Raw genomic sequence first — 72,089 nt, forward strand, 5'->3', positions numbered from 1 at the left:
AATTTTTGCTAATTGAAGAAATAGTTCAGTTCAAGTGGTTTTAGAAAATAAGATATCAGGACCTTATTTCTGTAAAAAATATTAGTGATTTGGTTCAGAAATTTTAGTGATTTGGTTGCTAATTAAGGAAAAAGGACTAAATTGTAAAAAATATGAAACTTAATCCCTATTGGATTTTATTAACTAAATGGCTTAATTAATGAAAGTGGGGAGGCTTTATGTTATAATTAGATCATATCTAATTATAATGGATGGTTTGTGATGTTTATTAAATTAAAAATGTTAGATTAATATAATAAAGTAATTAAAACATAAAAAAATTAAATTAAAATGGTGATCTTTCCAAAACCTTTCTTCCACTGAAATTGAAACAAGAAAATTCCATTGTAGAGCTTGAAGCTTCGGTCACCTTCTTGGTTCTTGCATGCTACGTAACATTGATCAGATTTTAGTAATTTTTATGTTTTTGATATCGTTGTAATTAGGTCTAGCTAACTCGTATCTCTGTTTTCAAAGCTATTAAAGATTTTAGATTTTTTCATTAATGAATCTTAGTTGTTTTTGAAGTTTAATGGTAGAATATTGATCTTGGTTGTTGATTAAGAATATTTTCTAAAGTGATTTTAGTTAGTTTAGTTCAAGGAATTAATTGATAAAAATTAAATTTGACATAAAATTATTATGAATTTTGAAACTTACTAATATGAATGGAAATTTGGCTAGTGATAGTACTAGAAAGGACATATGTTTTCTCCCTACTTATTGGTTAATTTGTTCCCATTTAGTTATCTTTAGCACGTATTTTTGTATTTTCAGTTTAGTAATTTACATTTTATGACTCAGTGGATCCTAGCTTACTTACCCTTAATTTTGTCATATTTTGGTACTGATGTCGCTGCATGAGTAATATCAGATTGCACCCAAAATTGTCACCGCACCTGACAACTGTTCGGATAGGAATAAAAATACGTGATATGTCCAGTCTAGTACAATTGACTTGTACATACAGAGGCAGCATGATTCTGACGAAAGGACACCTGGGTTATTTGGGGAATAATATAAATATTCACATAAAAAAAGGAAAAAAATGAGAGCTTTTTGGATCATCTTCTTCAACCTATCCCTTGAACCTTTCGACTATGGTGACTTAAGCTTCGACGGGTGAACCGACGTGAAAAGGATGTAGCTTAGCTCTTAACAAGGAGCCCTGAGTGTGACACAAGAGGAAATAGATAGATTCAAGTCGAGTTGTCTAGGAATAGTATTCTCCACTTGTTTCTTTTAGTTTTCTTTTCTAACGCTGGTGATTACTTTCGATTTCATGTTAGTATGGAAGTACACATGATTTCTGGGTTAAATGTTATTTTATTCAATATTGCTTCTACGATTTAATCTTTGGGTTTGAATGTTTTTAACATGGAAGTCTTATTGCGGTCACTGACACTAGAATGTACAGTGACAGTTGAAGCTAACAAGCATGACAATAGAAGTTGCTTGAGGATTAGAGGAATTTAATCCACTTGTTCTTAATAGTGTTCTATTTCATCATCAGAAGGTGTGGCTAATGTGCATGTTTAAGTCTTTGATTAAATAAAGATGTTAAGCTTGGTAAGATATTCATTGCAATTTAATGCATCGACAATCACCTATCCTTTTATACCTAGTGAGCACTTAGCATTCTATTGAATATTCACATTGGGGATCCCAGTTTATCATTATCATTTTTATCTTATTGTTTTCAAGTTATTGCTTTGACAACTACATTTATAATTTATCTCATTCCTATCTATTTATTGTACTTACATTGATAGAAAAAAGACAATCATCCTCGTGGGATCGATATCCAATAGACTCATATCTGTCTACTATACTTGCATCGACAGTGAACGCTTGCACATTATTGCTGTAATGTTCAACAGTTGATCATGTTTTTGTGTCGTTACCAGGGATGGCATTTGTTTGATGTTTATTTTTATTTGTTTTTATTTCATAATATTTAGTTGCTACTAACTAGTTTTCTTTTTTGTCGTTATTTGCACATTTTATTTTAGGTGTTGTATAACCTGAAGCAATTTGGAGTTTATTGCCGAATTTGATCCAGAAATTGAAAGAACCGTTCGGAGGAGATTTCGAGAACAAAGGAATATGGCTTTTCTGAGTAACAATGCAGTCATACCCCCGATGTAGAACCAAAATGCTAATGACCCACTGTTGCAGCAAGACGCTCAAATACAAAACAGGACTATACGAAATTTTGTCGTACCTGTCTTGGATGACTTACAACCGAGAGTTGTTAGGCCAGCAATCCAAACTGGAAATTTTGAACTAAAGCCAGTAATGCTTCAAATGTTGAATTCTAATGGGCAATATGTTGGACTGCCGCATGAAGATGCACGAGAACATCTTAAATCATTTTTATTGATTTGTGTTTCATTTAGTCATGAAGGTGTTCCTGATGATGCTTTGAAGATGAAATTATTTCCTTATTCCTTGTAGGGAAGAGCTTTCCTTGGGCTACCTGTCAGATCAATTACTTCTTGAAATGCACTAGCAACACAATTTGTTTTGTGATTTAACCCACCGACAATGAATGCTCATTTTCGAAATGATATTATAACTTATCATCATGTGGACGATGAGAATCCTTGCACCATATAGGAACGTTATAAATCTTTGCTTCGACATTGTCACATGCACGACATTCAACAGAAAACACAAATTGAGATTTTCTATAATGGGATGAATTCACACATGAGGAATCTTGTTGACGCATCACCTAATGGACCTTTTATGGATTTTACTTATAATGATGCGATTAGAATTCTTGAGAGAATTTCTCAGAATGATTATCAATACCCTATCTCTAAAGCGGCACAAGCAAAATTTACTCTGGGAGTTATGGAATTGGATGCAATATCTGCGATTAGTGCTCAAGTTTCTTCTCTTGCAAATATGATAAAAAAAATATGCAAAGGACTAGTGACGTTGCACCTATACAAGTCACTTAACAAGTTGATGTTCCTTTCTTTTTTTGTGAGATTTGCAGTGACAACCATAGCTATGAATATTGTCCACAACATGCAGAGAATGCCTTTTATGTTAGTAACATCTGTAATCAACAGTCTTGGGAAACTCAAAATGCTGGACAAAATGTTGCGACATTTCGATATGGGAATATATATACTTAAGGAAATTATAATTCAAGACAAGGGAATTACAATCAACAACAGCAGGACTACAATCAGTACACTCAGATACAACCACAACAAAGCCAGATGCTCCAACACTAGAATCAGACGCAATCAAAACACTCTTCAATGTTGAATCATCATGCTTCAAAACATCGACAAAAATAGTACACACAAGCTTCTCTTTCTGACCCGTTAGCTGATCTTAAGGCTTTAATGCGGGAGCATATGACTCGTACAGAAGCTATTATGCAAGGGAATTCATCTTTCATTCGGGTGTTGTAGGCATAATTAGGATAACTTGCTTTGAATCTGAATACTCGACCACCAGGCACACTACCTAGTGACACGAAAAATCCTAGTCCAAGGGGGAAAGAACACTACAAGGCTATCATAGTTAGGGGTGGTAAACAAATTGGTGGGCCGACTACAAACTTTACTGTCACACCTTAAACTACTGGTAAAATGATCCCTAGTAAGAAGGTTAAATCTGAAGAGCTTGTCGATGCATCTGACAAAGAAGTTCCACAAATTGTCACTCATATGCCTAATGTCCGGCCCTTGAAACTATCGACGTAACCAAAGGTGTCGGTGCAATCAAATGTCTCTCCACCCTTACCTTTTCTACAAAGAATCAGGGGGAATGAGCTGGATAAGCAGTACCAACAGTTCTTGAACACACTGAAGCAACTTCAGGTCAATATTCCTATAGTAGACGCTCTTGTACAAATTCTGAATTATGGAAAATTTATGAAGGAGCTCTTGTCTAAGAAGAAGAAGCTAAGTGATATGGAAACTATTGCATTCATAGAGGGTTGTAGTGCTCTTTTGACAAATAAGTTGCCCCCTAAAATAAAAGATCCTAGGAACTTTACTATCCCATGTTCAATTGGAAACCATTATTTGGGCAAGGCTTTATGCGAATTGGGAGCTAGCATCAACCTAATGCCTTTATCAACTTTCAGAAAGTTGGGAATAGTCACATGAAACCTACTGCAGTGACATTACAACTAGCTGATCAATCTTTGGCTCAATTTGAAGGGCAAATCAAAGATATCTTAGTTCGTGTGGGTAAATTCATTTTTCTGGCTGGTTTTATCATACTTGACTGTGAGACAGACAAGGAGGTTGCCATAATCTTGGGACAACCATTTTTAGCCATCGGGCGAACTCTTATTGATGTTTACAAAGGTGAACTGACCATGAAACTTAATGATGAGCATGTTACCTTCAGTGTTTTCGAATGTATTCAATGCAAGGACAAAGAAGAATACCATACTGTCAATGTGCTAGATTATTTAATTGCACAAGAATTCAATGACCAAAGCACAATACTTTCTAAAAAGTTTGCAGTGACATCTGATTATGAATTCTTAGATAATTGTGATAACAAGATTGATGCTAATAATATTGAACTCAGGCATGGATGGCAGATTGAATCCTTAGACTTAGCTAACAGAATAGGTCCAATTTTCAAACCATCCATAGACAAAGATCCTACTCTGGAATTGAAACCTCCACTTACTAATCTTAAATATGTATTTCTAAGTGATAATAATACTCTTCCAGTTATTGTTTCATCGGCACTGGATGTAACTCAAGAAGAGAAATTAGTTCATATTCTTAAGCAACATAAACAAGCTATTGCTTGGAATATTGCTGATATCTGAGGCATTAGTCCATCTTTTTGCATGCACAAGATCAAGTTGAAAGATGAAGGCAAGTAATCGATTAAGCAACAAAGAAGATTAAACGAGAAGATGAAAGAAGTTGTTAAGAAAGAAATTATAAAGTGGCTTGATGCTGGAATTATCTACCCTATTTCTGATAGTAATTGGGTAAGTCCAGTGCAATGCGTTCATAAAAAGAGTGGCATCACAGTGGTTAGCAACGATAAAGACGAATTAATTCCTACATGTATTCCGACGAGATGGTGAGTCTTTATGGATTATCGCAAGATTAATGATGCCACATGGAAAGACCAGTTCCCACTTCCTTTCATTGATCAAATGTTGGACAGGCTTGCTGGAAGAGCCTATTACTGCTTCTTAGACGGCTATTTTGGGTATAATTAGATTGCTATTACACCGGAAGAATTAAGAGAAAACAACTTTCACCTGTCCCTTTGGTACTTTTACTTTTCACCGTATTCCTTTCGGTCATGGCAATGCACCAGTCACATTTCAAAGGTGCATGATGGCAATATTCTTGAATATGATTGAAGATTCTTTAGAGGTTTTTATGGTTGATTTCTCAGTCTATGGGAATGATTTTGATCATTGTGTTGACAATCTGGATAAATTATTGCAGCGATGTGAAGACACATATCTTGTTTTAAATTAGGAAAAATGTCATTTTAATGGCAACTGAAGGCATTGTGTTAGGCCATTGCATCTCTAGTCAAGGCATTGAAGTAGACAAAGCTAAACAGGAAATCATTGAGAAATTACCTCCACAAACAAATGTGAAAAGTATTCGAAGTTTTCTTGGGCATGGGGGTTTTACCGAAGATTTATTAAAAATTTCTCAAAAACTGTAAAGCCCTTATGCTTATTACTGGAAATAGAATTGAAAATTCCTCTTTGACGATGCATGTCTGGAGGCGCAGCTAGTAAATGCACCCATTGTCATTGCACAAGATTGGTCTCAACCTTTTGAAGTTATGTGCGATGCAAGTGAATTTGTTGTGGGTGCTGTCCTAGGAAAACGCAAGGGAAAAATATTTCACGGCATCTATTATGCTAGTAAAACTCTTACAGAGGTTCCAATCAACTATACCACTACAGAGAAAGAATTGTTGGTTGTAGCCTTTACATTCGACAAGTTTCGTTCATATCTTGTCAGTGCAAAGGTTACTGTATTTACTAATCACTCAGTGTTGAGAAATCTTTTTTGTGAAAAAGGATGCAAAACAAAGATTGATACGCTGGATCTTACTATTGCAAGAATTTGACATCGAGATAAAAGACCGTAAGGGTTCAGAGAATCAAGTTGCAGACCATCTGTCTCGATTGGAAAGTGGCGGTAAAGATGGAAACATACTTCAAATTGTCGACGCATTCCCAAATGAGAAGTTATTTGCTGTAGAGGCAACCCCTTGGTATGCCGATCTGGTTAATTATATAATATATGGAAAACTCTCATTGGATGTCACAGGCCATAAAAAACAAGATTTCTTCGTGAAGTAGTGAGGTATCATTAGAACGAGCCGTATTTATTTAAGGTATGCAATGACAACATTATTCGACGTTATGCTCTGGAAGAGGAGATACTTTCAATCTAGAAGCATTGTCATGATGCTCCTTATAGAGGTCATTTTGGTGGCATGCGAACTGCTGTGAAGGTTCTCCAATCAAGATTCTACTGGTCTTCATTATTCAAATACGCCCACAATTTTGTGAATCAATGCGACAGGTGTCAGCGCAAAGGTTCTATATCCCAACGCAATGAAATGTTGCAGCAGCCAATTATGGAGGTTGAATTATTTAATGTTTGGGGTATGGATTTTATGGGACCATTTCCAAGTTCATTTGGAAATCTTTATATATTAGTTGTTGTTGACTATGACTCGAAGTAGGTTGAAGCTGTTGCAGTCCCAAAGGATGATGCAAAGACAATGCTTAAATTTTTTCACAAGCGTATACTAACTCACTTTGGCACACCAAAGGAATTGATTAGTGATCAGGGTACACACTTTCATTGCAACCAAGTGGTGGTCGTACTGAAAATATATGGAGTTAATCATAGAATGACTACTACCTATCATCCGCAATAGACAAGATGGATTATCAAATCGAAAAATTAAAAACATTATTGAAAAGGTTGTGAACCCTAAGAGGAAATATTGGTTTTCTAGAGTGGATGACGCTTTATGGGCATTGCGGACAGCATACAAAACTCCATTAGGGATGTCGCAGTATCAATTGGTTTTTGGGAAAGCATGTCACTTGCCAGTTGAACTGGAACACAAACCAATGTGGGCAATTAAACAAGTGAACATGGACTATGAAGTTGCTGGAAAGAAAAGGTTGTTGGATATCACTAAAATAGAGGAGATTAGACAAAATTCCTATGAAAACACTGTAATTTACAAGGAAAAGACCAAAAGATGGCATAAAAGAATTATTTCTCGCCAACTTTATTTCCCTTCAGAAAAATCACGCCTTTCTATCTTTTATTCCCTATGTTTATACCTTTATACCTTTAAACAATTTTTATTCACTTTCTATTCCCCAAGTTCGTACCTTTACACCTTTAAACAATCTTTACTCCACAAAATTAACAAAAAATTGCAAGAACGAGAGGATCAGTCAAAAAAGCCATCAAGCCTTTTGAAGAACACTCATCCTCTGCAACTGCAGTTCGTAAGTCAGAATCCTCCATGCCAACAAAAAAAAAGGAGCCGGTGATCTTTTTAACGAAAGTGGCCAAAGATCGAGTTCAAAACATCTTTAAGCAAAACTTTCACCCAGAACAGGGCATTCTCCTTTCGTAACAGTAAGACTTGGGCAAACGAGTCTCCGAAACCATCTCTAAGTTGAAATGGGAGACTTTCTGCACGCATCCTAGAAGCTATTCTCCTTCATTGGTACGTGGGTTTTACGCTAACTTTTATGACCATGAGTTGGAGTTTATCTTTGTTCGAGAAGGTTTAATCTCATGGGATGCTACAAAAATCAATGAGTTGTACAACACTAAGGTGGATGTCGATGAACACTCCAAGTTTATTGAGGATATCACAGATGACAAAAAGGACCTGTTGGTGAAGGATTTATGTGTCGAAGGACCATTATGGATAGGTTCACATCAAAAGAATTATACAATGCACGACCGCTTCCTAACACTACTACAAAGCAAAATCTGGTTTCATTTTGTCAACTATAGGCTACTGCACTCTACTGACTACACCAAAGTCAACCTTGATAGAATATGCTTGATACATTCAATTGTCAAAGGCAGAATTATTGATGTCGGCGCAATACTCCACCAGGAAATTGCTGACTGCACCATAAGGCAAACTGGAATTTTGGTTTTCCCACCGTTGGTGATTCTACTGTGTTAGCAGAAAGGGATTGTGCCCTGTGATGGTGAAGAGGTCTTGGAAAATAAGGGCCCGATCAATGAAGCGTCTATTGAAAGAATGACTTGTGGCAAAGATATGCTGACAATGAAGGAGGCAGAGACCAGCAAGGCAAGGAAGAACAAAACCAAAGGAGAAAAGAAGCAAACAGACTTGACTGGAGAGACATCATTGCTGCGCAAAATGAAGGATATCGAGAAGTTGGCCAATTCCATCAGCAATAAGCAGATCAGGCTTGTCGCTACAATAGAGGATATGGAAAGATCACAAAATTTGTTATACGCTTATACCAAGACCTATAACAACTCTATTGTAGCTACATTACGTCAGTTAAGCTTGACCCCACTCCCAGAATTTGTAGTGTTCCCACCGATTACCCGAGAGTATGAACCCTCTTCTGAGGAAGATAACCTAGGGGCCGAGACAGATCGGTGGAATCCCCTCCCATTATGCACATTTCTGATGTTCAGAAAGAAGAGGACTTAAGGAAATTTTAGGAGTGCATGCGCAGGATTGATAGCCTGGTCGAGGGTGACATCATTGTTGGTCAAGAGGCATCTGCTGTTGAGGAGGAAGTTGTTGTGGAAGAGAAGGATGTTCGTGTTGAAGTTGTGAATGAGAAGGCCAAGGAAGAAAATACTGAGACAGAAGCTGTTGAGAAAGAATCTATTGATGACATTGTCAATGCATTTGAGTTTGTGGATGCAACTAATGATAATCTGTAGTAAGATGGAGCTAGACAGGCGGAAGCTGCAGAGATAACAATTGAGGAGCACCACAATTCGTTGGCTATAGTGGTCTATATTGAACCACTCAAGGTGACCCCTCATACAGAAGAAGCAGCCAATGATGCCGAGGCAGCACCAAAAACTGAGGAGCGGTCCGAGGACCGTACGAAGCCCAAAGAAAAGAAGAAAAAGTGCTCCAAAGACAAAAAGCGCAAGAAGGAGGAAAAAAAGAGGAGGAAGAAGAAATATTGTGTAGCCACATTGATGGTCGAGGAAAACTGAGTTAGTTTATTTTAAGTTTTAGCTGAAGTATTCATGCATTGCATGTAGCTATAATTTTCAATTTGTTAGTGAACATTATCGTTGCATTGTTATTGTCATCGCATTTTAATCTTAGTGCATTAAGGACAATACGAACTTTAAGTTTAGGGGAATGCATATGGGGATTAGAAATACACCCACATTTTAATTTTTTTTAATATTAATGTAGCATGCAAGGTTTATTTGTGGTTAATACAAATGAGTTGAAAATTTTTGTTACATTCGACGCTTAATTCTTGAATCATGTGAACTATCAATGAATGAGTTGGATAAATTTGATTGAATGTTTTATGTTCAATTCCTTGATGAATGATTTAGACTGCATTAGTAATGGATGACTAGTAGCATTCCTTGAATCTTGAATGCTTTTTACAGCTACTCATATGTATATATACTTATGAATAAGAGACACTCCAAAGTGGGTGTATTGTGAAATGTTAAAAAGGCAACACTCTAATACAAGCATTAGAAAAATGAATCTGGCCAAAGGTTGTTGCTGCACAAGTGTGTGTCAGCGTAATTACACACTCCCTAGGGGTTTGTTGCACTCCATCGTTACTTCTCAGAAACAAGGGAACAGTAATTCAACGATATCCCTTGTTCATACAAATATATATTGTACAATAAATGTTGTATTGGTAGATAAAATTAAGGGTTTGAAGCATGATACTAGTTTTGATGAAGATACAATCTTATTTATTCATACTTATGTATTGTCGATGCAATATTCTGTGATCTTAATGTGAATCATTCATTCAAATTTTAGGTGATTCAAGTTGCTAGAATGATCATTTACCTTAGTGAATTCTTATGTAGCCTTGCCAGTTTTTGTTTTACTTGAGGATAAGTAAAAACTCAAGTTTGATGGTGTGATAGTACTAAAAAGAACATATGTTTTCTCCCTACTTATTGGTTAATTTGTTCCCACTTAGTTATCTTTAGCACATATTTTAGTATTTTTAGTTCAGTAATTTACATTTTATGACTCAATGGATCTTAGCTTCTTTACCTTTAATTTTGTCATATTTTGTACTGATGTCGTTGCATGAGTAATTTCATATTGTGGCCAGAATTGTCACCACACCTGACAACTGCCCGAATAGGAACAAAAATGCGTGAGCTGTCTAGGCTAGTACAACTGACTTGTACATATAGATGTAGCATGATTCTGGGGAATAATATAAATATTCACATAAGAAAAGAAAAAAAAAGAGAGCTTTTAGGATCATCTTCCTCAACCTATCCCTTAAAGCTTTCGACTATGGTGGCTTAAGCTCCGACGGTTGAACCGACATGAAAAGGATGCAGCTTAGCTCTTGACAAGGAGCCCTGAGTGCGACACAAGAGGGAATAGATAGATTCATGTCGAGCTGTCTAGGAATAGTATTTTCCACTTGTTTCTTTTATTTTTCTTTTCTAATGCTGGTGATTGCTTTTGATTTCATGTTAGTATGGAAGTACACATGATTTCTGGGTTAAATGTTATTTTATTCAATCTTGCTTCTAAGGTTTAATCTTTGGGTTTGGATATTTTTAACATGGAAGTGCTATTGTGGTCACTGACACTGGAATGTGTAGTGACAGTTGAAGCTAACAAACATGACAACACAATTTGCTTAAGGATTAAAGGAATTTAATTCATTTGTTCTTAATAGTGTTTCATTGCCATCATCGGAAGGTGTGGCTAATATGCATGTTTAAGTCTTTGATTAAATATAGAAGTTAAGCTTGGTACGATATTAATTGCAATTTAATGCATCGACAATAACTTATCATTTTATACCTTGTGAGCACTCAGCATTATGTTTAATATTCACGTTGAGGATCCTAGTTTAACATTATCATTTTTTATCTTACTGTTTTCAAGTTATTACTTCGACAGCTACATTTATAATTTATCTCATTCCTATCTATTTATTGTACTGACATTGATAGACAAAAGACAACTATCCTCATAGGATCGATATCCGACAGACTCATATTTGTCTACTATAATTGCATCGATAGTGTACACTTGCAAATTATTACTGTGATGTTAAACAGCCGATCAACTAGCATAAAAATTTAAGAATTTGTGATAAATTTGAATTTTTTTTAGTTTAGGGACTAAATTGTATAAAATGTAAAAGTTTGGGGCAAATATGAAAAATTTGTAAATAGAAAGTCATATGTACTAAATTGAATATTATATGAAATTGAGGCTAATAAATTGAAATAAATTACTTTATAGATCAAGAACTAGTTGACAATCGAGAAAAAAGAGTTCTTGATTAGTCCTTGTACTTTTACTATCTCTGCAATCTAGCCCTGGTAAGTTCGTATGGTTTAAATTAGAATAATTTGTCATATTATATTTACTTGTGAATTATGATTTTTTTAATATTTGTATTTATATATCTATATGATGCTATAATCACAAAGTTAATTCAAGGTGAGAAATGTAATTGAATTGTAAAATATTATGTGGTTACTTGTATCGAGCCCTGATGAACATAAGATAGGATACAACTGGCATGAGAATAGGTTATTATTGCGAGTTTGATCTGTCGTAATTGGTCTAGCAGATTAAACTAGTTTGCACACTTTAGGAGTTTGAACATAAGCATTTTAGTTAAGTTTTAATTACATTTTCGTAAGTTTAGTAAGTTTAATAAAATGTGTAATTTGAGTCTTATTGACCTTGGGAGTCGAATAAGGCCTACGAGTGAGCTAATATACTTTGAGAGTGTGCAGAAGACCATTAGGAGGCGTATTAACTCGATACTAGTCGCTAGGTTGCAACAAAAAGTATTGGATGTTACAACATATGGACCAGAATAGAAGAATTCCAAGATTGCCTTCAATGTCGTGGCACAGCCTGAGGATGTCACGACATACCCTTGAAAATACCCTGAAGTTGAGCATACTGCCCTCGATGTTAGGACACAAAACCTGGTGTGTCACTACTTCGGCTTTGTATGGGAAATAATTACAAGCCAATGGCATTTTGGTCCGCACAATCAAACATTTTGTTTAGTATTTTGCTATGATTGATATTGGTTCTACCCATTCGTATATTGTTGGTAGTATTTCTGATAATCTGGGAATTGGGGTAGAGAAAACTGTTAATAATGTTACTATAGTTAGTCATTTGGGACAGTCTGTGGCAGTAAGTAAAATCTATAGAAGATGTCCATTGGAGGTTTAAGGTGAAGTATTTCTGACATATCTGATGGAGTTGGCTTTTGGAGGATTTTATCTAACTCTGGGAATTGTAACCCTTCAAACCGGGCCTAGACGTTATGGCTCAATCTAAGCAATTACATGGGCCATAGATATGGCGAAAACATTAGTTGAAGTGAACTCATTCATCTTTGAAAACATGTGTTATTATTTCTCTTTAAAAAAATGATAAGTTTAACAAAAACTTTGGTAGAAATCCTTTATCATTATTTGGAAAATAACTTAGTGATCTTTAAATTCAAATTTGGTAAAACAAGTTTGCAAAAACAGTTTTTTTTCTGTAATTGTTCAAAACTTTATTTATTAGCAAAAAAATCTAATTTATTCAATTCTTAAGTATACTCCATGCATAATGACCAATGTTAAAAATCCTATGCCACAGTACCATAATTTAATATGAAAAGTCCCAAATAGCAATAAAGTCCATAAACATTCAAATCATAAATAAAAGTCCATATGTTTATTTAAAAACATTTTCAAGAGCACCACCGATGACCACATCCAAGTCCTAACCACGAGGATTATTTGAAACACACAAATAAAGTGGATGAGCTCTAAAGGGTACAGTGTGAGATCAACACAAATATATATTCACTTAAATATCAAAATATAAATCTCAACATATTGATCATCATAACATTCATAAATTTTAACACTGTTACTTATGCATGAACTTACTAGTGCATACTTTAAAAATGATGCACATTTTATAAAATTTCTTACCCATCTCCGCTGCGCACCAATATTGAGTTCCCCAGAACTCGTCCATCCGAAACACCATTTGTGGATAAGCCACCACTGATTTGTAGATAAACTTCCACTGATAACATTTTGTAGACACGCCACCACATATGTAGATATACTGTCATTGAAATACTTTGTGGACAAGCAACCTCTGATTTGCAGATAAATTGCCACATACTTTCACCTTTTATAAAACCCACCCCATGCATGTGATATGGCAATTTCACTTTTTAATACATATGAATGACTTTTACACTTAGACATGTGAACATGCTCACATAATCACATATCACTTAATAATCACTTTCACAAGCTTTAACATGTTTTTCATATTAGATCATAGATCTTAATATTAACATACACATATATAGATATAACATATTTAAATCATCAAACTTATCACATAAGCCATGCATCACATATCATGAGGATGAGATCTGTACAAACATCTTTATCAAAGTTATAATCACATCATATATCATACGTTTCATAGAATTACTCGGTTAGAGTCACTTACTTGTGTTCCCTTTGATGAGTTTTTCAACTCCTCTTTGAATATTTAGTGTACTCACAATTAATTATAAATAATTTATGAATATAACAAAATAAAACACACCACACACAACTAATAGTATTAAACCCACACATTTTTCGTAAATCCAATATGCCACAATCCCCTAGTAGTGATTTCGCTTGGAACTATACCCGAAAGATGAATCTAAACACACAAAAAATATTTATTGGTTAGGATCTGTCGTGAGTGTTATACCTAATAGAAATAAAAAAAATTTAAGTCTCGCTGATAAACTTACCCTTAATCTAACACCTTCACTCCTAACGTTAATGATTTCCTGAGTCGTTGTCATTTGGTCCTTCAAAGGACATAGGGACAAGGGTGTTAACACATGAAGGACATATATATATACTTAACACCATTCGGTTTAAGAGAAAAATAGAGAGAAGGGAATTATGCCAAAACTACTCGGGTACTTACTCTACTCGATTAACACGGCGAGATTAGTGGTTCAACTTGGTAAAAGAATGGAGAAGTTTAGTGATCTACAAGAATCATTTGATCGGTAAGTCTAAAATACAAAGTAAGAAATTCAAGTAGGAGAGTGCAGTAGGTTTGATCATTAGAGGAGAAGAAAGAGGTTTAAAAGAAAAAAACTCAACCACCGGTAAAGACGGGAACGGTAGTCCAACGACCAGAGGAGTGATGGTCCTGCTTAGGGTGTAGGAAAAATAAATAATAATAAAGGTTCATCACAAGAAGTGATGGAAAAGGAGATGAAAGGAGGAGAGAGATAGAGAAGAAAAGAGACTCGCAGTGACGTGAAGTGGTGGTCATGACGGCGATAGACGGTAACAGAGAAGAGAACGAGAAGGAGGAGGAGCTATAGTGGCTAAGAGGTGTGGTGTTTGGTGGTGATAGGGTTGAGTCACGATGGAGGAATGAAGTAAAAATGAAAAAGAAAAAAGGTGATGGCTAGCAAAAGGGAGAAAAATGGATGAGAAAAAAGAGAAAATATGGAAGAGAGGGAGGAGGGGACGACAAAGAGAGGTGGGGAGTGATGGGAATGGGTGGTCAATCTAGTCTAGGTTTAATGAACCACTTCTATGGTAATGGGGGGAAGAAATGACAAGAGAGGGAGGCATGGAGTGAAAAGAGGATCATTTTACCTCAAGTTATGGTAAGTTTGACTCCTAAAGAGGGAAAAGGATCCTCCTAAACAAGGTAGCTATGAGGTGGGCGACAAGCTCATTGTGCACATGGGAAATGTTTTTAAAAAATTAAATAAAAAATATGTGAACAAGGGGACCTGAACTTAGGACCTCTAGGATAGCTAAGGAGCATTAAACCACTAGACCACTTCACTTCCTTGTTTTTATTTTTATGCTACTAAAGTAAAATTGTGGGATGTGATAGGGATGGACTAGTTGATTGAACATCAAGTCAGTCTGCACTGTGCTACTCAGAGAGTGACTCTAAGTACAGCTGATGTTAAAGAGATTGTGATGTTGGGTGAGTGTAGCGACTATCTGTCCAATGTGATCTTCACTATGGTAGTAGAAAAACTAGTTCGAAAAAGGTATAAGGCAAATCTGGCCTTTCTTCGGGATAGAAGTGCAAGTAGTTCAACTGTGGACAGTATCCTTACTATAAAGGAGTTTTTGAATTTTTCCCAAGGAACTACCTAGGCTACCTCCCAATCGGGAGGTTGATTTGGAATTGAATTGTTGCTTGGAACTACACCGGTGTCTATTGCTCCCTATAACATGGCACTTAAGGAACTTAAAGATTTTAAGATTCAACTTCAGGAGCTTATGGATCGATGGTTTATAAGACCTAGTGTTTCACCCTAGGGAGCTTCGGTTCTGTTTGTTAAGAAGAAAGATGGTTCAATAAGGCTGTACCTTGACTACCAGTAGCTAAAAAAGCTGACTGTTAAAAACAAGTATCCTTTGCCAAGGATTGATAACCTGTTCGATTAATTTCAATGAGCGACGATATTCTCTAAAATTGATCTAAAGTCTGGTTATTACCAATTGAAGGTGAAGAAATGGAATGTGCCTAAGACTGCATTCAGGACTTGGTATGGTCATTACAAGTTTCTGCTAATCCTTTTGGTCTAAACAATGCCCTTACCGCATTTATACACTAGATGAATAGGGTGTTTCACCTATTTTTGGATCAGTTCATCATTGCGTTTATTGATGACATCCAGGTTTACTCAAAACCAAAGTTGATCATGATGAGCATCTTAGAGTGGTATCAGCTGGCTAAGAGAAGTTGAGTAAGTGCAAGTTCTGGCTAAGAGAAATAATGTTTCTAGGTCATGTGGTATCAGCTGAAGGTATCCATATAGATCCAAAGAAAATAGTGGCTATTCTGGAATAAAGGCAACCTAAGAATGTTTCCAAGATTCAAAATTTCCTTATATTAGCTGGGTATTATCAGAGATTCATCGAGGGGTTTTCTCTAATTTCTGCCCTTTTGACCAAGCTTTTTAGGAAGAATATGCGTTTTAAATGAACTAATTTAAATGAAAGATTTGATTTGGGTGATAGTGGACAGGTTGACTAAATCAGCTCACTTCTTACTGGTTCGTTTAGATTTTTCTCTGTAGAAGCTAGCTAAGTTGTATATTTCCAAGATTGTGAGACTGTATGGGGTATTGGTATCGATTATTTCTAATCATGATCCTCGTTCTATGTCTTGATTCTGAAAGAAATTGCATGAGACACTAGGTATTAGACTGGATTTCAATACGACTTTCCATCCATAGACAGATGAACAGTCGAGCGAGTAATTTAGGTTTTGGAGGACATGTCGAGGAATTGTATGATTGACTTCAGAGGTAATTAGGAGCACTTGTCGTTAACCGAGTTCACGTACAATAATAGTTTTCAGCGAAGCATACAGATGGCGCCGTATGAGGCTTTGTATGGTCATAAGTGTTGGACACCATTGTGTTGGACTGAGTTGGGCGAAAGGAAAATTTTGGGTCTAGAACTGGTTCAGGAGACTGAGGGTAAGGTTAGACTGATTCAAGACAGACTGAAAGCGACTTCAGATAGGAAGAACTCGTATGAGGATTTAAAGAGGAAAGACATTAAGTATAGTGTCGAAGATCAGTTTTTTTAAAAGTGTCACCATAGAGGAAAGTTTTGAGGTTTGGACAGAAAGGCAAGTTGAACCCTAAATTCATTAGGTCGTACAAGATTCTTAAGAGGATTGGGCTACTGGCTTATTAGTTAGAGTTACTGTTGGAAAAAAAACACATTTGAAAATAGTTTTCTTGCACAACGGAAAATTAAAATTTTGAAAACTGGCCCTGTTTGTGATATTTATAGTAATAAACTTGAACTGAATTCGTACATGTGTTTTTAGATAAGTGGATCCTTTTTTTTTTGGCTTTCAACCAAACGATCTTCTCTGTTATTCTCGTACCACGAATTGCTTCGAGTGTTTGGCTCGAACCAATTGAATCAAAACATAAAACTAGAAAATGTTTTCCTTTTAGGGTGAAAATGTAAATTCTCTCTTCTTTAATAGAAACCGATAAAATTATTATTCTGAAAAATATGTTTATAAGTTGAGAATAAATTCTCTCCATTTTTTGGTAGAATAACAATCTGTCAAAAGTTGTATCGGTGCAATCTATTTATAGGAAGAGAAGGTATAACCCTTGTAGAGTTGTGGAGGTTTATTTTAAATAGAAAAATAATATCCTACTTAGAGTAAGGGAGGGGTGAAAGACTTACCCTTCTATTTCTACTAGGGTTGCCACCCCCTTCATATTATATAAGGGGTTTTGGGCCTCTCTCTCACATCGGGTCCAATTAAGAGTACTTCTTGAGCCTTTTTGACCCAGTACTCTATAATGTGATCCAACCCGATTTAGTTTTTTATTTCCAAAAATAAAATTTAATATTTACATATTAAATAATTTTCTCATCCCAATTTTACTTTGGTAAAATTTTGACGATTTTACCCTTCGATAAAATTTTGACGATTTTACCCTTCGATAAAATTTTGACAATTTTACCCTAAGTAAAATTTCAAGAAAATTCGTTCAATATGTCACAAATCAACATGTTCACTATGACCGAATGGTTTATTTTCATTTTTGGGCTTCAAAACAGTCCAAAAACATAAACTTATTCTTCCATCATTTTTTAAGTAATCCTATATAGGATTGCAAGTTTCCATTTTCATTTTCATTTCTATTTTTGGAAACCTACATTCATTTCCTAATGATTTAATCTCTCCATTCCGAAGAAAACCATAACCATTCCTAAATGTTTATCATTTCTCTTTTTCTATTCATTCTGCTTATTTCTATTCAAACACGCAATTCATTTTTGGTTTCTATGAGCTAATAGAGGGATCGGTTGGACATTTCTAGTTGAGGCTCAAATGATTTATAATTAAATTCTTTCTTTTCGCCTATTAATTATAAACTAATCTAGTCAGCAAGTCATTCCACTATAGTATCGTGATTGAGCTCTCCTCAACGAATAACATTACGAAAGTAACTACTTAGTACTCATCCAATGACCTTATCATAATGTGTTACCCTCATTGGATATCCTTGATCTATTTGTGATAATATTCGTGCTCCCAATATGATCCTATTTTATCTCATAGTAACCATTACATCTTCCTTTATGAAAAGTTAATCACTATTAAATAGTGATTAAGTCATCTTACACAAAGACGGACAACCCGTGGCAACATTTACTTTTCATCAACCATGTAATGCCAATGAGAGGATATCATTTACCTATATTTTAGGCTATGAAATCCACTATTTTGAATGATGCTACATACTACAGAGGTTGTACACCCAACGCACCAGCTTTCAGTTCCTTATCTATTTGAACTCCGGCTTTTACTTACATAAAAGTGTACGAGTCACGCATACATAGTCTGCCATCCACTCATGATTTAGGTATGTCACACTATGAATGTCACAAGTGAATAAATCTATTGACAGATTCAGGATCTATTCCGCTTGGGTCCTGTCCAATGTACTGTCAGTCCATTCAGTCATATCTATGTCTTTATCTTCTAAGAGTCATCTGCTCCAATGCCTAAGATAAAGCATCTCCACAATTGGACTTGATAGACGCCATATTAATCTTTTAATTGGTTTTCTCATTTCCTATTAGACTAAAGACATGTTTAGGTTCATCTACTAATATAAGTTGTCTTTAGGTACTACGATTCAACCACGTAATATTGCTTAGTATTAGTTAAAACTAGACAACCAATGAGAAACATTTGCTTCCATTTTTCTTTGGATGCAAAAACCATGTGAGGACAATTATACAAAGTATATTAATGTAATCAATAATTTTTTTTATTAAGCAATATGTTCAAAAAAAATGACAAGTGTGTATTGACGAAAATACTACACTTAGGGCACCAGATCCAACAGTTATGATAAGGAATAAAGCGGATGAATGCGGAAGCGGATCATAAACTTTTTCAAAGTCGCGGATTTGACTTAGAGCTCTAGACGTTCAAAAAGAAACTTGGATTCTGACACAACCTGAAAGGCAAACGAAATCCAAGTCAAATAAAAATAAATAACTAAGATGAATAAAATAGTATAATAAAATCTAAGATTATAATTAATAAATAAGAAAAATAAAGAAGATAGATGGAAAGATAGAATGTGGTATGTAAAAGTTCTAGGAAGCCTTGGAAACATGAAAAATCCACAACTCCCTTCAAGCGGCTCTTATTTCCCCTCCAAGAAAAAGTTTGAAGATGATCCCCACAATCTGAAAAGATTGTTAAAACTCTTATAAAAGAAAACTCAAGAGAAATTCCTGAAAGAAAAACTCAAAGAGAATTTATTAACTCAAAAGAAAAGTTGAATCATAATCAATTTGTATGATTTGTGTATAATGTAAAGGCCTATATATAGGCTAGCTAAATAAATCTAAATAAAACTCTTAAGTATACAAGAATTCTAATTTAATCTAAACAAGAAATGTTTTAAACTTAACTTTCTTGTTAATATAAAATTCCTAAATAACTTAAAATACTTAAAAATTATAAAAAAAATTGGAATAAAATAATAATAAAATGATAAGAGCTGATAAATACAATATTAGGCTCATATATAATAAAATTTAAGCCTAAAACCTGAACTCAATATGAAATGTCTAGGCTTGTGGGATTGATTGGGGTCCTTGAAGTGAAGTGCCTAAGCTTGTTAACATTTTCCACATGGGCTTGTCATAATAGATTGAAAGTTTAGGTCAATGCACAAAATTAGCCCTTTCTAGTTCATATTACTCCAAAATCTATCGTATTGAAGCTTTAACTTTTCTTCTTGAATTTTTTTTGTGATAAAGTCTTGAACGAATAAGTTGAGTTTTATCTCATAATTGGGCCTTAAGGGAAACTAAACCCATCTTTATTATGGTCTTTGAATTAGATTGAGTTGCTCGTATCAAGTTACCTCCTAAGCTCAATCGTATTCATGACGTGTTCCATGTTTCTATGTTGAGAAGGTACCGATTTGACCCATTTCATGTCGTTCCAATTGAGGAGATAAAGATGAGACCGGATTTGTGCAAATTCTAGATCATAAGGTGAAAGTTCCAAGTAAGAAACGAATTCCATTGGTTAAAGTTCTATGGCAAAACCATGGCATTGAAGAGGCCACGTAGGAGTCGGAAGACTCGATTCATCAAAAGTATTTTTATTTGTTCGGATCAGATAAATTTCGAGGATGAAATTTCTTTTAAAGAGGGGAGAGTTGTTACATCCCGATTTTTATTGTTATGTTATGTACGTTTGATAATATAATCAGTTTCTAGTCAAATGGTTAAATGTTACTAGTTTAGTACTTGAGTTTCGGGATCAATTCCTTCCCTCGCATATTTTTATTTTCAGTAAGTTTTGCTCCTAAGCCCTAATTATCATTCCAAGCTATTTAAACACTAGTATTGAACTTTTTTTTTGTTCAACTCCGCTTTTTCTCGTTTGCTCTCCTCTTTGTCACCTCTTCCCCTTAACCTTCCTTTCAATTTTTCCTTTTGCTTTTGCTTTGCCGTCGCTCTTTGCTTTCTCTCAATCTCTCATTTTTCTTTTCTTTTATTTTCCCTCCATCCTATCATCCTTTTTAGTTGAATCTGTCTTGGTTGATTATTTTATTCATCCTCTATGAACGAATTTGTCACTTTCGATCTATTTACTAGTGGCATATAAGTGTTCTTTCAAGCCTAGATCTTTATTTTCGAATGTCCAACAAGTGTGCTAACATCCCTCTTTCTATTCTATTAATCAGATCTCATTATTTTCTTCCTGGATTTGACAAGTTTGATTCTAGTAAGTGTGTATTTCATTGTTTAAGGTACAGATTTTGATGTGTCAAACCAGATCTGATTTGTAAGAGTGCTATGGTTTCATATCTGTAAATCGAGGAAAAGGGGTAAGTTTTCTTCAAATCAAATCTTGTAATTTGTTTTTGCTGAATCATTTATGGTGCTTAATCAGTTTTAACATGTGTGTTTTTGGTGTGGTGTTATTTTGTTCAAGACTCAGATCTGTATAAGAGCTAATTAGATTTGAATGGTAGGAGTGTTGCAGATTTGAGTAGTGCAAATCAGATTTTTGTACGAAGGTGTGTGTCTTGACCATAAGTAAATTATATGTATTTGGTGATATTCGAATGCATTCTTGCCTTAATTGTGACTAACTGATTTCATGAGTGCCTTTGGAGTAATAGCCGAATGAGATTTGCGCCCTTTTCTAGGGTTGACAGAATGTAAGTGTCCCCTATCTATGGTTTCTGGTATGGCCAAATGTGAGCAAGTGAATTGGGCGCCATAACCGATTGTGTATGAGCCCTAACTATGTTGGTTGAACATGTGTACTCTATTATTTTATGTTACTGTTACTGATATCACATGATTTGTGATGCGAGCACATGCTTACTAATATTGATTAATCATTGAATTGAAATTGATCACATATTCAAGCTTGCCTACTGTTACTGTTAAATTTATTGCATGACTAAGCATATCAATATTGTTATTGTTATTATTGATTGCATGTTGAAGCATGTTACTGAAATAATTATGCTACAGATATGCTTAATATGCCATAATACATTGCATACGGTTAGGACGATATGTAAGGAGGAAGTTACTGACAGTTTATCTGCAATTATTGGCGGTTTATCCACAAATTACTGGCAATTTATCTATAATTACTAGTGATTTATTCATAACTTACTGGCAGTTTTTTTGCAATTACTGGTGGTTTATCCATAACTTACTGGCAGTTTATCTAAAATTACTGGTGGTTTATCCACAACTTACTGACAGTTTATTTGCAATTCTTGGTGGTTTATCCATAACTTACTAGCAGTTTATTTGTAATTACTGGTGGTTTATCCATAATGCAATGTATAAGGATAAATGAGTTTTAGGGAACTCTTACTGTGGTGTGTAACAAGTGTTGGGTAGGAACTCTCTATAATACAAAAATTGCATTTTCATTCATAAAATACACAACCATACTGTCAACTCTGTGATTCTATACTATTGTGATTTTATGAAAAAACTGCTAGCTTGTATGTTATGTCTACTGTATTGTAGTGGATATTTATGTTTATGACTCACACTGAGCTTTTTAAGCTCACCCCTTTGTTTACCATATTACAGATAACCCGCGAGGTTAGAATTCAGACACGACACTCAGAGGATTATCTCAGACTTTTCTGTTAAAGTGTATTTTCATCAACTTTATTTTTATAAGTTTTTATTTGGGTCTGTACTATTTTCAATTGGACTGTGGCATGGGTCCAAACTTGGTATTCTGGGAATTTTGCATTACATTGATAAACGTTAAAACTGGTTAAATTAATTATTGGATTAATTATGTATAAAATATGCATTTAAGTAAAGTATGATAACCTCATTTTTTTCGCTGTGCCTGAAACTGGATTTTCTAAAAAGTGAACTCAATCAAATAATTAACTAAGTTTTCAAAATATAAAATCTTTTATAAATTAGACCATAACTCAAATCGACATTAATAATTAGATGTTTTTGCAAAATTGAGATAAACACGCTAAGTTTTTCTTCAAAGATAAGTAGATGACCTAAAAAGGCAGTTTTGAAAATCTAATTATTTTACTAGGTCATTTCAGTGGCCAATGTAGCCTTCAGAATCCAACTGTAACATCTAGGTCGGGTTAAGGAGGTTACATAATATTATTCCCTTTCACCCCCAATTTTATCTACTAGGTTCACCGTCTTAAGTTTTTCTTCAAAGATAAGCAGATGACCTAAAAAGGCAGTTTTGAAAATCTAATTATTTTACTAGGTCATTTCAGTGGCCAATGTAGCCTTCAGAATCCAACTGTAACATCTAGGTCGGGTTAAGGAGGTTACATAATATTATTCCCTTTCACCCCCAATTTTATCTACTAGGTTCACCGTCTTATTTCTCTTTCCCACCTTCCTTATTTCTCCAAAAAATGTAGAAGATTTAGTCCAATATTGGTGAGTATAAAAAGCTAGCAAGTTTTAGTGCATTGTAGAAAGAAAAATGTTCTTTTAAGCTTGAAGATTATTTTTCATTTAAGCTCATTTTAAATATTCTACTATTTTTCACTCACAATGCTTTTAACCGAATCCATTATTTTATCCATTCGCTTTGCTTTTAACCCTGACAATGCTTTTATTTGCTCAAGTATTTTTCATTATGCACATTTTTGTGAGAGTTCTATACTCACCATATTGTCTCATATCTTCACTTTTTTTCACTCAATTTCTTTTGAAACCACCAAGATGTCTCTACCTAAGCCCTCAATATTTATGGCTTGACGTCTATTTTGTCATGCAATAAAATACCAAAGATAGGGAAAGGTTCAAGTTTCAATTTAATTTTGGCTCAATGTTTCAATATTATAGACAAGTTCATCAAGGAAGAGTAAATAGGCTCAAACATGGGAATTAGGGATACATAGCATAAAGGTAGGTTATTTAAACACGGGTTATTCAAACAATGCCTTAGGCCATCCTTAAGCATTCCACAACCAACAATTGCTTTCATTCTTTTAATTAAACCAATGAATAATAATTGATTTAGCCATAATGTATCTACAAACATCTATAGTACTTATTTATCATATAGCACAAAATTGAACATTTTTACATACGTAATCACTTTAAGTCTATTATGCCATTTAACCACATAAAATGATTAGTCTACTTTAAAACTAATCAGATTATCTCATATCAATCAAAAGTTGCATGCTTGACAAAAATCAACACATAATTTATTATTCACAACCAATATTCTCAATTCTAACATCATCCAAGCACCGTACAATTCAAACAAAATTTTTTTGGGATATATATATTCAAAATTTGAAATAAATAATAAACAAGACAAGGAAAACACACAAACTATGAGTTTGTAATTTTTTGGAACGATTTGGATTCGGTCCATACATGTTTTTTTTTTCATTTCATATGAAATGTTTTCCAATTTAATTTTATTAAATTAATATATAATGATTTCATAATTTTCTTTTCAAATTCGAATTTAAGAAAGGGTTTGGAGAATAAAAGAAAATGGGTTGGAAGATGGCTAATGTAAAATGAAAATCAGAACAGAAAGTTTTTGTCAGATGTAATCAATGCAATTTTGAAAGATAAGGAGGTGACTAAAGACAATGAAGAGGGTGGATGGGACTTTGAACACCTCTTTGGGGGATAAAGGATGAGAAAGAAAATGATGAAATGTAGGGAAAGGAGAGAAAATAAAAAATATAATATTTAATTAATTTTTTATTTAAAAGTTTTTATTTAATTAAAAATGATACGTTTCACATTTTAGGGTTCGTTTGATTGCCAGTAAAATATTTTCCGTAAAATGATTTCTGGAAAATGTTTTACGTTTACGTAAAATGATTTCTTGGAAAATATTTTACGGTGTTTGATTGAATCATGTAAAATATTTTCTAACATTTGGTGATTTCTGAAAATATTTTCGGAAAAGTTGTTTTACATATATTAATATATATTAATAATTTTTATATTTTATTGCAATGATTTATTTATAATAATACTCAATTATTTATATACATATTAATAAATTTATATTTTAAATTATTTTTACATATATTGCAATAATTTATTTATAAATAAATAAATCAAATTAAATATATAATAATACTCAATTATTAAGCTAGAATATTAACCGTCATAAATTGAAAACAATGCTTTTAGTGAAACCATGAAAAAAGAATGCTACCGAAAGAAGAACAAAATCATATAATAGATCCAATGAAATCTGTCAAAGGAGGGGTAGATACAATAGGTCTTTGAAAACATTGTTATATGCAGCCCATCAACTTCAATTCAAAACCATTTTCACATGTTGTACAATCTCAGCTAGAACCAAAACAAAAAAAAAAAAATCAGTCTTTAATGGCATTATGGGACTGCCTTTCTCAACCAACCCCAACTAAGTTCCAAAATGAGGGTCAAAACTTGAAGACCAACGTCAATTCATTGCCAAGCAAAAAAAAAATGTATGATTTGATCCAACTATTAAAAGCTATTTTAAGTACCCTTTGTTGAGTATCTACCAAAAACTCTTGAGTTATTAGCTGACTGGAGCTCTATGAGGAATGCCTTTCCTTTTCTTCACTCTTTTCCTAGGCTTTAATAGACTTTTGGTCACCCATGTCTTTGTCTCCTCCGAAACATCAGTTGATGAAAGAGATGATTGCTTTTCTTCTGTACTTATTTCAGGTGAATTTTTATTGTATTTCCATGAAACATAAGGGAATTCTCGTATCGGTAATTCGATTTTATCGGTTCGGTTTCAGTGCATATTTGAAACACGAAACATTTGTTTATGATTCGGTAAAAGGAAATGAGGAATTCAAGTGGTGAAAAAATGGGGTTGAATTTGCATACCTTGCATGCGATAGAGCAAAATCTATTAGAAGGGTCTTGAAGGTATCTTCCACAAATTTAAATCGATGGTTTGGCATCTTTAGCTTGAGGTAGGGTTCAAATGTACAGACTTTTCACCATTGATTTTGTATGTCGGACAAGCGATTAAAAATCATTACTGATAGTGTCATGAAACTATGTATCATATCAAATTCTTTGGAAAAGTTTATCAAAAGAGAAAAAAGTGGCAATCAAAGCAATCATTTGGATGATTCTTCAAACATAATGATATGATTCAACAAGTAGTTTAATTAAAAACACATTATATATGGATCCTAATTAGTGATTTACCCCAAAAAACCAATCTTTTTGCCCACATCTATGATACTACCAAAGCAATAAGGTCAATTGAATTCCCTGAGGTCATTTTGTGGTGCAAGTGATGGCTTATTCGAGATATGCATAAATAGTTTATGACAAAAAAAATAAGTCCAGATATTCAAGAACAATAGTTTGAGGATAATATTCAAGGATCTTTAATAAATATATATGCATACATACATGTATATATTTGATCCATTCGCATAACAATAATTGTTCTAAACAAACAAGCATCTCTATAAACTGAAGCCTAAGTTATTATGAGAAATAATTTGATGATGATATTCTATACCACTTGCAACTATAATAACTTGGGGTCTTTGATAATGTCATAATAATCAGGGACATCGCGAGCATCAACTGGTTCCTTGAATGGCCAAGCATCAACATGGTCATGCATTGACTGCTTGAACAAAACCAATTTGCTTAGAATCTAAGGAAAATTATGGCAGGAGATGCTCTCACATTTAATGTCAAATAAACACTTGGAGAGAATCAAGTTATCAAGAGTAAAAGCGAAAGGGCAATGACTTATTAACATTTATAATTATACTGTAATTAGGCCAGTGCAAGAATCCTGAAAGTTAGCATTAGCTTCCCCTGCATCTTAGACAAGGTTTTTGATTGTGAGAAGGGGGGACATGCATGCTTTTTATTACAAACCTATTAACCACAATAAGGAAACACAACAATGATTATTCAGAATTATACCCAACAACAATAAGAAGAAGAAGAAATTATATAGTAAACATAATTATGAGGGCACTAATGAAGATATATGCAGATGAGGACCAATTAAAAGTTCAGAAACTTGCCTTTTAAAGTGAGCGCAAACCACTTAAATGTTTCTGATTTGTCGCGTTGTCTGCAGAAACAATTAAGGCTCTAAATCGAGTATGACCCCATTGATCAGGAATCCAACTAGCTTCCTCTATTACCAAATCAATACAAATTTATACATACTATAACCAAGCAAAGCGAGAGCAATTACTATAAACAAAAAAATCTAAACCCTAAAAGTCAAAACCAGTAGAAACAGCAAGATATCTGTTCATAAATTATAGGCAAAATACATGTTGATGACAGAGAGAGAAACCTTCAGGTCTTCTTTTCTCATTGTGGCTGCTAAGTTTCTTCAAAATCTGAGAGGTAAGGACGACGGTCGATTTAATAAACGGAGATGACGAGGCAGAGATTTACTTGGTGAGGCCAACGAAGAGAAGGGACGATGGACAGAGATGGACAGAGAGGAAGGGAGAACGAAGAGAAGGGAAAATGTCTTATGGCTTAGAAATCGGTAAGACATTTTCCATAAATTGGCTTTGCTTTTACCCGTGTTTTGGAAAATGTTTTCCTATAGGAATTTATTTTCCACGAAACAAACACCGGAAATTAAGGAAAATATTTTCCACCAAACAAACAGACCCTTAATTAGATCTAACATTTTTTTTAAATGGCGGAACGGTTTGGATCAAAATTAGTAATATAATCAAAGTTTAAGTATCACTTTATGTCAAAAAAATAAAATAAAAGGTAGCTAAGTAGGAAAAAGGCTATAATTTGGTGGTCAATTTTTTTATTTAAACCTTTTCTGAATGGTAAAAATATTTGATTGGAGTTTGGTAAACTAAAATAATTATGACAAAAAACTTTAAACAATAAATTTGAAAATCGATTCGGCTCGTTGATCTTTAGCTCAGTTGACATCGTTGCTATTGCAATACTTAAGAGGTCTTGGGTTTGAACATGTTTAAGCATGTATTTCTTTCAATTTAAGGGTTTGAGAGTTTATAAGTAGAAGTAGCACTAATCAAGAAAAACTAAAAACTGACTCAAACCAAAGTGTTTGGATGATTTATAGAATGTAAGTTTAAAAACTATGACTACTCGAAACTAAATTGTATTCTATTTTTATTTAATTTATAATTAATTTTAATTTCTATGATAAAAACAAATATTTTAATTTAAAATAGTGAGAGTAACTTAATAAAAATCATATATAAAAGGTATTGATTATTTTTATTTACTTGAAAAATTATTAATTTTATAAATATTTATAAAAATTCTTTGAAATTTTCCGAGTAATAATAAAAATCATAAAATAAATTTTTTTCCAAATAAATCTAAAAATAAAAGATAAAAAATAAAAAATTAGGTGGATAACCAAATTATAATAAACGATAAAAAAAATTCAAAAACCCAACCCAACCCAACCCGAGTAAAAGTGTAACAAGAAAATCGGTTGGGCTCCACTTATCAAGACCTCTAACCCAATTACTTTCAGTCCCAACTCACTCTCAAACACGTACCAACATCTTGAGCACGTGCAAACAGCCAGATAGGCAAAGATTAAGACACTTGGCTGGGCTGGCATGGCAACGAAAACCAAAAAATTATTATTTTAAAAAAACATTTCGTTTTTGAAGGAAGGAAAGAAAGAAACTCGGGAAACATCAACAGCAACAACAACATTTGACAAAGTTGTTGTTCTTCTTCTTCAAAGAAAACCCTTTTTCTTTACTCATCGCAAGGTTCTTTTGTCTTTGATCCGCTGCTGTCTTTTTCTTTTCTTTATCATAATAGTATAATAGAATTTCTTCTCGCAAACTCTAGGTTTTTGTTGTTGGGTTTTGGAAACATCATTAACTCAACAAGAACAGCACAGCCCAGATCACTTCAGTTATCATTTTTGGAAATCTATGGAGCAGCTTGTTAACTTCATAATACGCCCTCCCAGGTAGTAATCTTTCCTTTTTTAATTTTACTTTTTTTGGAAAAAAAATTACCTTGTTTCCCTTTTTGTTGAATTTAATTTTTTTTAAAATATTCTTTTACGATCTTGTTTCCCTTTTTTTTATAAAATTTAATTTTTTTTATTTTTTATGATCTGTTCCATTTGGCTGACGAGGAAAGTTGTTAAGAGAAAGGAAAAATTGGGATTTGAAATTTAAGAGAAAAGAAAACCGTTGCTTTTTACTTGCACCCCTTTTATATAGCATCAGATTTGAAGTTTTTATTTTTGTATTCATGTTGATCAGTTTCTAAGCAAGCATACCTGGGTGATTATTATTGTTATTATAGGGCTCTTACCGTTGGAATTTTATAATTTACGTTACTTCGTGGTTCCCTATGATCTTTCCATAATTTCAGAGCATGTCTGATTATTTGTGATGGCTTTCTTTTGGCTCTTGATTTGGTTAATTTTATTAATTTTGTGTAATTTTCTTTTCTTGTGCATATATAAATATATATTATTTTTCTCTTGTTATGGGAGTTGTGGGTATTTGAATCTCAAACCTTTCATGGGTTCTGGCATGCGAGTCTTTGGGTGATTTTGTTATTGTTTTCTGTTAGACTTATGTTTGGATTAATAATAATAATAATAATAATAATAATAATAATAATAATAATAATAAAAAATACTGTAAGTTATAGTTTGTTCAGCTTAGCTGTGGAATTTAGACTATTATTGGTAAGATTATATCTTCATGAATGTAAAACTATAGCCAGAAATTTAGAAACATAAGTCATCTGGCTTTAAGCATATTGTTGTAACGCTGTTCTACGCTGGAGATAAGATGGTATATAATCAGCAGACTTATGGAAAGGCCACTGAGATCCTTTCATGAGATATTAAACAAGAAAGATAAGTGAATCAAAAGATAGTCAAAATCTTTTTTAATGAACACGTTTGGGACATCATTAATTTAAGACTGAATATTATTGTACCCAATTTCTAATGGGCATTATTGTTTGGTGGCAGAGCTGAATACAATCCAGAAAGTGATCTTTTGGATGAAGAGTTCATGTTGAAAGGGAAATGGTATCAGAGAAAGGATATAGAGGTACAGTTTAAAGTTATATACGCATGAAAAATTTTAGATTTATTTAGTTTCCTAAAATTTTTAACTTTATTGGTTTTTCCCAAACCTATTTATGATGTTAATCTGTTCATTTCCCTGATCCCTCAATAAAATAACTTTCTTTAGAAAAATGTAGTAGTACAATAGATATGACTGCATTGTCTTGTCATCAACACATTCATATTACTGGTAAACTAAAACCAGTTAGTTAGGTGCCCCTAGCAATTGTACCTCTTTACTTTCTCTTTTCCTTTGGCAGGAAACATTACAGAGAAAGGTCATTTGTTTTATACTTTTCTTTGACTTGATTCGTAATTTTGAATCTTTTCCTTGTTGGCACTTGGCAACCATTGTGGTGCTGGCATGTGCTTTATGACACATTATTGAAGATTGAGGCTCATAGAAATTTGAATTGCCGGCCATTCTTCTGCATGTTGGTACAAGATAGGCTAAAATCAAATTCTTTTTACTTGTAAGCCTAGGTTTTTGTCTAAGAGATGCTGTTTCAATTGCAAAATCAGTTCTGAAACTACATTTCTGTTATCTTTTTATTGGGTGGGCTGGTCTGAGGTGTGTTCTAACAAGATTAATACTTTCTTTATAAGAGGTAACCCTAAATGAAGATTTGATTGACTTGCAGTAATATTGAAGTTGAGATCTTGTTAGTTTAGAAAGGAATCTCTGGACATCAACATACTCGGAAGAAATTGCTTATGGGGGTATGTGTAGGATGGTTTGAAAGGCTTAAGGTCTTCAAGCACAAAGTAAACAGCCCTTTTGGTCTACTCTAGATAAGATGTAAAGCTTGTGTACATGGATAAATCAATAACCATAGGAGTAAAACTGTTTAAACTGTTGATTTCCTAATCTAATTTTTATGTGATAATATTTTTGGACGTGTAATTAGATCATGAAGAGTTATTGTAAATAAAAATCTTGTCCTATTTGTGTGTTTTCATTTTCTTTAGTTGCGAAGTGAGAGGGTTAGTACACAACCATTTTTTGTACATAACTGAGCAGAAAATTATTTATTTATTTATTTATTTATTTATGATTTCTTATAATTAGCATGAATTTAAGTTGCTCTGCATCATAAGTCTTGTGTTTTGGCCATTTTGCAGGTTAAAAATGGCAGAGGAGATGTTCTACAGTGTAGTCATTATGTACCGCTGGTTAGTCCTGAAGGGAAACCTCTGCCCTGTGTGATATACTGCCATGGAAACAGGTGACATAGAATTTTTATTGGTCCCTACGGAAAATGTAGGCAATTGAATAATTATTTGTGGAAATTAAAAGAAAAGGAACTTAAGATTTGATTTTCTTTTTTTTTTTTTAAATTAAGGAACTTAAGATTTTGCATTCACACAGGAAAGGGCCTTTTTGTCCAACTTGCTTGTATCTATCAACTCCAACCTTCTAATAAATAGCATTGGTTTTTCTTGGTATAGATATATCTGGATAAATACCCTGCTGTTTATTTACTTTCTTTTTTCGTTTGCTTATATGGTGTACTTGTACTAGTGATAATGAAATTTGGTAAGTTATATCTGCAATAACTGTTAGACTATTGATTTTTCTAGCTATACTTTCTGTTGCTATCATTTCATTATCACTTAAACCACCTCTAGCAATATAGAGGGTTGGTTCTTTTATTTTCAATTTATTTCATACAGCTTAGCTTTTGCATACTCGCATTTGTCTCTTTTCTGTAATCTAGGCACCAAATACTTCAGGATTGGCAGGAAAATAAAGGAGTTAATACACTTGAATGAAGGTTATTGTAATTGGGATATCGACATTTGAATCAAATTACTTGTATCTGCTAGTAAACTTATATTTGGATTAGTTGGTTTCTTATTTTCTTTCTAATGTTAATTAAATAGTTGGTATGCAAGGCAATATTAGAGCGCCAGTCTTGCTGACAATTGCTGAATGACATTAAGAATTTCCTTTTCTTGAACATTTATTAGGAAGAAGTGTTGGAATGACATAAATGAGAAAAATAAAAGATAATGCATTTTGCAAAAAAAAAAAAAAAAAATCTTTGGAAGTGGGTTGTGATAGTTTCAGATGTCAGTTGCTTAGGTATTCTGTATTGCTGACGGCTAGTGTTAGGTTTCCATGGCCGCATATTCTTGCTGACAAATTGCTGAATGACATGAAGAATTTCCTTTTCTTGTACATTTATTAGGAAGAAGTGTTGGAATGACATAAATGAGAAAAATAAAAGATAATGCATTTTGCAAAAAAAAAAAAAAAATCGTTGGAAGTGGGTTGTGTTTGTTTCAGATGTCAATTGCTTTAGTATTCTATATTGCAGATGGCCAGTGTTAGGCTTTGATGTCTAGTTTCTGTTATATCCAATTGTTTCTTACTTTCAGATCTAATATATGTGTGTATCCTATTGTTACATCTTCTATGCTGGCTGCCAACCAACTAAAATGTTGTACATTTTTACTTGACTCTTTTTGGTTTATTATTACAATTACTTAGTTTGTTGTAGACATCATTTCTGACTGGTAGCACATCTTGATTTTGTGCAGTGGCTGCAGGGCTGATGCCAGTGAAGCTGCTATTATTTTGCTGCCTTCAAATATTACCGTTTTCACTCTTGATTTTTCAGGATCTGGGTTATCTGGAGGAGAGCATGTCACCTTGGGTTGGAATGAAGTGAGTGGCTAACTAACTACTTGAACAAAAATCTAGAACTTTTTATTGTCACTTTTCTTATGGGTGCAGGAAAATACCTTTTCTTGTATTTGATTAATATCTTTTGATAAATCATACATCCTTTACTTGTCGTGAACTTGTAATAATGTGTATCTCTGCAAATTGGCTATATTAATTGTTGTTTGTCTTGGGTTATTTGGGGTATTCTTACTTTATATGTGTTGAATAGCGACTGTTAGCTTTTTCTTGGTAAACTTGTTTTGGGGTGAGTACCTGGGTTTTTAGGCATATGGATTGAAGCTTGATTAAGCTCGTTAGTGTTGACCACTGGTTGAATAAAGTATGACGTTTGAAAATGCAATCTTATAAGTTAAATAAATTAAAAAGCCTAAAATAGCCCTTCTCCGCTTACTTTGATACTTCTCCTTGGTATAAAGTGAATTCTTCTTATTATTTCACATTTGGAAGTTCTTAAAATAACAAACCCATATATTTCTAAACAATAAAAGTGAAATATTGTTCACTAATTTTGAAACACCAACATTGATATCTGTGAATTTATACAGAGAAGAAAGATGAGTTCAATTTATATTACCAAGTGAAAAAAATGTAAAATTCATCTTAAACAAGGATATTTAAGGCAGTGGAAAGTGAGTGAAAAGTATGCAACATATGGATGATGGTTGGATACTTTTTCCGATGACGAGCTTGCATGTCTTAAACTTCTGCCTGATTTTCTTTTCCAATTTTTCAGAAGGATGATCTGAAAGCTGTAGTTGATTATCTGCGGGCAGATGGAAATGTCTCTTTGATTGGCTTATGGGGCCGCTCAATGGGTGCTGTTACGAGGTTTCTAAAGCCCTTTCCATCTTCTTTTCAACTTGCTGTTCTAAAGATTTGAGCGGAAAAGCACATCTCATAATTTCCATCTTACCAACTTTAATGAATTTCTGGAGTTTTATTTAATGATTTCCTGCCTCTAACTTCTCAATTATATATTAAGAACAATTGTTTAAGTTTGATGTCTTTCCTCATCTGCTTGTATAAATTCATGTGAACCTATTATAGCGGATGTGTTTCTGCATGTTTATGTGACATCAAGGATGTAAATGATTGTTCACAGCCTAATGTATGGAGCTGAGGATCCTTCAATTGCGGGAATTGTTCTTGACAGTCCTTTTTCTGACTTGGTCGAGCTGATGTTGGAACTAGTAGATACTTATAAATTCCGTTTGCCCAAGTTCACCGTAAGTATATGCTTTGTATTAATTTATTATTATATATTTTGTTGATTTTAGCTCTTTTTGTCTATGTGGGTAACGAACTAACCACCAGTCTAGCATATATTTTTGGTCATAAAGATTGTATGGGAAATTTAGTGCTGGCAACTATTGTAAGGAATGGTGGTGTTATATCCAAAATAACAGAAATAAGAAAAACTGTAGTGTTGGGATTTTAGTTCTTCATGTACACATTCTAACTACTGCATCCAATAATTAGCATGTTTTCTTCCCTCTGATTGGTTAATCAATTGACTGAGGGGCAAGTTCTGTTTTGCAAGTTTATTTTGTAGATGCATTTGTATACATTTTATTGCTGTCTTGTCAGTCTATGCCATGTTCTTTCTAATTAACAGTCAAGTACAACTACGGACAAAATGAAAAATTTTAAGAGCAGTGATATAAAATTGACTCTGCAAGTAAAATATGTTTAAGTTGTTGACAAGTTATGTTGCTGTTGAAGTTGAGTTATCAGCCTTTGTCTTTTTGTTCTATTGTTGCTTTCTGTGCCCAATTTATCCTGTCTAACTGCTTATTGAAGTGTTCAAATTTTTTTTATTACAATATAAGAACCTTGAGATAAGTGCTTATGTTGTCCTATGACCCTATTTCTTTATTTGCTTGCTCCAGGTTAAGTTTGCAATCCAGTTCATGCGAAAATCTATCCAGAAAAAGGCAAAGTTTGACATAACAGACCTGAACACCATCAAGGTTCTAGTCTGGAGATAATTTACTTTTTCGCATTGATCGTGTAACTCATGTTTCTGGTTTCCCATGGCCTGAGTTTTTTCTGATTTTTTTGAATTGATTTATTTTGTCAAGGATAATGAAAAAAGGAAAGATGCAAAGTTGGAAGAAGAGAAAAGTAGAGGGATGGAAATCATGTTTTTTCTTTCCATTAGTCTACTTTAGGATGAAGAAAATGATTCTTTCCATTCATTTCTTAGTAGAGCTGAGGAGTGGAGAAAAGAAAATAAAAGTTGCATTTTTTTTTTACAATTATATCCTTTGCAAGTGGAGATAAAAAGATAAAATTTAATAAGAAATAATGGATAGTCTTGTAAATTTCTGACAGTGGACTCACTCCTCTCTTATTTTCTCGCCTCTATTCTTTTCAATTTGACTTGAGTAGTTTCAATAAGGATAGAAACTGATACCCCCCAACCCCCCAAGAAAGTAAAAAGTTTTAGAAACTGAGCATCTCTCCTAGTTCATTTGTTGTACATTTCTGTTTTTACCTAGCAGTAACGAAAATCATTTCCTTCCAACATTTCCACTATCTCTTGCAATCCTTCCAGTTTTCCATTCTACCATGTAAAGCCTTAATGTTTTGCTTAACATGTTTCTTTTATGTTAAAGTTTATCTAAATAACATTTTGGCCTATTACCTTTTTACTTTGTTCTACTAACTTGTAAGAGAACCTGAAAGATAAATTGATTGTTTGTTACTCTCTCTGCTTATTTATTGAAGATTGAATGATTTCACTTGTCAATGCTTTTTTTTTTTTAATTTATTATTATGTTTGCGTAAAGTTAAATTCACTTCACTTTAATTTAGGTGGCGAAATCTTGCTTTGTTCCAGCACTGTTTGGGCACGCTATTGGTGATGATTTTATACGCCCTCATCATTCAGATCGAATATTTGAGGCTTATATGGTAAGTTGTGTATTCTTTTTATTGATAGAATTTGATAACAAATTCATATTTTTATGAATTACTTATTGCAAATATTTAAAATAAAAATAAAGAATAATGGAAAAGAAAATAAGATATTTTAATAGGAAACAAAATAAAAATAATGAAAAGAGTGAAACAACTCAATATAAAGGGAGTGAAAATGGGGGTAAAATAGGAGAGTGGGTAAATAAGAAAAATAAATTTACATAAAATTATAAATTAAATTATCAATTTAACTTTAATAATATATCTATTAATAAAGTCCCTAATTGAGTTGGGGTCATGAGTCAACCGGGCACCAACTCATTTAGGGAAATTACAGAAATATCCGTCTTTAATTAAAATGAGTTATATTAATCGAGGGTATTTTAGTCTTTTTATTTTAACAAAAACCAATTAAAATATGTTAATGATGAGATTTGAACCCGTGCCAATTGAATTGTACCACTCAACTGAAGCTTTATTTTGATGTTTTTCATACATTTTATTTTGATATGCATAATTTATTATTAAACGCACATTTGTATTCTAAATATGTGGTTTCCACACGCATAGGATTTCTAGTATTTATTATGCAGCTTGGTTTTTATGTACTTTTACTACGAAGTTGATGTCATTGAGTCAAGTGACATCAAATTCAGTGAGAGTTAATAATAGCGTAGATACACACACACACACGCGCGCACACACACACACACACACACACACACACACACACACACACACACACACATATATTATCACAAGGTATGAACTACCAGATAAGGTGTGTTGACATGATGTCTTTGTGGACAACTTCTCTTCATGTCATGTAGGATAAAGAAAAATATTTATATTTTGAATTCAAATTCTCAAATCCAAATAGAATGGAAGATCATATATTATTATTTTTAGCCATTAAATTTATTTTTAAAAATGTGCATATATCCTTTATTTCCTTTAATTCATAAATATTTTTTATATATTAGGAATTTTCAACCATATCATATAAGGTATGCTTACATGGACTACATAGAACCTATGGTAACAATCAGACACTTTGGCAAATTGCTACATACGCATTTTAAATTTCAAATTCAAATATCAAATCTGATAATTTAAGTAGTTTCTTTTAGTAAAAGATAATGCCTAAATTATGCCATTTACCATATATATTTCTATCATCAAAATATTATAGTAAGGTTTTAAGCCAATAAACAATTGTTAGTTATTATTTTATTTTGTAACTTTGTCTTTAAGAGGTATATATGTTAAATTTATTTTTCTAATAACTAATACATTTTTTGATAAAACAGATTACAAGATTAATTAAAACAATTATTTTATCAGTTATTTGAGTAACAAACTTTTCATTATAGTTATTTGGAGATTAATGTTCATTATTAAATCAATGAAATTTTGGATGGTAAGCTTACTAAAATATTGAATAAAGACCATTAAATAATTTACTAACTAAATTACCTCATAAATGAACTTGAAATAATGATTAATTTTATTAGTATAAAAATCAAAATATTTATTTACTTAATATTAAAAATATTTTTTTCAAGAGTAGATCAATTGTATTTAATATTCTCAGGCTCAAACTATCATAAATATTTATAAACAAGTTAATAATCTAAAAATAAAACCAACACCTATGTATTGTATGGGATTAAAGCTTGTTGTTTATACATGTATAGAACTGCAAATTGGAAAAAGATGATAATCATATTTGTATAAAGATACGTGATTCCTCTCCCTTTCAATTAACCTTTCAAGATGATTGAAGATATTCCAGTTGATGGCATTTCTCAACTACTTGCTAGACCTGTATTTTCTTTATGGCCTGCACTTTGGGAAAAAAAGTATTTAGTTGTTTTGGCCTAGAAAGAAGAATGCGGTTTATAGGAGAGTTTGGTACCATAAATTGTGGAATCCATTTTTCATTAGCTTTTATACATCCAAACAAAAAAGTCCACCTTTCAAATTTCAATGTGTGTGATTGAATATGGTTTTCTATCATCTATCTACATTCATAAAGGATAAGTTATAAATTGAATGTTGTTTGAAGTCTCAGTTTTTGAGCTATTCTTGCATTTCATGCAATGCTTTGTGCATTGATTCACTACTTTTGCAGGGTGATAAGAATATTATCAAATTTGAGGGAGACCACAACTCGCCTCGTCCTCAGTTTTACTTTGATTCCATAAATATCTTTTTTCACAATGTCCTGCAACCTCCCGAGGATGAGGTGGGGGCAACACTTTATGATTCAATACATGATTATTTTGGTAAGGTAAGCTGAACTCTAAAATTAAGATGAGGATAAGGTGGTCGTAGTTTTTATTAGAAGTCCCTGATGTCATATCTACAATCTTTTGCTAACTGATTTACATTCAGGGTACTTGGGCCATCCCTGAAGTAGGCTTTTTCCCAGATTCATCAACTGCATCTAAAGGTATTACCAGTGTACCTTGTGTTTCTCCCTTAAATGCCAAGTTTTGCTACTCCTGTTAATGATATTGTATTGCGCTGGTTCTCTTACTGGTTTCCAGCAACTAGCAGCACATCAGATGCCATTAACCAAGTCCGTTCCAAAAGACCCATGAGTCGAACAGAGGTCAGTTTAGTTTCTTTATTTATTGTCATTTCTCAAGAATGAGCTGTAAATATTTTCTTCATTCATCTTCAAATTTACTGCATTTCAAGGGGTAATGTAATCTAATGAAAATCTGGATACATGCATGGATGAATAAGGCTCCATTTGGTTTCTGAATTTTTTAATTTTATTTTCAACAAATAATTGGTTTACTTTTTAAAATGGAAAAATACATTTGGTAAATAGAAATAATTTTTGTTTTCAATAGTGAAAACATTAAAAATATGTTTGGTACCTATTTTCTATGACAAAAACATGAGAAATAAAAGAAAAGAAAAATTCTAAATTTGTATAGATTTTAATCAGGGTAATAGATTTGAATTTTTGTGTTTAAATGGGTTTGAGTCAGGATCAGTTTATTTAATGTTAAAACTCTTGTTTTCAATTTTCCAGAGAAAATGTGGAAATAACCTTTTATTGATTTCTAATTTCATTTATCTTCATTTCATTTCCTAAATTTTTTTTTTAATTTTCAACCAAACATGTTTTTCTCAATCTTTTTATTTAAAAAAGAACGAAAATGAAAATGGCTTTTATTTCTTGAAACTAAACGGAGCCTAATATTTTGTTTTACATTTGAAACAGACTTCTAAACTTAAGAAGAATATGAAGGAAAAACAATGTCATGAATTTGAAATCATTGTAAACAGTTCTATGCTTTATCGTTGTTTATGGTTTATCATCTTAACTTTGAAAGAGATGCAACTTTTTATTTATTTATTTGTGCCTAATATTTGTGGCTTTTATTATGCCCAGGTTCCTTCTGATATACCATCTGAAGAAAATCTCCCTGGATGTCAGGTATTCCCCCGTCCCTGTATTTTCCAACTTTGTGAAATGCAAAGGAAAAAGTTCTATAAAATGCTGCACTAAAGACTTGTTGGCGGTGTCACTAGAATTGTAATCATATTGTCATATGATGTGGGAGGGAGGAAGATAAAGGTGTCACTGACAAATAGTATTTACTGCAGGATAAAGATACCGTTGATAATGGTTCATCATCATCCAATATGATAAGTTTCGAATTATCCAACGGTCATCCCTTTGACCCACATGTGCCAACAACAATGGATGATGATCAGTACGTAGAATATCAACTGGATGACTTGACAGGCTTCCCATGTAATGTGGAGGAAGAAGAGAGGGTGAGTTGAAAGTCTCATCTTTCATTGTGTCCAAAACAATTCATGGCTATTTAATCAACGTATAACCCTTCATCAATTTTTTATTGATGGGTTCAGATGTTTATGGAAGCCATAATTGAGTCCTTAAAAGACTTAGATATGCGACAACCTCAGACAGAAGAGCAAGCCAAGGCTTGTGCTGATTCTTCAGAGTCTGCAAAGAAAGATGAAATAAATGGCAGGGATACTTGTTCCACCACAGAAAAGTCCAGTTCCTTGCCTCTAGAATCCACTTCCACTCAAGTGGTACATGATCAGGTACCTTTTGAGACACAATCCACCTTAGTAATCAATGGCTCCAATGTTGGCCTGGAGCATGCATCCCCTGATACTAGCGTGTCATCTTTGGGACGTGCATTTGATAGATCTCCGTCAACCGAGGAAACAGTGAGCACATCCTGTGCTCAAACTGATACATCAGCAAGTACCCAAAGTTCATCTGATGCTGACATGTCAGGTAGCACAAAAGCCACTGTAACAGTTGTACGGAACCCCTCTAATAACATCATGGATGGTTTGATGCGTCGCTGGGATCTCAACTTCTTTCGAAACAGTCGATGAAAGGTAAGATGAGCTTGTTTGAGCTGCCTGGGGATTGTATTATTTTTGTAACTAAGTATAGGATCCGTAGCTTTGTAAAATGTTACAAAAAAAAGGGGGGGGGGGGGGGAGAAAAAGAATGGTTTGTGATGTGCTAAGAAATTTGGTTATAGTGTCATTGGCTTTCATTGTCTATTGTTTTTAATTTTCGGTGGAAAAAGATGTAATGTTTTTTTTTTTTTTTTTTGGGGCACAATTAGGGAATTGTATGGCGATACCCATTACCCAAAATTCTTTGATTTGCTCTGAATGTTATATGGTTGATGATATTTGCTTTAGCCATCTTCCTTTTCATTTATTTATGTTTTGATAATTGAGAACGGGATAAAATTATTAGGGACTGAAATCTTGTCTTGTCAGGTGAGTGGCTCATTTTCCTTTTCACAGGCAAGGTAAGCTGGGCTTTTATAATGTTGACAGCTTACTTTTGTGCATCTGAAATGGTGGAAAGTTTGGGAATCAACTCTCCATCGAAGGTTTCTCCCTGCCAAGCTTAGGAAGTAACTTTCCCAGATATACCCCGAAGCTCCTCATCCATAGAAGAGGCCGAAGAGTTCGTTAACTCTGGAAGCCAACCGAGTAGTCATGCAATAGGCCCCTTTCGTGCCTAGGGCACTGACCCACCGATATAATAGTCAATACTTTAGGGATCCTTGGAACCTTGAAGCGGTCCAAACGCTTCGAAGACACATGCTTTTTGTCCATAGGGTAACCATGGTCTCTCTTTGTTAACCTGGTTTATTTTCCTCATTTGGAACCTCGACATTTCAATCACTTGTGTAACCCCCCAAACTTTTGGTACAGTAAATGGTACTGTTATGAGACTCAATACAATGAAATTTTGAAGAGAATTTGAAAACAAGTTCTATAAATGAAGTCTTAAAGAATCGCTTTGATTTTTAGAAGAGGAAATTTGAGAGAATGATTGTGAAAATATGAGATTTTGGTACAAAGGGACCAAATTATAAATTTTGAAAAATAAGAGGGCTACAATGTAATTTGATCAAGTTGAGGAAGTAAGAGCCAAGGACATAAGGATGACTTATAATATGTTTTAATTTGAAGGAATTCAATTTCGGGACTAAATTATAAAATTTAAAAAGTAAGGGGACTTAAAGTGCAAATTTTTTCAACAATGAAAAAATGAGTTAAAAGCATTAATAAGGTGCCATGCTACTGGAGAAGTGAGTAGATCTTGTTCCACTAATCTAGCTAGAAAAAAACCTTTTATTTTATTTCCATCATCTTCTTCATTTGAGGCTAAGGTATTAAGTAGGTTAGTAGAAAAAAGGTCAAATTGTAATATTTTATAAAATTTCAAATCAAGAATCAATACTCCCTACTTGTTATTGATACCAATTTGAACTTCGAAGTTTATAAAAAGCGAACAAAAATCAAAGGTATTGATACCTTTTATAAAGTATTGGTACCTTCTACAAAGTATCAATACTTTACCCTTGTATCGATACTATTTTATAGTTCGATTTTTTGAAAAATAAAAAAAAATTATTAAAGTATCGATACCCTTCCCAAAACATCGATACCTCATAGAAAGTTTTCAAATTCTACATTTGGTACCTAACTCATTCCAAACTATTATTAAACCATACCAATTCACATCTTAAATACCAATTCATATGCCTTATCTGCATTCTAACCAATATCAAAACATGTCATCCTTAACTATGCATCAACAATTCATCCTTATACCATTTCAACTAGGATCATAAACACATTGATATACATTCAATAACATACTTATACCCTATTTTTATTAATTAACCAAATAATACTATCCAATCAAACTAAACAATTTCTCAATGCTTAAATTCCTACCAAGCTCAATATATATATGCCTAACATATCATCTATCATCTATTAACTTTCATTCATCAACATTAGCACATATAATTAAATTATACCAAACTTCAATTACCAACTTAGTAAATACATGTTTATAATCATTTACTAATTTCAAATTCAACAATCCCAAACATAACAAAATATTAAAGTGACTTCACTAGGTACATGCCAACTAACAAAACAAAAAGGGGATTCACTAACATTGTTGAGTCTAGGATTTTATTTGGATGCTGAAGTCAATGTTCGAGACCTCACTTGAAACCTAACCCATGCACAAAAAACAAAACGTATGCTGAGTAATAAACTCAGTGGTATTTCTATAATCGAACATTATAATACAACTTAAATCAATTAAAAACACTTCATAAAAAGGCCATCCAATACCAATGCCAAACAACATGTTATAATGTACATTCCACTATATGAATTATTCCATTCAAGTTCAATTAACTAGTATATGAGTATCATACATTATCTCAACATATCCCGAATCGAACTGATCGATTTGTCTCAATTTCATAACAATCTTTCGTGCTTATAATCCGATTTACATAATTTTTCACATTAGCCATCAATTTCATTTGTCATTATCAATTTTACATTTAAAATCCCTATTAACCTAACTCGAACTCGAACAGATACATGAATCCAACCAACACACCAATTTTGGCACCTAGTGTCTCATCGAAAAATCTGAAGTAAATAAATTGCATCTAGTGCTCATAGGTATACCTGAAGTAAAATTTGTGCCGAAGATTCTTCGATACGTAGTCGAAGTAACCCGTACTCAACCTATCATATGACATGCCAACTATATCCGACTTTGTCTAAACAATTAATAGGTATTGATTTGTCTAATTCATAATATAGTTCAAATTTCACAATTTATCATTTTCAATTAATCAACCAAGTTATCAATTCATAAGTATCATAGCATGATTCATTCGAATTCAAAGTCAATTTTACATTTACATCAATTTAAAATATTTTTAATTTTATTCATATTAGTCATCTATCTCAATTATCAATCAAAATCGTATCAAGTCAACTCAATTTATCAATTTTAGCCCACCTCATAAACTTACCATGTAAAATAGAATAGATATACAACAATTGAAGTGGTTCGAATTATAGAAATATAAATCAGGAATTCCAAGCTATTCGTCGACGACTTTAGCTTTTCCTTTTCCTCTTGAGGAATAAGGCCCAACGTTAGCTACAAATTAACATAAACATATAATACCATCAATATTCAACCAAATTCACAGTCAATTTTCATTTTATAAAATCATTTTATTTAATTTAGTCCCTAAAATAAAAATTGTTATAACTTTCGAATTTGAGCTTCAATTTCAGAACTGATCTCAAATACACCCTTCTATAACTTTCTATTATCAATAATTACGAAAATTTACACCAATTTTGAAATTTATATACTTTAGTCCCTATGTTAAAAAACTAGCAATTCAACATTACAAATTAGTTCTTTTCACTTATAATCTTAAAATCTATCAATTTAATACCTAAAAATTCAAGAAATCATCAATGGAAATTTTCTAAAATTTTAAAAATTTTACAAATTGGTACACAGGCTAGCTAAATCAAGCTCTTAAGACTTCAAAAACATATCAATTACAAGAAAATGACTAAATTAACTCACTAATTGAGGGACTAAAGTTTGGAGCCTTAAATCAATTCCTTCATCCTTAAAAATGATGGTTTCAGGCCTTTAAAGAAGATAAGAGAAATGATTTCTCTTTCTTTCTATGTTTTCATATATATTAGTTTACTTTTATAATTTATAATTTAATACAATTTTAATTTTAATACTATTTTAACAATTTAGCATACCAACCATCCACTATAATTCTAAAATGGTATATTTTCCATTTTAGATCTTGGTTTAATTGCTATATAAATCCTTAAGCCTTTGGTCAATTATAAATTTATAGTTGTAAACTTTTACAATTTAGTCTTTGAGCCCTGATTAAATATAATTTCGACTAAATTTCTCATCCAAAATTCAATTCACATATACAATAAGTCCGTAAATATTTAATAATAATATTTACAGGTTTGATTTACGGAAAAGGTGTCCCAAAAAGTCTTTTCTGACACCACTCAAAACTGAGTCGTTACATGACATATAAAAGTACGAGTTTGAAAAAACTTTTGAACTAATGAGAATACCCATTATTTTTCATGGTATTATTAAATCCACATTTAAAAATAATTATAATATTTAATTTATAATTATTAGTTAAAAAGTTGAAATAAAATAAAAGTTGTGATAATTATATATTTAAAATAATTATAATTTAATAGAACTTGTGATAACTACACATTTAAAAGTAATTAGAATTTAAATTAAATTTATTAATTAAAAATTGTGCTAATTTTAAAATAAATTTGTTATTTGAATAGAACTTTAAGTATAAAATATAAGGAAAAGGAATGTGATAATTATAATTTACCATTATTAGCTAAAAAATTGATATAGGATAAACTACACCATTAGTCACTAAACTATGTGTAAGTTTTAGTTTTGGTTACTTAACTAAAAAAGTTACAATTTTAGTCACTAAAGTTTTCAAAATTTTTTTTTGTCACCGATTGCTAAGTGGCACTTTTTTAGTTGGTATAATAACATTTTTAGTTTCTAGTTTTTATGCTTTCATCAAATTGACCATGATTATATATATAATGATAAAAATTGAAATTCTAAGCATATTAATTATCACTTAATTAATATTAGAGTTAATTATGTTAATTAGTTATTATTTTGAATAATGTTACTTTGCATTAATTACATATCTTTTTCCCAGTAAGTTGGAAACTAAGGTTCTTGATTTAATCCTGGTTGTTCTACCTCCTAGTAAGTATTATAGTTATGCATGTTAAGTTTTTGAAGAAGTAAAGATGTTAATAATTGTAGGAACAGTAAGTATGAATGAAACGTCTTGCATGGAGGTTATCTATGATTGAGATGTTAGCAAATTGTTTGAAAATGGGTTTTAAATGGTGAATTTGTGTTCTTTAAGCAGTGGTTGTTGCTGGGTTGAGATGAATGTTCGAGTCTAGAGCTTTGAGCTAAAGTTTAGGTGAGTATTAGGTGAGTCTCTATTTTGACTCCTGCATGTTAATTGTTCAAGTAAATACACATATTTAATGATAAAACCTCAAGTAATGGGTAAGTTTGTGAAGTATAGTAAAGATGTTATATGTGTACAATGAAGTTATGTATGAAGTACTATATGAAGAATAAGTGATTGGTAAGTATGCAGGTAAGATTTGATATAAGGAATGTACGAATCGATCAACTATGTGTGAATAAATTTGGGTAAGTAAGTTCTGCATAAAACGTCCCTTGTGATGCCTCTAGCAGTTCAGGTATATTGCTAACCAGACTAGCAGATCATGATGTGAAAATAAGTGTAAGACCATGTGGCTAAGACCCATGACAATGTATGATATGAAAACACTCATAGTGTAGCCTCCAGTAAGATGAAGGCTGGACTGACAGATTACAACATGATGGGTAAATCCATGTGGCTGAGACCCATGGCAATATATGGTTGTATGAATATTCATGGTGATGCCTTCGGTGATGTGTAGATCGAACTGACAGATCACGACATGAAATTAAGTATAAGTCCATGAGGAAGAAACTCATGGCACCTTCTGTGAAAGTCCGACGGGACAGTAAACACGTGATTCTATATGTTTTCTTGTGTGGAGTAATCTGCAAAGCCTTTGCAGCAAGTCTTGTATCATTATATTGGGGTATTCGATGATATTTGTGTGATAGAATGTGGTTATTCGCCCTTGTGGTAAGTTCTAGATAAGTTATGAGAAATCTTCGATAGATAAGTATATGATACGTCTGAAGTTAATCTGATTGAGTTAGTTTCGTGATGTAATCAAATAAGTCTTAAGGGAAGTATTGTGAAAAGAAATGTGTATCTGTGTATTCAAAGAAAGTATCTGCCATGGTAATCTGTTAGTCTAAGAATATGGGTGTATTGGTAGTCATGAAAGATATAAGCATTTTTTAATCTAAGGTAGTTTACATTATGTAGTGCTGAAACCTGAGTGTCTGGAATCCGTCATATTTGAATGGTACCACGGCTCGTCATGAAATCTTATGAAATTCGAGTTGTTTGTCATCTTGGTTTATTTTGGTATTATGTAACAATGATGTGTTGGAATTCTTTTAAATAATCTAGAATAATTCTTATTGGTATGAATATGCATTGATCTGAGACAATATATGATATGATTATCATACTTAGTAAGGCTATCCGCCAAATGAAAAGATATGTAAGTAGTATTCGCCAAGAGAATAGTATCGGTATCAACTGTTCTGGAATAAACGTTGAAAGGTTGTTTGATGATAACAGAAGAGATTGTATCGTCTCGTAAGATCTGGAGATAGCCAAAGAGTTAAGTGAAAGATAATAAGTAAAGAATGGTAAGTGGCGAGTATGTAACGACTCGATTGTTAGGGGTGTCGAAAAGTGAGATTCGAGACTCTATTCCCGTAAAATGAACAATATTTACGGGGTTAGTTTTGTAGTGAATTAGTTTTTGGTTAAGTAATTTTCATGAAATTAGGAGTTGTTAAGGTACAGGGATTAAATCGCGTAGGTGTTAAAAGTTGAATTATAGATTGAAATAAATTAAAACAACTAAAGTAGCAATTATATCTTTGTTCTTTTAAAGCAGATGGACATGGGTTAAAAACAATTAATGTTATGTTATTAAATATATATTGTTTAAAGTAACTTTAATGTATGCATATAATAATAAGAAACAAACATAATAAAAAGAAACTCTAAAGAAAGTGGAAAGAGATGAAACAATGCATGCAAATTAAAAAGAAAGAAAAGAAAGAAAGAACAGAAGGAGAGGCTGACAACACCTAGGGTTTTCTAACTTTCCAACTTCAATTGGTTAGTCAATTTAGTCCATTTTCTTACAATTTTTACGTTTTTGGAATCCCAGTACTTAGAGCTACTCGACCCATGTTATAATTTTTAGTATTGTTTAAGATTTTAAATCTTGTCATTATTGAATATTTTAAGTACTAGGGGTTAAATTGATAGATTTTTAAGTTAGAAGTGGAAAAAAGACTAAATTGTGAAATTAATTATTAATTTTGAGTAATGAGGACCTGAATTGTGAAAATTTCAAAATTAAAGGGTAGAATTGAAAATAGAAAATTTCAAAATTAAGGGGTAGAATTGAAAATAGAGAGCTAAATTTAGCTTAGAGTGAAATTAGTATAAAATTTGAGGTTAAATATGGATATTAAAATTAGTCTCGGTTTAGGGACTAAATTAAGGATTAAGCAAAATCTGGTGTAACATTTGAAATTTAATGAAAATTGAGTTGTGTATCATTAATCTATTGTAATTATTTTATTCCGTAGCGAATGTCGTCCCGGAATCCTCAAGTAAGAGAAAGAAAGACAAGATCGACGTCGAATAGCTCAGAATATACGGTTTGTGTTTCTATAATCCGAACTAAGTTATAAACTGTTGCATATTGAATTGTAGTGTATGATAAGTATTGAGGTGAGAACTCTTGTACTTGGGTTGAATTGAATCCGTAGTTGATTTGAATGGACAAAGTTTGTATATCATGAAATGTGTTGCTTATATGAATATTGAATTGAATATATATGTGACAATGTACATATATGAGATTTGGACGTTGGATGTTTTGGAAAGTGAAATGGAACCCTATTAATTGTTTTGGGCTAAGTCGGATATAGATGGTATGCCATAGGATAGGAAAAGTTTAGGGATTTCTTCGACCTTGAGTCGATAAGGCACTGGGTGTCAATTTGCTTCGGTTTAACCGATGAGACATTGAGTGTCAACTTATATAGCGATGGGCGTAGTTATTACTTCAAATTTATCCGATGAGGCACTAGGTGTCAAACTGGTGTGTTGGTTGGATCCGTGTATCGGTCCGAGTCCAAGTCATGTTAATAGGGGAATTAAATTATAAAACTTATATGTGATATTGAGATGACAAAGATGAGAAATGGATATAAGATGGGAAATGAAATATGAAATGATGAAATGAGATATGAATATTTAAATGAAGTCATATATTGAACAAAGGGATGAATCATGCCACTATATGAGTTGAAATTATCAAATGCTATATGAAATGTCATTGTCATGTACAAGAGCATGTAGAATTTAGTGGATGTGAATAAGGATTGAGCAAAGTTATATTATTGAATTGAAACATATGTTCATGACATTACTTGTGCATTCTTACATTTTAATTACTCATATCATGTTTAAATTGTTCGAATTATAGAAATACCACTGAGTTATACTCAGCGTACGATTTTGTTTTCTGTGCACAGGTTAGGTGCTTTTAGCTTATCATTGACCCAACACTCAACAACGAATCCCGGACTCAAGTGTAGTGATGTTCTATTTTGTAATGGCATGTACCTAGGAGGTCATTTGGCTGATGTTGTTTATAATGTGATGATATTTTGGTTTTCTAGTGAAATAATGGTTATTTCTATATATGGTTGTGGTTGAGACTATGTTTGATATGATAGCTTAGTTTAATGTTTTGGCATGTGCTTAGCTTAATGCTTGGTAGCATAAGTAGCTAAATGTTAGTTCAATTTTGACAAATTTGGTATGAATGAAAGTTATGAATGGTTGATATTTTGTCAAATTGTTTGAAGATATAAAATGTGATACCAATGAGGGTACATTGGTTAGGAACTTATGATAGTTGTTTTGGCTTGTTTTAAGCATGTTTAATCATGTTTTGAATAGGTTAAATGGCTGGTGAATTGGTTGCTTAATGTCCAAGTAAACACAATTCGGTAAACTTGAGTTTTAAGGTACATTTAGGTACACACGACCTGAGACACGGTCTGTCACAAGGCCGTGTGACACATATGGGCAACACACACGGGCGTGTGCCCTAAACGTGTTGTAAAATAGTATAAGTGCAGTTCCCACATTGGCTGTCACACGGCCTACGACACGGCCGTGTGACCCAAGTCAGTGAGTTACACGGGTAGAGACATGGGCTGAGACATGACCGTGTGTCCCAAGTAAGTAAGTTACATGGGCAGAGACATGAGATGGGACACAGCCATGTGTCCCAACTTCAAAAGTCACGCAGTCTGGGGCATTCCACACGGCCTATCCACAAGACCGTGTGACCCCTGTTTCTAGGTATTTTTGAGATTTGCCTTAAACTTTTAGAATTGTTTCAAATTAGTCCCTTTTTTTATAGGCTATTTTTAGGGCTCCGTAAACTTGTATTAAGGACTGTAAGTGTCTTTTTACTTTAATTTAGAATAGTCTTGTTATGTATCGAACTTCTAGCTTTCAAGAGGGGATAAATATTGATAAGAGTGTAGACAGTGGAAGACCAAGTTTAGCATTACATAGCATGACTCATTATTCGATTGTATGAGACACTATTATGGAAATATTAAATTAGCATGTATTGCTCCTTGTATGATGTGATGTAAACAGTTAACTTGCAGCTTTACTTATGATGTAATTAAATGTTGTGATTGTTTAGTAACGCCCGTGACCCTAATCTGATGATGGAGAGGGGTTAGGGGAGTTACAATGTAAGTATGTATAAAGTATATATATAGATCTGAAGCTGTTAAGGTATTCGCCAAAGACAGAAATGGTAATCCAAAAAGTCAAAATGTAGAATTCAGCAAGAAAAGTTTAAAGGTATTTTATACTTAAACTCACTGAATTTGTATAACTTACAAATGTTATGATTATGTTCCAAGTATTGTTGTGAATGATTACTCTAGGATGGACGACACTAAGAATGTGCCAAAGAAGGGCGAACTGAGTTATTATGCATACAGTGGTCAACCTGGAAAAGTGGCGTATAGTAGAATTACGCCTTTTGGAGTCAGTCTTTAGTAAACTTTTATGTTGTAATTAAATTATGATAAGTCTAATGTAATATTTTATTTTTACTTTTAAATACGTTTCTTTAATAATGAGACCTTTTACATAATAAATATGCTTTAAAATCAAAAGTATGTGTTGTATGTTCTAAAAATTTGTTAAGTATCGTGATGTAATATCCAAGATTCGGACCTGGTGATTTAGGTCAGGCTTGGGCATTACCTGCTCAAACTTCATTTTCTAGATTAATCATGAAATGGAATTTTTTTTTCTCTATTAATATTAAAAAATAATTTGTAAAGTTTTGTGATAACATGTTTCTATGTTTATTTCTATTGGCATTTTTTATCTAAGGAAGAACAGAGAACTTAAAAGCTTGCTCACAAACGTGCTAGCAAGGAATGAAAAAAAAACTTATTTTCATTACTTTCAACAAAGCATTACATGATTTTTATAGATAATCATCTTACCACACTCAACTAATCCAACTAACCTATCTTGAAACTTGAAAAACATAACTTGTACACATGTATAAGCTGATTAATCAATCCAATCCGCACCTAATCCCATCAAAACGTTACTAACCCAGTCTATTGTCAACTAAGTTTCATGAAAAGAGGACTTGACATGTTTTCCATGTATTGTGCTACTGCTCGCATGCACTAAGGCATCATCTCGCAGTTCGTACTTCATAGTTCACATGTATTACTTATAGTTTGACTTATCGTAGGATAGCTCACTGTTTGACTGTTCACCATTTTGGCTTGCACTTGGACTATCCTCCCTTTGGCTTGTACTTGGACTGTCCGCCACTTGGCTTGTACTTGGATTGTTCACCACTTGGCTTGCACTTGGACTGTCCGCTATTTTGGCTTGCACTTTTGTCTTGTACTTTTGCATCTCGTCAAGTGAGAGAGCTGCTGCATAGATGGCTAAGTTCTAACACTCCTCCTTGGCTTCCATGCTACAAACACCAATTTTGTTTCTTGTGCAGCTTTTTCAAAATTTTCAGGCTCTAACACTGCTAAATCACATATATGATAAGCTTCAACAATATGCATTGTGCCTTTAACAGGAAGGTCATCGAAACCTTCATCTTTAGCTTCATCTTCAAATTCAGTCATCTTCTCAACCAAATTTGACTTGTACACTTGACTAAGGGACTTATAATTCACATGTCCCTGTCTTTTGTGCCAACTATGTGATTCATCCACTAAACTAGTATAGGCTCTTGAGGCCACAAAGTTCCAATCCAGCATAAAGCTTTTATTATTCATTGAGATTGTCACAACTTCCTATCCCAATAAATCAAATATAGTGCAAAATTTATCTTTAAAAACAACAGTGTATTTCTTCTCAAGAAATTTACCAATGCTAAGAAGATTATGGTCTAACTCAGGCACTTAAAAACATCTGGGATTACTTTAGTACCTGTTGGAGTGCTGATTAGCATATTACATTTTACCTTTGTCTCAATAAGTTAACCATTTCCAATTTTGACTTTTGAAATGTAAATTTTTTCAATCAGCTTGAATATCCTTTCATTTGAAGTCATGTGGTTTGTGCAACCACTGTTAATCAACCAACTCTTGTTGACTTTTCTGCTTGAAGTAAAACAAGAGGTAGTGAACAGATGCTCCTCCTGAGCTTGGTTTTCATCAGTAACCTGAGCTTGAATATGGTTCTGCTTCTACTATTACTATCATTTGGTTTTGTATACTTTTTCCATATGACCAAATTGTTTACAATTTCTACATTGAATATCTAGCTTGAACCAGCAATACCTCTCTAGGTGATTGGTCTTCTTACAATGAGAGCACGGTGGATTTTTTTTCCTTTCCATCGTCTCTCAAACTCTTCTCTTTCTTCTCTGTCCAATCCTTCTTTTCTTTATAGCTTAATGAGCTCGAGCCTTCTCTATTTCTGGCCTGAAAGGTTCCCTCAGTGTGCCCCTCTTCTCTGCTTGATCTTCTTTGCTCTTGAGCATACAAAGCATTGATCAACTTAGGTAGAGATATTGTTGATAGGTCCTTCAAGTCTTCAAGAAAGGAATTTTTTTACTCATACCTCTTTAGAAGTGTGGTTATGACCTTCTCAACCACCCTACTATCATTGAGCTGGTCCCTTACTAGTCTAATGCTATTGACCACTACCATTATCACGTCTACATATTGCTTCACTATTTCAGCCTCACTCATCTTCAAGTTCTCAAAATCTCTCCTGAGATTAATGATGATAGAAGGTTGCGCGCAGACCAAGATCGAGTTGTCAAGTCACAGGAAACTCCTACGAAAACTCTAAACGTTTGGATCTAAAACGAAACAGCAAAACTTAATTAGAATCAATTAGATCTGGAAACTAAAAATTCCTAATTCAATAAAGAACAACCAAGAATCAAACACTTATGAATAGATGTTCTTGGAATCAAACACTTATGAATTAATGAGATTAATTATCCGAACCTTGAAACTCCTCTTTTAACTTATCCCAAGCTTCTTTGAGAGTCTTATAGGCCATAATCCTAGTGAAAATCACAAGTCTCACAGGCCTTGTACTTCTTAGCACATTATCACTATGTTGCCTGAACTGTGCTATGGTAGGATTCGCCCTCAATGGTGGTGGCTCAATATCAACAACCACTACCTCCCACAAGTCAAAAGCCTAATGGTAGGTCTTCATCTTTACTACCCAAATATGGTAGTTTTCACCATTGAACACAGGTGGTGGAGGAGGTGAAAAACTTGCTGAAGATATTTTTGCAGAAACACAAAAAAGAAATGGCCCTCAAAGATCAATGGCTTTGGATATCAATTGTTGGAGTTTTTGTCTAAGGAAGAACAAAGAACTTAAGAGCTTACTCACAAACTTGCTAGCAATGAATGAAAAAAAAAATTCATTACTTTCAACAAAACATTACATGATTTTTATAGACAATCATCTTACCAAACACAACTAATCCAACTAACCTATCTTGAAACTTGAAAAACATAACTTGTACACATGTATAAGCTGATTAATCAATCCAATCAGCAAGTAATCCCATCAAAACATTACTAACTCAGTTTATTTTCATCTAAGTTTCATAACAAAAAGACTTGACATGTTTTCCGTGTATTGTACACTGCTTGCATGCACCAAGGCATCATCTCATAGTTCGCAGTTCATAGCTAGCACGTATTGCCCGTAGTTCGACTTAGCGTGGGATAGCTCGTTGTTAGACTGTCCGCTATTTTGGGTTGCACTTGGGTTGTTCGCCACTTAGCTTGTACTTAGACTGTCCGCCATTTTGGCTTGCACTTGGACTATCTGCCACTTTGGCTTGCACTGTCCACCATTTTGACTTGCACCTTTTTTTGACTAGCACCTTTTGCATATCGTCAAGTGAGAAAGCTACAGCATGGATGGCCAATTTCTAACAATTTCACTAAAAAGAGCTTTGGAAAAATAATTATAGGAAAATTTGTCAAACAAAATAAATTATTTTAGGAAAAATTATTCAAAAACTAAAAAATATTAACTTTTCTAGAAAATTAAATCATTCTCCAAAAATCATTTTTTGGAAGTTGTTTTATGTGAAATAAAGGCACCCTTAATGCCGAATCTATCCTACCTCCTAATCGAAGTCAAAGAGACTGGCTGTGGTCAGCATTTCTCCAAGCTTTGCCTGCTTTGACAGTTCCTAGTTATTGGAATACGTGTGTATATATTTTATGATCATCTTGTAAAATTCTGTTTATACCAGCAGCTCTCTTCAATTAAATTTGTTTTTATCACTTCAGTACAATTTCTGCATAAATCTATTAACAAGAAAGAAAATACAGTATACAACTTTCTTCAACAGGTATATGACCTTTTTCTTCTTTTGAGGCTCATAGTTACAATAACTTATTACAATGATTATTGCTGAGAGAAAAAAATCTGCTTTAGCTGTTATGAGTTCCTATTCAGAAAGGATGATTATTCAAACATTTTAACTGATACATGTATATATACAATATGTATATATTATAGAATTTGAATAGTGGGAGTGCCACAGTTAGTAAAATTTACTGATCCTTGAGCAAGTTCAAAGCGGTTTCAACCAGTGAGTGAATTGTTGTGTTGTGCCGGCTAAGGCCAACAGAGCCGGAGAATATGTTGAAGCTCTCCAGCTCTGCTGTGGTCTCTAACACACCTTCCAGCTCTTTCTCCATTCCCAAATCCTTAAAAATGTAGACATTCTTTACATTGTCATGCATCATCCAAATTGCCAACTCTATGGTGAACCTCCTTATTCTCGGGACCTTAGCCGACGGATGTCTGTACTTTTCCAGTATCTGGACCAACGCTTTGGCTAGTTCTTCCTCTTTAATTCCAGCTCTCTCAAACATGATGCTTGATTCATTAGAAGTCATATGATTGAACACTTGTGCTGCTAGTCCTACCATTACTTCTTGCAACTTGTTCTCTTCTGACATAATCGCCTTGAGCACCTGCCATCCACAATGATAAATTGTTAACCATTGTATTTTTGACATTTAGTATAGTTTCCTTGTATATTGGAGGTCAATACTTACTGTTGGTGCTGCTGCTATGACACCCTTTAAAAGGTAGAAGCAATCTGATCCGCGGTAGGTGCACAAGTTTCTTAGAATTCTTGCAGCAGTCACACGAAGCATCGGAAACTCCAATGCTGCGATAAGTCTTTCGAGGACTTGCAGCCTCAATATGCGGTGGCAATTAGCTCTACTTTCTAAGGCCAACATGGCGAGCGCTTCTCCTGCTGAGCGTCTAACTTGATTCTGGTGCTCTGGCATCCCCTGGTTGAGAAAGATAGTGAACAACTCCTTGAGTACCCCACCAGTTCCACCAATCCTCTCTCTTGCTTCCTCTTCCAATGCCAGATTGGTTAATATCTCTATGCTTAGCTTTTGCAGAGTTGGGTGCTTTTCACCATGTCTCAAAATATCTCTAATGTTGCTGATGGTGAAAACTACCTCTGAGATTTCCTTTCTGAGATGTTTTCCTGTGGCACCAGTGGTGCTTGCCAGCAGTTGCACCAGTTGAAGACATCGTTTAACTGTTAGAATCTGGGATGGTGCAACGTTTTTATCCCTCAGCAACTTTTCTCCAGCATGTGTAAAATCTATGATTTTAGGTAAAAGGCCCCTAGTGTTGCCAATCTTTCCACAGTTATCATGATCACAAGCAAGCTTTTTAAGAATGAGAAGTCCTAAATGATTGAATGTCCAGAAACTGTAATTTGCATGATCAAGAATGAGGTTCTTCTCACCAATTTCATCTGCTCCGTCGCCTGAACTTCTATTTGTTTGAAGCAGAGATGATATCGATTCCATTGCGCCTGGTATACCGGCAACACGCAGGCAGTTTTGCCTCTTACCAGCAAGTTTTGACAGTATCTCTGCAGCTGATCTCCTGATCTCTTCTTCTTGAGGGTCTTTCCAGTTCAACATCTCAACTAATCTTTCAACCACCGATAAATTCACCCCGATCTTTTGCAAGGTGTCATCGGAGTATCTTGCGCTAATCGCAAACTGCCGAAGAATTCTAGCTCCAATAAGCTGTTCATCAGGGGAACTGGAAGCCAATAGATCAATAGCAAAAGTAACCATATCCATTTTCAAGCCATCAAAAATGCTTCCATTAACACATCTGGAATAAGCATCGTAGAAGAACCTTTTGATGGAGACCATACCTGAAGGTCCAAGCTCACACTCCTTGTTCACTTCCTCCAAAAGTTTACAATATATGACCTTCCACTCCCAATAGGCTTTCTCCGTCAAAAACAAGAGAGCTTCTGCCAAGGCCAAGGCATAGAAAATATTCAGAGCAGATTGCCGGTTCCTTTTATCACTATCCCCCTTTTGTACCTCCCCATAGTTATGGTTGACGAGTCTCGTGGATGAAAGTACTACACAAGCTGTTGCAGACAAGAGTTGGAGCCAGTAGAGGACTTTGCTTATATTTCTTGAAAGGAAAACCCATTTGCCATAAGGTAGAAGAGGGACATCTGAACTTATCCATGTCCGAGTTGGGGTTCTTGAATGATTCCATTTTCCAACATGTAAATGATCAACCTGTGTTACTTCTCTCGTGTTATGACTCGGCTTTCTTATCAAGGAAAGTGGATTGAAGGTTTGTTTCACAGCTTTGATGAGGATGTGTGAGCTGGATCTCAGTGCTCGGAAACTACTGATACCGGCATCGGTAATGGACCATGTAGCTTGGTGCTGCCATTCGAGCTCATGACTTCGGCTGAATATCCGAGTCCCTTCGATTAACAAAATAATGGTGATAAACCAGAAGTCAGTTTTATCCAAGGTGATAGCAAAACCACCTAGGAGAACTACTGTTGCCCAGATAAAACCCAGAGTTCCGAGGCCAGTAGCTGACTTCTCGAAGATGGAAAGCCTAAGAGCGAAGAGAGTTAGTTTCTTTTCGGGTGCTCGAAGCACTGGTGCTGAAGGCACGGATTCTGCATTACATTCTCTAGCCTCACAGCTACTCTGGGGTTCAAAAATGGTGTTTGAGCCACAAGTCTCGCTAAGCTTCCGAAGCTCATTAATCTGCAAATGGACACTCATATCATCATCCAAAGAAATTCCACGATCCATATGGATAAGGTTCAAGATTGGATTTGGAGGGGAAGGAGTATAATATCTGATATTCAGGTTTTGAATTCTCGTCTTTGTCATGATAGAAGCATAGAATGGGGATTATAAACAAAGTGAGGTAATTAAGCTTAGCAAGCACGTTTGTTTTGTGGAGGTGTAGAAGAAAGAGTAACGTTAAGTCTCCTTGTCTTTCCCTCATATTTATCGGCATGTTTTTGCTATTAGATTTATTATTGACGTCACTTGCTCCTCTCTTTTATTACTTGGAGGCCAAGGGTTTTGCAGAGGATATCGTTATTGGACATTGTTGACATGGCTACGGATCACAGTGGGTTGAACATAATTTAGGTTAAAACAATTAGTTGTTATACCTAATTTTATATAATTTGTCTTTTAATTTTTAATTTAAAATCAACTTATCAATTTAATAAATTTTAACAAATAATATTTACAAAGTTAATGGTTGGATTAAAATTTTTAAATAAAAAAGTAAAAAGATTTAATTTTAAATTTTTAATAGAATGAGTAAATCTCAAATTTTGTCAAAGTATAACCACCAACCACATATTTTGACCTTAAATTTATAATGAGAATCAGTAAGTGTTAATTTTAATGCTAAAGCATATTAGAGGGAAGATTTTGAATTCGTTATTGAGAATCTAGGAAGGATTAATGTTTATAGACATTAAAATATAGCTTTCTTCCTTGAAAGGAGTAAGCTAAGTTAAATCACGAAATTGTTAAGTCGTTTTTGTCCTTTTGTTAATTAGATAGTTGATGAAACATTCAAAATCCCCGAAAGGCTTGTTTTATGATGGCGTAAAACCGAAAGTGAAATCCCTTTTGTATAAGTGGTCGAGCCTTTCCCTGCCACTTTGCTTTATGTGAACTTCCATCCACCATCCCATTTGGGAAATTATTGTGTAAAAACATAATCTTTCATTTTGTTTTGACATTTTAGCTTTTAAACGTCCAAGTAGCTGTTTAGAAATGAAAATATTTTGTTTTAGGTTTAATATAACATTTGATACCTGAACTTAATTTTTTAATTTAATATTTAAATTTTTTGGGCCCAATTTAGTACCGAACTTGATATTTTTTCTATTTTAGTACTTAAGCTTTATTTTTTAAGTTCAATTGATACCTAAATTTATTAAATGTTATACAAATTATGCAAAATACTAATGGTGTTAAATTTTTTTGTTATTCTACTAAAGTATAGTCAAGATTAGAGGAAATTCATGTTAGAAAAAGGTATTGAGCTATGCTTAATAAATTAATATTAAATAAATTTTTTTAAAACCCCAAATTAAAAGAAATTCATTGTTTTCAATTAATAAAATAAATGAAACTAAAAGTATTTGAACATGTAAAATATAAAGAAAATATCATCATCACATATTGATCATACATTGACCATTTTGCTACCTCATAAAGAAACATTTTAATATATTGGAGTAATTTGTAAAAAATTTAACAAGTACCAAATCGAAAAAAAATATTAAGTACCAAATAAAGAAAAAAAATATCAAATTTAGGTACTAAATATTATATTAAATCTTTGGGTTTATTTTTTACCGAGTGTAATTTGTAGCTTACAGGGATTGGTCATAGGAGGAGTTTTATTGTGTGAAGTTAAAGGGTACAATGGGACCCAAGGCCAATTTTCTATTCTCTTTGACGACACTCCTCGCTTCTCTTCACTCATCTGCCATTATTATTTATTTGAAGAAGGGAAAGCCTTTGGCTCTATCCGCTTCATTATCCCCTTTTTGGAGGTTATATCATTAATTGTGTATTATTACATACAATGAAAAATAATTAAAATATTTGAGAAAATAACCTAACAACAACATGAATATATCAAAGTTAATAAAATATAAAATCATATCATATTCCATATGTAAAGCCCAAAATCTGCCCGGGCCAACACACTCAAAACAATCCAATTACAAAAAATCAAGCCCAAACCTAACCCTAGTAGCCCAAAGCCCACTAACTTAAAAAATTTTTCAGCAAAAAAACCCTAGCCTCAAGCTAGCCGCCGCTCCTACCCCCAGGCCTATGCCACGCCTCCAGCACCGCACGCCTCCATGCGCCTGCCACCGCTGTCAGTCTGACACCTGCAGAAGAAAGCATCACACGCAACAAAAAGAAGCAGAAAAACAAATCACAAAACAACAAAAAATAGATATAAAAAAGTTGTGTAAATCGGCTATAAAAAGCCATGAAATATCAATGTATCGGCTTCTTCGGCTTCGGCTTCGTCAAACATTAATAAAAAGAAAAAAAATACCGATTTTCGGAAGTAAAACTTATATTTCTGTTCTTTTTGTCTGATTCTCTTATAATTTATTTTTATTTTTTATTTTGGTTTTCGCGTACTAAATAAAAAAACAAAAATGAAATAAAAGAAAAGGGTTTTGAAGTACCTGTCCCTCGCGGTGCGTTGCCGTTGGAGGCCTCCATCCGTTTGGCCGAGTCGCGGAAACCCCTAGGGTTTCATTCGGGGCTTCACCGAGAAGGGAAGCAGTGAAGCCGAAAGGCCCTTTTCTATTTTCTCTCTTCATTTTCTAGTTTAAAAACACCCAAATCGAGTTTATTTTGTTTTAAAAAGGAGATCTTTTAAAAACTTGGGTTTTGGTCGCTTTTGGCTTTCCGGCATGGCGGAGATGTGGCGGAGCTGCCGCGAGTGCTCGCTGGAGTCTTGGCCGGATGTGTGTATTGAGAAAATGGGAGGTTGAGAGCATTTTTAGATTTTTTTTTTGTGTGAAAAGGGGTGCAAATGAAAGTAAAAATTTTTTTTGGGGGTTTAAGTAATGAAAGCGAAACGATGCCGTTTCGATTTGGCCCTCCAAATGCCAAAACGGCGTCATTTTGGGGGGACCCGATTCGACTTGACCCGATTGGCAAGGGATCCGCGCGTTTTCAAAGTCAAAGGGATATTTGCGCTGCAGGTCCTTCCGCTTTGTCGCGCGCTTTCAATTTGACCGTTTTCTATTCCTTATTTTGCGTTTCTTAATTTGCCCCATGTTTTTCCGCTTATTTCATTTCAGTCCTGAGTCACACCTCTTATTTATTTACAGTTTGGACCCCCCAAATTTTGGTTTGATTTTAATTTCATCCTTTAGTTTTTTTATTTACTTTTTAAAAAGAGAGAGTTCCTTTATTATTTATTTTAAGTTATATATATATATTATTTACCTAATATTTTCTTATTATTTGTATTATTTGATTTAAGTCAATATAAATACATGCATGCATTTTTATAATACACGTACATATTTTTCCCAATTTATATGTATACATACTTATACATATATTCTTTATATTCTGTAATCTATATACATTTTTATTTTCATATATATATATATATATATACATACGTACTCATATATTTTTGTCTATATACATCTTTCTATTTTCACGAATATATACATACTTATATATATTTTTATATTTTATAATTTTTATGTACATATATATATTTCTTTTAAATACATATATACTTTTTAGGTTTTATAATTTTAAAATACATATATACGTACATACTTTTGACATTTTCTTTAATATATAAATTATCATTATTTACTTACTTATATTTTATTATTTTCAAACTTTGATGTGTACTTACATATATATCTTCTTACATTCTTTATAATTTTATCTATTTACGTTTTCATCATTATTTTAAAATATTTTAATCTCACTTGCTTATATGCTTGTTTTCTTGTATGTCCTTGATTTGTCCCTTTTTTATTTATCTTATCTTTGATGCTATTGCTCGTATTATTATTTTACTTACATCATCATCATTGTTATTCCATTACACCCATTTTTACTCAGATTTGTAAAAAAGGAAGATTTCGAAAATAAAAGTAATACTCGGTATTTGGGATCTTCGAGAGGATTGAGCCCAAACGTGTTGGGTTCCAATTTTCTTCATCGAATCTAAATAATCGTGAATCCTCTTTAATAAGAAAAACATAAATAAAAAGCTCATTACCGGGAATTCAATACGTTGTGTCCTAACGCATTGGATGTGACACGTTGTTTTCTCGAGACGAGGATTTTTCAAAGAAACAATAAAGGCAATATTTCGTATTTAGAAACTCGAGAAGTCATTCCCTAACTTACTGGGTTCTGATTTTTCTCGAGTTAAACCTAAATAATCGAATATCCTTTTAAAATTGAATTAAATGAGGTTTAAATAAAAAAATAAAAGGCAAGCTTACTCTCAAAAATACGAGGTGTCGTGTCCTAACTTACTGGACGTGACATCTTGTTACTTCGAGATAAGTAGGCATTTTCCATCTTGATTTATTCAAATAATTTTAAAATAGCACAATATAAAGAAGGATCGTATTTTTAAATTCTTTTCGAGTTTTTAATTTTCAACACCAAGACATTAATTAATCAACTAGGTACCAATTTTGGGCGTATCGAGGGTGCTAATCCTTCCTCGTGCGTAATCGACTCCCGAACCCGTTTTCTAAATTTTGTAGACCAAAAAAATTATCATTTTAGTAAATTTAAACTTTTATTAAAATGATGAGGTGATCCGATCACACCTAGATAAAAAGGATTGGTGGCGACTCCCGCTTTTATTTTCAAATCCAAGTCGACCCCGTTTTATCAAGAAATGGTGTCAACAGCTTGGCGACTCTGCTGGGGACAAAATAAGAGAGTCAAGCCACGTGTTGATTATTTCTTGTCTTTTGGTCGAAAGTTGAAAATTCGATTTAAATTTACGATCCTCTCATTTCATCTCTTTTGTTTTGAGTTATATTTTTCATCATGTTCTGTATTTTATTTTTTTATCTCTGCACATTGCATTGCATGACCACTAGTCACACCCTTTTAAGTGGGAGTGAGAAGCTAGTCCTTCGTGAGGTTTTCACCTCCGTGTAGGATAGTTGATCGCTTTTGGGATACATCCGTACCTATGTCTTCGTGAGATTTTCATCTCCGTGCAGCCATAGGGAAATGTATTCCCCTGAACCGAACTCAGTCTGTATGAGCCTATAATGGGTAAGGATCGAGGAATCTGCTGGTTCGGGTACCCTTACTTTAGAACTAAACCACATGTAGAAGACCTTAAGAGCCACCTTAGGTAGAACCACTTCAAACCCCTAGTGGTCACCCGAATAGGTGTTCTATTTATTCTTGCTTGCTTTTGCTTTGTACTAACCTGTTGTCTTTTTTGTTATGATTGCATTGCATTTTCATCATAAAAAAGAGGTGTTGATTCACGTTCAGTTGCTAAATAGAGAGCTTGTCATAAGAAAATGGGTTTTTTGATAAAGTGGATGATAATACGGTTGTCCGAATATAGTCCAAGAAAACGTGATAAGAGAAGGATGATAGTTTAATGGAGGACTACACGATTATTGCTCCGTTGTCTGAGGATTCAAGATGAAAAAGATTATTTGAGAGCCGCTGAAATTTCGTAAAAAGAAGCTAACGAGTATCACGAGGATGAGTGAGCAACGAGTCGCGGCCCGGATCAAGCAAAAAGGAGATAGAAGAGACATCCCTTTTGAAAAGTTCGTGAGATTTATCTTAACACTCGAATGAAGAAGAGGTTCGAATGTCCCTGCATATGAGGGCAAAGCCGTATATATATCTGCTTTATGTAAAGAGATCTATTTTCTAGTAAAGTTGTTCTAATGGAATTGAACCAAAATCAACGTCTCTTTTTGCATTCATGCATGTGCATTACATTTCATTTCATGCATCTTTTCATTCATTAACATTATATTTCATTGCATACAATAATTTTCCTAAAATCCAAAAGTGCATTGAGTTCAGAACTCTAGTACAGAGCCAGGTGGAGGATAAAGAATTGGAATTCTTTGGAGATATCTATGGTATGGAAATGAATGATGTTCGTGCCTTTGAAGAAGGAACTAAAAAATTATCAATAATTTGTTTCTACATCCCTAGAGGCGTTCTAAACAACCGAACTGTGAAGGAGATTCTTGTAATTTTTAGGACCATTTCAGAGTAATATTTGGAACGCTCTTATTGCTCTAAGCCTGGGAGCAATAGAAAATCCTTTTGTGAAAAAGGCACATGTCCACTATTCTTTATTTCAACGAAATGCATTTTTGTGTCTTGTTTTGGCAAACATTCTTTTGTTCCTTCCATTTCATTCATACTCATACCACACAAATAATTCCCCTTTGATTCATTGGTTCTTTGAGTCTTCTTTCGTTCCCTAGAACAGGTCTCCAGATATCAATGATATGAGCGACACTGCTATTGACTCAGAACTTTCTTTTGAGCAAGATATGTGTTTAGAAGAACCTCAAAACTTCGAAGATGATCGAGACTGTAGCTTATCTCCTAATTTGTTAAGGTATCAGAGCCTGTATCACCTTAGAGACAAAGCGGGACGTCATTGAGTTACTCTGAGAATTCAAAGATGTTTTCGCATGATTAAGATATGCCTGAGCTACCAAGACGTGTGGATGCTGTTGAGGCTAAAAAAGTATTAGAAAATGTCCATAAAGGTGTCTGAGGAACACATGCATTGATTTTGCAATGGCCAAGTAAATCATGAGATTTAGGTACTGCTGGTCCACCATGGAAGGAGATTGCATTAGTTATACCAAGAAACGCCACAAGGGCCAAATTTACGGAGATAAGATTTATGTGCTTCCTTTATCTCTTCATGTTATGACTTTTCGATGGACTTTCTCTATGAGGGGTATGGATGTCATTGGGCCGACCTCGCCAAAAGCTTCTGGCGATTATCGATTCATCTTTGTGGTCGTCGATTATTTCATAAAGTGGGTAGAGGTTGTTTCATATGGCAATATCACAAAGCTGACAATCAGCAAATTTCTTGAAGAATCATATGTCAATATGGAATGCCAAAAAGGATCATATTAGACAATGCATTGAATTTGAACAACCGCATGACACCAAAAGTTTACAGTCTGTTCAAGATTAACACCATGTCGCCCCAATATGAACGGTTCAGTGGAGGCAAAAAAAACCAAAAACACAAAAACAAAAAAAAAGAACAAAAAAGACAAAAAAATAAAAAACCTCTACTGGGGCACCTCATTTCTCATTGGTATATGGAATAGAGGCAGTCTTACCCATCGAAGGTGATATTTCTTCCCTTCGAGTCTTGTCAGAGTTGAAGTTGAATGAAGCAGAATGGATCCAAGCCCGATATGATCAGTTAAATTTGATCGAAGAGTAAGGGTTGAAAGCTATCCGTCATGGTCGGATGTACCAAAAGCGAATGATACGAGTTCACCAAAAAAAGGTTTGCTCCAGAGAATTCCATGAGGGGAACCTGATATCGAAGAAGATCCTTCCCATACAAAAGGACTTCAGAAGAAAGTGGATGCCAAACTAAAAAGGACCTTATGTGGAAGGCCTTATCTGAAGAAGCATCGATATTGACCAGGATGGATGGAAAGAACTTGCCTAACCTTGAGATTTTTTATTCAAGCAATAAATACTTCACTTGAAAAAAAACAAACGAAAAAAATAGAAGAACGAAAAAAGAAAAAGGAGAGGCCAAGGTGAAAACCCGCAAAGGGCACCTTGAGACCAAAGGGGTTTTGAATTGAAAACCCAGAAATGGGTAGTTCAAATTTCGATCAAAGGCGGGGCATACGGTAGTCTTGCCCTCTTTGAATTAATAAGAAGGAGAGATGCTACATCTTGGGGCATCAACAAAGTCTTCTAGGACTTCTAAACACATATCAGGTTCAAAAAGGTCCTCAAGGAGTTTGGGGCAGAGAAGCTCATGCTACGATATTTGGGGCACCTATTTCCATTTTATTCATTTTTGTATTTTTAACAAAATATGCCATCTTGATTAATTTATTCTCATTCTAGCAAAAATTTGTTATCTTGATTGATTCATTCATTTTGAGCTTTGTTCTCAACAAAACTTCATCTTGTCCATTTTGATAATATTTTTCTAGTATTTTTCATTGAAATCACGATTAATGGGCTGTTAATATTCAAGCAAAAGGAGTTTTTCATATTACTCTAAAAGTTTCTAAATAATACAAAACCTGAAACAGGATTATTGTTTCGAACACACCAAGTCTAAAGGTCAAAATATCCAAGGAGGAAAAGTCTAAATTAAGACTATCCTTTCGGATTTTGTTGTTCAAGCATGGATTGAACAAAAATGAAAAAAATATCATGTTGGTGACAAAACTTCAATGAACAAACGAGCAATGACCACCGGGTAATAAGAAGAGGTTTCTCGAAAGAGAAAGTACTACAATTGTGCATAAATATTTGGTACGATACCCTAGGAATGGTGTAGGAGACCAAAGGGATTCAGATCCTGTATCCCTAAATTACAGTAGGAGAGGATTGAGAATGAGCCAGATCTTATACTCAGTGAGAGGAAGATGGCTCGAATTTAAGTCCCAAATTTACAGAGGACTTAACCTTGAAGATTACAACAGATTGAACTTTGAAGATTACAGTGAGGGCAACCAGGTTAAGTAAGAGATGAGTGTTACCAGCCGAACAAGATGGTATTCTGACATGTTGGTAATAGAGCCTTAGTGAATAATGAGCAATCACGACTCAAACATTAAGGGATTATTTCTCATGACATTTCTGCATTCATGCAAATATCATTCATACACATCTAGTTAGGAGCATTTGATTCATCTTGATCATGGCATCCTAATCACTAGGCATAAGTAGGTCCATGTAATGGATTCTACAGGTCATGTTCCCCAGAGAACAGATCAATGAAGTTACCTTCCCTGGCAATGCAGTGGAACAGATTAAAGCTACAACGGTGAATCTTCCTTCCCCGACATTGCAATTTAAAAGATTGAAGCCGCGACAGTGAATCTTACTTCTATGGCGATACAGTGGAGCAGATTAAAGCTACAACGGTAAATCTTGCTTCCCCGACATTGTAATTTAAAAGATTGAAGCCGCAACGGTGAATCTTACTTCCATGGCGATGTAATGGAGCAGATTAAAGTTACAACGACGAATCTTACTTCCCCGATATTGCAATTTAAAAGATTGAGGCCGCAACGGCGAATCTTACTTCTCTGGTGGTGTAATGGGACAGATTGTAGCTACAACAGTGGATCTTGCTTCCCCGACATCGCAATTTAAAAAGTTTAAAGCTATACATTACAGATCTTATCTTCCTGTATTTGGCAGCAAAGTAGATTGAAGATAGCAAGTCTTGTCTTCCTGTATTGGCAGTGAAGTAGACTGAAGATAACAGATCTTGTCTTCCTGTATTGGCAGCGAAGTAGATCGAAGATAGCAAGTCTTGTCTTCCTATATTGGCAGCGAAGTAGACTAAAGATAGTAGATCTTGTCTTCCTGTATTGGCACCGAAGTAGATCGAAGATAGCAGATCTTGTCTTCCTATATTGGCAGCAAAGTGGATCGAAGATAGCAGATCTTTTCTTTCTGTATTGGCAGCGAAGTAGATCAAAGATAGCAAGTCTTGTCTTCCTGTATTGGCAGCGAAGTAGACTGAAGATAGCAGATCTTGTCTTCCTATACTGGCAGTAAAGCAGATCGAAAGCACCAGCCTTATCTCCCTGAGCAGCATTGAGTAGGTTGAAGATTGCAGATCTTATCCCTAAGCAGTGGTGGAGCAAATCGAAAACAATGAATCTTACTTTCCAAGCGGTGCAGTGGAATAGATTGAAGCTACAATGACGAATCTTGCTTCCATTACATTGCAATTAAAAAGATTGAAGCCGTAACTGCAAATCCTACTTCTCTGGCGGTACAGTGGAACAGATTGAAGCTACAACGGTGAATCTTGTTCCCCGACACTGTAATTAATTAGACTGAAGATAACAGATCTTATCTTCCTGTATTGGTAGTAAAGTAGATCGAAGATAGCAAGTCTTGTCTTCCTGTATTGGCAGCGAAGTAGACTGAAGATAGCAGATCTTGTTTTCCTGTATTGGCAGTGAAGTAGATCGAAAATAGCAAGTCTTGTCTTCCTGTATTGGCAGTGAAGTAGACTGAAGATAGCAAGTCTAATCTTCCTGTATTGACAATGAAGTAGACTGAAGATAGCAGATCTTATCTTCCTGTATTGGCTGTTAAGTAGATCGAAGATAGCAAGTCTAGTCTTCCTGTATTAATAGCGAAGTAGACTAAAGATAGCAGATCTTGTCTTCCTGTATTGGCAGTGAAGTAGATCGAAGATAGCAAGTTTGTCTTCCTGTATTGGCAGCGAAGTAGACTGAAGATAGCAAGTCTTGTCTTCCTATATTGGTAGCGAAGTAGATCAAAGATAGCAGGTCTTATCTTCCTAAGCAGTAGTGGAGCAGACAGAAGAAACCAATCTTATCTCCCTGAAGTTGCAGTGGAGCGGATTAAAACCACAGATCTTATCTCCCTAAGCAGTAGTGGAGCAGATTGCATCAAGTCTTATCTCTCTAAGCAGTAGTGCAGCAGACTGAAGCTACTAATCCTATCTCTCTGAAGTTGCAGTGGAGCGGATTAAAACCACAGATCTTATCTCCCTAAGCAGTAGTGGAGCAGATTGCATCAAGTCTTATCTCCCTAAGCAGTAGTGCAGCAGACAAAAGAAATCAATCCTATCTCTCTGAAGTTGCAGTAGAGCTGATTAAAACCACAGATCTTATCTCCCTAAGCAGTAGTGGAGCAGATCGCATCAAGTCTTATCTCCCTAAGCAGTAGTGGAGCAGAGAAAAAAAACCAATCATATCTCCCTAAAGTTGCAGTGGAGCAGATTAAAGCCACATATCTTATCTCCCTAAGCAGTAGTAGAGTAGATCGCATCAAGTCTTATCTCTCTAAGCAGTAGTGCAGCAGACTGAAGCTACTAATCCTATCTCCTTGAAGTTGCAGTGGAGCGGATTAAAACGATGAATCATATACCTCTGAAGTTGCAGTAGGTCGAATTAGATCTTATCATATCAAACCATATCTGCTTGAAGTTACAGTGGAGCAGGTTAAGGATGCAAGTCTTATCTCCTTGAAGTTGCAGTGGAGTAGACTAAAATCATGAATCTCATCCCCATGGAGTTGCAGCAGAGTAGATTGAAGTCATATCTCTCTAAAGATGCCATGAAATGGATCAAAGCAATAAGACGCAGTGGACTGGACTGAAGCTACTTGAAGAAGAGAAGCACCAGAACAAGTCGAGAATAGGCGAGACCGGGCAATTTTGTCCTTTCTTAAAAGTCTTTGTTTCATTCCCGTTGCACGACAATGAGCAAAGAGGGGCAGCTGTAAAGCCCAAAATCTGCCTGGGCCCAACACACTCAAAACAGTCCAATTACAAAAAACCAAGCCTAAACCTAACCCTAGTAGCCCAAAGCCCACTAACTTAAAAAAATTTTCAGCAAAAAAACCCAAGCCTCAAGCTAGCCGCCGCTCCTACCCCCAGGCCTATGCCACGCCTCCAGCACCGCATGCCTCCATGCGCCTGCCACCGCCGTCAGTCTGACACCTGCAGAAGAAAGCATCACACGCAACAAAAAGAAGAAGAAAAACAAATCACAAAACAACAAAAAATAGATATCAAAAAGTTGTGTAAATCGGCTATAAAAAGCCATGAAATATCAATGTATCAGCTTCTTCGACTTTGGCTTCGGCAAACATTAATAAAAAGAAACAAAATACTGATTTTCGGAAGTGAAACTTATATTTCTGTTCTTTTTGTCCGATTCTCTTATCATTTATTTTTATTTTTTATTTTGGTTTTCGCGTACTAAATAAAAAAACAAAAATGAAATAAAAGAAAAGGGTTTTGAAGTACCAGTCCCTCGCGGTGTGCCGCCGTTGGAGGCCTCCATCCGTTCGGCCGAGTCATGGAAACCCCTAGGGTTTCATTCGGGGCTTCACCGAGAAGGGAAGCAGTGAAGCCGAAAGGCCCTTTTCTATTTTCTCTCTTCATTTTCTAGTTTAAAAACACCCAAATCGAGTTTGTTTTGTTTTGAAAAGGAGATCTTTTAAAAACTTGGGTTTTGGTTGCTTTTGGCTTTCCGGCACGGCGGAGATGCAGCGGAGCCGCAGCGAGTGAGAGCATTTTTAGATTTTTTTTGGGTGAAAAGGGGTGCAAATGAAAGTGAAATTTTTTTTGGGGATTTAAGTAATGAAAGCGAAACGATGCCGTTTCGATTTGGCCCCTCAGATGCCAAAACGGCGTCGTTTTGGGGGGACCCGGTTCGACCCGACCCGATTGGCAAGGGATCGGCGTGTTTTCAAACTCAAAGGGATATTTGCGCTGCGGGTCCTTTCGCTTTGTCGCGCGCTTTCAATTTGACCCTTTTCTGTTCCTTATTTTGCGTTTCTGAATTTGCCCCATGTTTTTGCACTTATTTCATTTCAGTCCTGAGTCACACCTCTTATTTATTTACAGTTTGGACCCCCTAGATTTTGGTTTGATTTTAATTTCATCCTTTAGTTCATTTATTTACTTTTTAAAAAGAGAAAGAGAGTTCCTTTATTATTTATTTTAAGTTATATATATTATTTACCTAATATTTTCTTATTATTTGTATTATTTGATTTAAGTCAATATAAATACATGCATGCATTTTATAATACACGTATATATTTTTCCCAATTTATATGTATACATACTTATACATATATTCTTTATATTCTCTAATCTATATACATTTTTATTTTCATATATATATATATATATACATACGTACTCATATATTTTTGTCTATATACATCTTTCTATTTTCACGAATATATACATACTTATAGATATATTTTTATATTTTATAATTTTATGTACATATATATATTTCTTTTAAATACATATATACTTTTTAGGTTTTATAATTTTAAAATACATATATACGTACATACTTTTGACATTTTTTAATATATAAATTATCATTATTTACTTACTTATATTTTTATTATTTTCAAACTTTGATGTGTACTTACATATATATCTTCTTACATTCTTTATAATTTTATCTATTTACGTTTTCATCATTATTTTCAAATATTTTAATCTCACTTGCTCATATGCTTGTTTTCTTGTATGTCCTTGATTTGTCCATTTTTTATTTATCTTATCTTTGATGCTATTGCTCGTATTATTATTTTACTTACATCATCATCATTGTTATTCCATTACACCCATTTTTACTCAGATTTGTAAAAAAGGAAGATTTCGAAAATAAAAGTAATACTCGGTATTTGGGATCTTCGAGAGGATTGAACCAAAACGTGTTGGGTTCCAATTTTCTTCGTCGAATCTAAATAATCGAGAATCCTCTTTAATAAAAAAACCATAAATAAAAGCTCATTATCGGGAATTCAATACGTTGTGTCCTAATGCATTGGATGTGACACATTGTTTTCTCGAGACGAGGATTTTTCAAAGAAACAATAAAAGCAATATTTCGTATTTAGAAACTCGAGAAGTCGTGCCCTAACTTACTGGATTCTGATTTTTCTCGCGTTAAACCTAAATAACCTAATATCCTTTTAAAATTGAATTAAATGAGGTTTAAATAAAAAATAAAAGGCAAGCTTACTCTCAAAAATACGAGGTGTCGTGTCCTAACTTACTGGACGTGACATCTTGTTACTTCGAGATAAGGAGGCATTTTCCATCTTGATTTATTCAAATAATTTTAAAATAACACAATATAAAGAAGGATCGTATTTTTAAATTCTTTTCGAGTTTTTAATTTTCGACAACAAGACATTAATTAATCAACTAGGTACCAATTTTGGGCGTATTGAGGGTGCTAATCCTTCCTCGTGCGTAACCGACTCCCGAACCTGTTTTCTGAATTTTGTAGACCAAAAAAATTATCATTTTAGTAAATTTAAATTTTTATTAAAATGATGAGGTGATCCGATCACACCTAGATAAAAAGGATTGGTGGCGAGTCCCGTTTTTATTTTCAAATCCAAGTCAACCCCGTTTTATCAAAAAATGGTGTCAACACCATATATATTATAATATTAAAAAATACGGAAAAACATTGAATTTTTTTTATTTTTAAAATATTTTATTTTTAATTATATTTAAAACTAGTCTCATTTTTAAATTAAGTTTTAAATATGGTTTTCATGTCAATAATAATAAGAATTTCAATTATAAAAAACTTTAAACAAGTAATTTTTATATTTTTTTGAAAAATATAACTGAAACTTTTTATTAGAGAAACAAGAATCCACAAAACAATAACAAAGCAAAAGCATTCTAGAGACTAAGATACAAAAGGTAGACCCAGGCCCCAAACACAACAAAACCAAAATGGAAAACCACATACCCAAATGAAATTTAAATCAGAAAAAATAAAAGGTAAAGCCCTATAAGTTGAAACAAAAAAGAAGAAGAAAACTCAAAAGTAAACATCGAAATTAAAAACACAAGAACTAACTAACAAAGGGAGGATACTCTAGAGACTTTCAAAGCCTCAACAGATAGCAGTAAATGCTTAACCCCCCTAAAAAAATAGCCAACGTTGAGAACCCCAAAGATATTTCAAAAACCATTCAAAGCATTAATCCAGATCCTTCCAAAACCTTTACCCTTCCCTGAAACATTATCGCATCCCTAACCCAAAACTTCTTTGCAGATTCAAAACACTAATACCCTCATTCACCCTTATCTCTCTCAACTCCTTCTCTGGCACACTCCTTGATTCCATCTTTTATGCACGATTGTTCCCCAGACTTTAATCCCATGGTAGCCAACACATAAGCAACTTCATTCGCCGATCTGGGGATATGACTAAAAAAGCAGGTATTAAACCATTGACCCAACTCTCTGCAATCCCTAATATATGCCCCTATCAAGGATTTATCTCCACACTTGCTCTATATTCTTTGAATAACTGACAGAGAATCTCCTTCCAGCACAACATCCGGAAAACCACCTCAAGCCCCTATTGAAGACTTTGAACGCAAGCTATGGCCTCTGCTACGAATGATGAAGGTACGTTTCTGTTTATTACCACTTTTGAACCCAATACTCATCTTTCGTTGTCTTTAATACATTTCTGTTTATTACCACTTTTGAACCCAATACTCATCCTTCGTTGTCTCTAATCACTATTCCAAAACCCAATCTATGTTTAGACTCCCTAAATGCTGCATCAAAGTTAATTTTCACATGTGGTGAGCTAGAGAGCTCCAACGAACCAAACTCCCTTTACGACCAGGTAAGACTCTTTGTAACTCTTCAAGTTCCCAATGAATTGACATATAAAATTAGCAATATCTAACCCTGCTCGTTTTTTACCTTCATGCACCCACTTATTATGTTCTGACCAAATGTGATATGAGTCACAAAGGCCCAATTCATGCTCAAGAACGTGATGGGTTCAAATTACCACAATGCCCAATAACGAGGTCAAAGGCCAGGCAAATGCGTACGAAACTAAATGGAACCGTTCAAGACTTCATTAGCAAGGCCTTAGATGCGTATACAAAGGAAAAAGAAAATCAAGATTCACTTTCTTGTTTTCAAGAAAATCAAGAAACCAAATCTTGGTCCAATTTTGTTGTTTTGAGCGATTTCAAGAATCAAGAAAATCAAGATTTCAAATCTTGGAAATCTTGGTCCAAGAAACCGAATCTTGTAGCTAAGGTGCATTGGACTCAGTTACGAGCATCAACGAACCAATTTCGGGAGAGAACGGATCACAAGCGCAAGTT

The 72,089-nt window shown here is 33.9% G+C and overlaps 2 protein-coding genes across 3 annotated transcripts; one reads left to right on the forward strand and one right to left on the reverse strand.

The window, feature by feature from the left end:
* The first annotated feature begins 28,498 nt into the window (after positions 1 to 28,498).
* Positions 28,499 to 40,939, forward strand: LOC105776796 (uncharacterized). Of its 2 annotated transcripts, XM_052622057.1 has the most exons (16): positions 28,499 to 28,642; positions 28,725 to 28,848; positions 29,875 to 29,956; positions 31,096 to 31,199; positions 32,518 to 32,644; positions 33,399 to 33,493; positions 33,768 to 33,891; positions 34,555 to 34,635; positions 35,483 to 35,581; positions 37,722 to 37,880; positions 37,985 to 38,042; positions 38,140 to 38,204; positions 39,000 to 39,044; positions 39,215 to 39,388; positions 39,485 to 39,991; positions 40,388 to 40,939. In XM_052622057.1, exons 2-15 carry the CDS (start codon positions 28,811 to 28,813, stop codon positions 39,986 to 39,988), a joined length of 1,755 nt encoding a protein of 584 aa, XP_052478017.1. In that variant the 5' UTR covers positions 28,499 to 28,642; positions 28,725 to 28,810; the 3' UTR covers positions 39,989 to 39,991; positions 40,388 to 40,939. The 2 variants fall into 2 exon arrangements, with proteins under 2 accessions (XP_052478017.1, XP_012455162.1); XM_012599708.2 differs by lacking the exon at positions 40,388 to 40,939 and having other exon boundaries at positions 39,485 to 40,305.
* Positions 40,940 to 53,595: 12,656 nt separating this feature from the next.
* On the reverse strand, positions 53,596 to 56,554 carry LOC105778116 (uncharacterized). Its single transcript, XM_012601720.2, has 2 exons — positions 54,378 to 56,554; positions 53,596 to 54,293 (listed from the first exon to the last, which is right to left on the reverse strand). The coding sequence occupies exons 1-2, from the start codon at positions 56,514 to 56,516 to the stop codon at positions 53,868 to 53,870; spliced, it is 2,565 nt and encodes an 854-aa protein (XP_012457174.2). The 5' UTR covers positions 56,517 to 56,554; the 3' UTR covers positions 53,596 to 53,867.
* Between the last annotated feature and the right edge of the window lie 15,535 nt (positions 56,555 to 72,089).

The sequence above is a fragment of the Gossypium raimondii genome, chromosome 10 (assembly GCF_025698545.1).
Source record: "Gossypium raimondii isolate GPD5lz chromosome 10, ASM2569854v1, whole genome shotgun sequence".
Classification (NCBI taxonomy): Eukaryota; Viridiplantae; Streptophyta; class Magnoliopsida; order Malvales; family Malvaceae; genus Gossypium; species Gossypium raimondii.

Coding starts and splice junctions, on each gene's coding strand:
- LOC105776796 (XM_052622057.1), top strand. CDS start 28,811: ATGGAGCAGCTTGTTAACTTCATAATACGCCCTCCCAG. Junction 31,200..32,517: donor ATATACTGCCATGGAAACAG/GTGACATAGAAT, acceptor GATTTTGTGCAG/TGGCTGCAGGGCTGATGCCA. Junction 39,045..39,214: donor AAAATCTCCCTGGATGTCAG/GTATTCCCCCGT, acceptor TATTTACTGCAG/GATAAAGATACCGTTGATAA.
- LOC105778116 (XM_012601720.2), bottom strand. CDS start 56,516: ATGACAAAGACGAGAATTCAAAACCTGAATATCAGATATTATACTCCT. Junction 54,294..54,377: donor TCATAGCAGCAGCACCAACA/GTAAGTATTGAC, acceptor TGTGGATGGCAG/GTGCTCAAGGCGATTATGTC.